This window comes from Chanodichthys erythropterus, chromosome 6 (genome assembly GCF_024489055.1).
Source record: "Chanodichthys erythropterus isolate Z2021 chromosome 6, ASM2448905v1, whole genome shotgun sequence".
Classification (NCBI taxonomy): domain Eukaryota; kingdom Metazoa; phylum Chordata; class Actinopteri; order Cypriniformes; family Xenocyprididae; genus Chanodichthys; species Chanodichthys erythropterus.
In genome coordinates this window covers 13,848,349-13,909,296 of record NC_090226.1, presented here as the reverse complement: position 1 = coordinate 13,909,296, position 60,948 = coordinate 13,848,349, and the positions used below count along the sequence as shown (strand labels likewise).

Below are 60,948 nucleotides of genomic sequence, written 5' to 3'. Positions count from 1 at the left end.
CTTGGCAAAACTGAGCACAGTTTGAGACACTGTTGAGATCTCCTATATGCTATAGAGGATTATTAACCTTTTTTAAAAGTAACATCTGAGAAGTTGCTGCCCATTAGTTCTCCATTTACAGTGGTGGTCAGAATTATTGGCACCCTTGGTAAATATGATCAAAGATGACTATAAAAATAAATCTGCATTGTTTATCCATTTGATCTTTAATTCATAAAATTAGCAAAAGTCTAACCTTTCATTGAAGAAAAAGAATTGAAAGTGGGGGGAAAGTCACATTATGAAATAAATGTTTATCTACAAAACACGTTGGCCACAATTATTGGCACCCTTTTATTCAATAATTTTTGCAACCTCCTTTTGCCAAGATAACAGCTCTCACTCTTCTTCTATAATGCCTGATGAGTTTGGAAAACACCTGACAAGAGATCAGAAACCATTCCTTCATGCACAATCTCTCCAGATCCTTCAGATTCCCAGCTCTATGTTGGTGCTTCTTCTCTTCAGTACACTCCACTCATTTTCTTTAGGGTTCAGGTCAGGGGACTGGGATGCCATGGCAGAAGCTTCATATATAATAAGCTTCACATATTTTTGTGTAGGTTTTGATGTTTGTTTTGGATCATTGTCCTAATGGAAGATCCAACCATGGCCCATGGTTGGATTTCTAGCAGAAGCGGTCAGGTTTTGAATTTTTATCTGTTGGTATTTGATAGAATCCATGATACCATGTATCTGAACAAGATGTCCAGCAGAAAAATAGGCCCACAACATTAAAGATCCAGCAGTATATTTAACCGTGGGCATAGGGTACTTTTTTATCCATGTGTGCACCAAACCCATCTGGTGGGTTTGCTGCCAAAAGCTCATTTTTTAGTTTCATCTGACTATAGAAGCCAGTCCCGTTTGAAGTTCCAGTCTTGACTGACAACTGAATATGCTGGAGATTCTTTCTGGATAAGAGCAGAGGATTTTTCTTGAAACCCTCCCGAACAACTTTTGGGGATGTAGGTGCTGTAGCCTAATTTTTTTAGGCTTTCTGAGACTCATACTCAACTAATCTCCAACTGTGGAGATTAGTCTCCAACTGTGATCCTTGGAGAGTCTTTGGTAAAGGTAAGGTCACATTATCCACAAGCTCGTGAGTTTCGCATAAAGGTGAAAAATTTCCACACAGAGATTTCGCAATGGGCACTTCAAGCTTAATTTGAAAGTGACTGTGCTTCACACAACGTAAATTTTGCTAATGTGACCGTACCTAATTCGTATTCATTCTTATGATCTAATTTTTATGTTTTAGGCCTACTCGCTCTTTCTAACATTTTTACCATTCCATAACATCGTACAAAATCACGAAATCGCCACCTCATAAAACAGTTACATTTTCTCATGAGATCGGGTTGATTGAGATATTGAAAAGACCTCATTTGTGATTTTTCTGTCGAAAGAAACAAACCTAATTTCAGTCCATTAGAATAAAATGAGTTGGCCTTTTCTGTGGCTTACTGTTTTGCATAAATGTTCAATTCTGCTCTCAGAGAGAAAAGTATTTGTATGCAGCAGCGTTGTGTAAGAATATTCAGACATTATTCAGCATCTTTATGAATCAGTGGCAGTGAGAATAAATAACAATCTGAACACAGACGGTATGATTTCCTTGAGATCTGAGAGTGTGCATATTGTGCCACTGGGGTTTCATTAAAGAGGTGTGAAGGGGTGTGTTAGTGTAGTATTTGTGTGTGTGGACTGGTGGGGGAAGGGAACACACTTTACCTCTTTTGAGGAAACCTACCTTCTTTGTGTACCTTGTATTAAAAGAAAAAAAGAGGTTAATTTACTTGGTTTGCATTAATCGTATTCCCTCATTTGAATCAAATATAGCGTGAGAGGGAGGGGAGAGGGAGAGCTGAGAGGGAGTGGGAGGGGAATGATTTAGGCTATCATGAAAGGAAGATAGAGACAGAGTGAGGAAGAGGGATCGTGTCGTGCAGACGACAGCATCCTTATTTCAACGGGGGCTCCAGTCGCTTGGTAAAGAGAGAGAAAAAATCGTCACATTAGAAAAGGCCAGTGGCCGTTATTGACGCAGCGCGCGGCATCAGCAGCGTCGCTGGAGGAGGAAAAGAGACGCGAGCACGTCCTAATTTAAAGCTGTTTTACAAAGGTAAGAAAGCGCTTTTAAAAGCCAAACCGTAACAATTCACTTAACAGTTTAATTAATATTGCCTTCAGATTGCTGTTTGGCTTTTTGAGGGACTATTTTAGGACGACACGCGTTGTATAGTCTGCCTTGAGAATAGAAGCGTCCCATTATAATCTATTTGAAAGGGATTGCGCAATACTGTATAGCGGAAATATTATTATTTGGTAATATTTAGGTTATCTGTGTCACACTGCAGTTATTAGGAGACCAATATGGAATAAACAGGTTTATTGTAGAATAATGTGGCGGACTGGTGTAAACGGATAGTGGCGGCGTTTTGTTTACACGGGAGTGACGACCCTCATTGAAATCATAGCGGCTGATAGACAGGCATGTCTATCACCTGTGCAAACTACTGGCCAAAGTCAACCTAAATTAGGCTACTGTTTGAAGAAGTCTGTTATATACCATTACCAGAAGTGTTATTATTAGGGAGTCCTGTGGCAATTGTAACACTAAAACGTTTTTGAATTAAAAACTACTTAGTAATGTGGAGAGGAGACCGGGGCTAGTTGTCACAGAAGGAAGTTTTGAGGCAAATGTCCAATTGCACAAATGTGTGGTTTGCCTAGCAGTGGTTTTGTATCTTGGTTTCAGACACCTTGTGCAAAACTTGACAGGTTGTCACATTGTTATTACTGGGGCAAGTTGCCCTATGTGGGTTAAATTAAATAAAATTTTCATTAATTGTTTTGTTTATATATAAAAAAATCCTATAACATTAATTTTCCGTGAACAATAATTGTTACAATGTTCAATTGCTTTTTTATGTATGTAGGTAGCCTATCTATTCAGAAATGTTCTTTCAGAAATAAACTATACATGTTTAAGAATTTGGTAGCCTTGAAAAAATATTCAGGAAGTTAGTTGAAATAATAAATTAAAGGATAACAATAAAGGCATTTTCTGTAAGTCGTCTTCAGCAACATGTTGTAAAGAATGCAGACCCGGGTCTGAACAAACTGCTCCAGTTCATAAATTCTGATCATACACAAAAGCTGACCAAGGTCAGTATCCCCCAATACTAACCGCCTTGTTCTGTGACTCAGCCTAATGGCACGAAATTCTCACTCATGTGTCGGGGTTTTATTCTGTTTTATCAGTTGAATCTGCAGTACTTCAGAAAAGATGTCCTGTTACTGAGAACCAACTGAATCATTTTAGGCATATTTTTCATCATACATTTTGCACCATGCTTTTCAGTGGATTTCCCTCTGAGTTTTGTTCTTCACTCTGTTTTCCTTGTGCTATATCAGTAAGCGCTTTGAGCTCTTTAATCTCTGCCTGCCTCTTTCATGCTATCTGAAGCACCATGCTATCTGAAGTATTGTATCAAAGTTAGATCGAATAAGTATGACCATAAACTGAACTTGACCGGTCTTTCACATCGTAAATAGGTCTTGATTTTAGTCAAGCTTTATTTTGAAAACTGGCAAGGTAATTTGGGCAAAGCAATAGAGGTAGTATATAAATGGTCAATGACTCAGGTTTATTGGTGACAGGGAGCATTTCAGAGGCGTTTTGTAGGCTTGGGACAGTCATGGCCAGGGGTTAAACCTGATAGTGACAGACCAAGCAGCGCCAGCAAATTAAAGCTCAGTGAAGCACTGTGGAAAAGTACACCATGGACTGCTAATGCTGGCCCGCAGCAGCCCCATCAGTGTGCTCAGGTGTGCGGCTAGAACCAAAAATGCGAAACAGTGAGAGACTGAGAAGGAAAAAAATCTGGCAGACTCTGATTTTGGCAGACTTATGACCTAGAATTTTTTATAAAATAATTCATGTAAATATAGCTTCACAATCTACTGGAATGAGGGCGTGTGCTATATCCAACCAGGCTCATAAAACATTTACAAGATCCCCATGCTTTCAGAAGCAGATGAGGTTGAGCGATTGAGTAGACTCATACCGCCGGGCAGAGGTGTGTGATCTTTTTGACTGGTGTGGCTCATGTGGGTCATTTCATTCTTTAGTGACATGAAAAATAGCCCAATATGCCTTATAAAAAATAATACCTCCAGTTTATAATGTACTTTTTCCAAAAATATTCCAAAATGTGTAGCAACAGATTGGGTAACCTTGATAAGCAATATATGCATAAAGTCTCTTTTGCTACCCAAGGCAACATTTTTGTGGTCAAAAATACAGTACAGTAATATTGTGAAATATTACTACAATTTAAAGTAATTAGTATTTTAATATAAAATTCTAATACAAAGATGAATTTTCAGCATCATTACTCCAGTCTTCAGTGTCACATGATCTTTCAGAAATCCTTCTAATATGTTGATTTGGTGCTAAAGAAACATTTCTTATTATTATCAATGCGGAAAACAGTTGTGCTGCTTAATATTTTGTGGAAACCACAATGTGTTTTTTTTCAGGATTCTTTGATGAGAACAGCATTTATTTAAAATATAAACCTTTTGTAACATTATTAATGTTTTTCATGTCATTTTCGATCAATTTAATGCACCCTTGCCAAATAAAATTTCTTTAAAAAAAAAAAAAAATCTTACTTACTCCAAACTTTGGAATATTAGTGTTAGTGTTACATGATTAAGATCTTCACATTGACTTTTAATTGGAAGTTGAAAATAAGCATTCAAAATATTAAATTATATGCCAATTGACATTTTTGTGTATTTTGTCTACTTGAATATGCACTAGCAGTGGAAAATGCTCTATCATTATTATTATTAATATTAATATATATTATTTTCTATACAAATTTGTCAATCATCTTTGGCCTTATGTGCCATTTTAAAGACGGAAAGTAGTCAAAAATATGTTTTTATTGTTTGTATTTGTATATAATATAATATGTGACCCTGGACCACAAAACCAGTCATAAGCATCAAAAGAAAAAAAAAAAAAAAATTTAGAAAATCGAAGTTGTTCAAATGAAGTCCTTAGCAATGCATATCCACTCACAAAATTATTTTTTTTTAATATATTTACAGTAGGAAATTTACTAAATATCTTCATGAAACATGATCTTTACTTAATATCCTAATAGTTTTTGGCATAAAATAAAAATCGATAATTTTGTCCCATACCATGTATTGTTGGCTATTGTTACAAATACCTGTGCAACTTGTTTTGTAGTCCAGGGTCACATATATTATTATTTTTTTATTTTAAGGGCACACCTCAAAATAAATTTTAAATGCACACTTCAAAATCCTTCCTGGTCAATCATAGCTTTGCATTTTGGACTGGCAACTGGGCTAACCAATCAAATTTCTTGGGTGGCTTAAGCATTTGGACACACCCCTTTAGCTAAGTAATTAAGTTGAGGTGGTCCCTAAATCACCCACTCACTATTAACGCTTTACTAGTCAGTCCCTACTTGTAGAACAGTCTGTCTCAATTTATCTGTTGCTATACGCTGCCTGCTGTTTACTCCCAAAAACTTAAAGGAAATGAGGGAGATTCTGTGCTTCAAAAAATAATGGTTTCCATACTGATTTGCTACTGGAATGTCGAGGTTAGAAACTGTGATTCAGCTCCGATCAATAAACCTATTTCTGCAACTGGGCAGTGGGCAAACTTTTAGCTAGTCCACATGATTAATTTGTTCTTGTTGTGAAGTGTTTGAATGACTCTTGTCAAATACTTTGTCAAATACCCTTAAAATGTGTTTTGTGGTAACATATTTAAACTTGTTTTAATCAAGTCAAAAAATGTATTTTATGTAACTGAATGAATATTTTTAAACTGCCAAAATTAGTAGAAATTAGCTCACTGAGGCAATAAATGTCTGTTTTCAAACAGGTTTCATGATTACCCCTGCATTTTAAAATTGAATTACACATTTTTACTTTAAATATAATTTTACAATATCATTATTAAACGCTTCTTTCCATATTCCCATTTCATAAGTGGTAGCTAAAAGACACTTCTAGAAAGCTAAAGTAACCCAGTAATCCTTTTACGGATCATGGATGAAGTGAGAATGAGATGCATCCGCAGCACTGTGAGAATCTGTGTTAATATGAGATGAAATTAGATTAGTATAGGAGCTGGTACATTCCTGTCCAGCTGCTGAAAAATGATCCTATAGAGAGAGCGAGAGCATTGAACGCACAAACTCAGGCAGTCAGGATGATGTGCTTACTGATGATAAGTTTTAACTGAAGCCAAGTGAATCTGAACTGAAGCATCACATATATTTGAAAGACTCATTCATCCATAAAAGCGTGTACTTACTTAACCCTGAACTGCACACATCCTGGTCATGGGTGCCTTTAGCAGTTCAACCATTCACTGGGAGTGCAAATAAATAAAAATGTCTGATCAAATAGAGAGGGGGAGTTAACTGGGAAGGTCAGAGACCACAAGGTCAGATGTCTTTGTCAGAGGGTGATAAAGGTCAAGGACCTCCACATCTGTTGGGTTATGGGGGTCTCTTTGAGATATGGCCATAGAGAGAATGGATGAGCCTGTGTCTGAGGGCGGAGGTGGCAAATGAGGAGGACTGGGGAGTTTCTCAGTTCTCTGATCTCTACTGTGAAGTGCTCAAGTACAGATGAGCTTCTGTTTTGTGTCCTGCAATGAGCACTTCTGGGATATAGAGTTGTCATTGTTCTCATACAGGCATTGCTGCTGCAGATGCCGTATCTGTCAGTGAGAACATGCCATGCTCTTATTGAAGTCACTGAGCATCGTAATTGCCGCCTCTCCCTCGGTACGGCCATCCACCACCCCAGCGTCATCAGTTTTAATGGGTCTTATCACAGTAAATGTGTTAAAGAGAGAGTTCTCCCTGCAGTCTGTCCTGCTCTCTTCACTATGAGATCAGTAACATTTGTTTCAGTCAAAAGAATAGTGGAACATTTAGCTGTATTATTAATGATATTAAGCTAATAATTATTTTCATATTAAATAATCTGATACTTATTTTCCTGTGATAACGGATAAAAGGCTGATATTAAATTTATATTCTTTCATTAAAATAAAAACAATTTAGGCATCACAAAATGAATGTATAGTTCACAATTAAAATATTAATTGTAAAGGATTAGTTCACTTTAAAATGAAAATTAGCCCAAGCTTTACTCACCCTCAAGCCATGCTAGGTGTATATGACTTTCTTCTTTCTGATGAACACAATTGGAGTTATATTAATAAATATCCTGATGTGTCCAAGATTTATTATGGCAGTGAACAGGGGCAATGATATTGAAGCTCCAGAAAATGCACCCATCCATCATAAGGTACTCCACATGGCTCCGGGGGGTTAATAAAGGCCTTCTGAAGTGAAGCAATGCATTTGTGTAAGAAAAATATCCATATTTAAGAAGTTATAAAGAATAGACACCCACGCAATCTCTTCCACGAGACCGCCTTCCGGATTCAACTTATGAAGAAAGTGTAACGCCTCTTGCAGTTCAAAACGCTTATGCTACATCCTACGCCTTCCGTATTCAACTTACAAAAAAAGTTGAATATGGAAGGCTGTCTAGCGGAAGCTAGATATTTTACTTTATAACTTGTTAAGTATGGATATTTTTCTCAGACAAATGCATCGCTTTGCTTCAGAAGGTCTTAATTTAATATTTACTAAAGGTTACATTTAACAACCCACACTGCAAAAGAACTTCGCTGTGGATCGGCCGCGGAGGTATCGCAGCTTCCGGACCGTATCCGCGAACGGACCCGTATCTGCGTCTACTTGCGCGCAGTGACAGATCCGCAATGAAGGCGTGGTTAAAAAGGATCCGTGGTTAAAACCTTACCTCCGCGGCGGGTTCGTTTGGGATCCACAAATTGATACAACCATTACAGTAAAGGCGCGTGCACGTCCACGGATCCGACATGGGTCCGCTCAGGATCCGCTGATTGACAGTAGAATTTACGGCGCCGCCCGGAGGCAGAGGCTGTCCCAAAATGAATGTGACAGTCACGCGTGTTTGGCGACTTGAATGTCGCTCCGCCTAGGAGTCTCCTGCTGTGTGGGAATGCTATTATATTTTTAAAGATTAACTGTGAGTGTTTAGTGTTACATTCTCTTAAAGGAAGTACCCAAAAGCAGGAAAATGCTCTACTTCACTTTGTTACAACCAAGGGCGTAGATTTGGTTTCAACATTGGGGGGGTTGAACGTATGCTGCCTGTTTGTTTTTTTTTATATTAAAAAATAATAATCAGTTTTATGTGTAGTGTTATTGGATAATCTATCTATCTATCTATCTATCTATCTATCTATCTATCTATCTATCTATCTATCTATCTATCTATCTATCTATCTATCTATCTATCTATCTATCTATCTATCTATCTATCTATCTATCAGAACTTTATGAAATGTATGTATAATCATTCATCAAATTCTAACATAACGGTGATTCTAAAAAGAAAGAAATTATGTTAAATATTGAAACCGCCAGTAGGCGGCAGCGATTCGCTTTTTTATTGAGTGAGTGAGTCACTTAAATCGTTCATTCAGCCAATTCGTTCAAAAGTCAGATTAATTTAGGAAGAAAACAAACACCGATGTGAATATTTTTGTCATTGATCATTACAGACACTATTGAAAAATGAACAAACAAAACAGACGGCTGTTTTGGTAACTGGTTACAGTTACACTGATAGTTATGGCTACATTGTAATGGATTAGCTAGCTAAAATATGAGTGTATTACACAACATTCTCATACCTCCTTCTCAGTACATGCTTTATTCTTTTTAACGGACCAGCGGTTTAATATAGTTTTCTGGGCAGCGGTTCTCTTCATTTTTGGTGCTACCCGCGCTGTCTCATTCAAACAGTACAGCTCCACTCGCGTTGTTTTGGTGAAAGAGCGACGCGCGTTGGTTGGGCGTTACCAATCGGTTCAATGGAGGGGGAGAATATTTTTGTCTAATTTATTATGACAAACTCATATTTGAATACAAACAAAATTATTGTTACAAAATAAATGAATTCTACATATTTTTCATTTGATCTGCTGTGATTTTCATGTTGAAATATTGGGGGGGTTGTAACTGAAGCATTTGAATATTGGGGGGGTGACCTCCCCCCCATCCCCCCCACAAACTACGCCCCTGGTTACAACAGAAAAAAAACAGTGCGAGTGACTGGGCTCCGAACCAACTGTGGGCAATGAGCAAAGGGAAACAGGCTGGGATCAAAATCCAGATCAGTCCATCAGCATATAATATCCAGTCGTGAGGTGAGAGTCGAGGTCAGACAAACATAGAGAGCAAACAAGGGGCAGAGAAATCCAAGCTCACAGTTTAGATTAGGCTGATAGTCAGAACCGCAAGACAGTCCAAGCAGGCATGCAGTGTACTGAGAGAGAATCCAGGCTCCAGAACCAGGTCAGATGGTCAAAACCAGGAGAGCTGTCCAAGACCGGAGAGTTCTAGCAGGCACTAGGCCACAGCAACACAACTGGGCAGAAAAGAAAAACGTAAGCAAAAAAAAAAAAAAAACAGGGATCCCAAACTTAACCAAATGACTAGAAAAGAGGCTGGAAACACAAAACACACTGGCAGAGAAGAGAGGAAAACAAAGGATATAGCAGAGAAATCGAGAAACAGGTGAGCGATAACGAGCAGCTGCACTGATTGCAAAGCACAGTCACACGTTGAAGAGACAGAAATAAAATAAGAGAAAAGAAAACAATAGGAGCGATCAAACCTGAGTCCTGACAGTTAGATGATGACCAGTAAAATTACATGATTCTCTGAACCAATTTGGGTACCAGACCAACTGCTGAATTAAGCACTTCCTTTTTGTCTTGTCCATTGGTTATCACTGTCAATCAGTTCCACAATTTCAGTCGTGCATTTAAAAATGGTTGTCATTCCAGAAACTTTGCACAGTTTGCAGTGTACTCAGCAACATGAATAACTAAACTTTTGAGATTGTGAATGGGTAATAAATAGAAAACAAGAGAAGAGGCCTCCCTTAATAGTCACTAAGGCTTTCAAAAAAGCTGTCTTAATTGTACAATAAATCTCTTACATTTACATTGTGTTTACACTTTGTTTATAATGAAAGGATTGGCGAGTGTGTGCCTCGTGTTGAACAAAACAAAACCTCATGCTTTTCAGCTGTGTTAAGTGTATTCTGACTAGCACCTCTGATAGACTATTGCATTCACGCGTTCAACAGATATGATTGTGATTGGCTGCAGTGGTCAACATGCTGTAAATAGAAACCTTTGATGCTCAGAGGTTTGATGCTCTAACACGAACGAGACTGTTTGAAAGCAGCGTCTATCGGCAGGTACAAAATATTACCGGTACTCTGTACTACCGGTACTGCAGAAATACTGACCGGTAGTACCTGTACGTTTGACGATACTACATGATGGCAAAGGTAATCAAAATATAACCTAGGAGACATGAGCATGAACAACTAAAGATCCACTATCAACAATAGCCGATAACTGATATGGTGCCAATATATTGTGCATATAGTTACAGGAGGGCTAGTGGGTACACATGAATAAGAACAACGAATCAGGAATTGTATCTGTCAATGTTTAACTTTTATTCCTTAAACTAAACTGTTCAAAGAATGTTCCTTTTGAGATATGGGACAGGAAAATACTATAATCTGCCTTTTGAAGGTCACCATATTTCAGCCTTTTCCCTCTTCAAAAGGACAAGCATATCATCGTACTCTATGAAGTGAGCCAAGCTATTACAGGACATTTCGTCTTGGCGGGCTGTCAACACTCACAGACTATCATGATGATATTTTAGTTACAGGCGGGCTAGTGGGTCCACATGAGGCTGTTTGTCTTCTCAGGTCTCTCGCCCTCACACACCTTCTCTTGTGAGTTTGATACATTGCCGTGGCCTTCAGGGCCCAGACTGGCACCACCTTACGTACCATCTGCAGGGCATGTGGAGGAAATGAGGTGCCTTATATGGATGCATACAAGGACAATTGAAACAGGTGGTGCACAAGCTGCCACTGTAGTTTTATGTACTGAATGTGTGCATCATACATATTTAATGTTTATGGGTGATTCTTCATTTAGGGCCACATTTGACTGCTTGAAATCTTGAAGAATGAAACTTAATTAAAATGATATGATCAAATTCTGACCGCTTTGGTTATGACACCAAATAAAGCTACTCTAAGATCATCATGCAGAAGTCTTAAAATTAATGACATTTTGATCTTCAAACCATTGCAGGGACTTGCCTTTTCGTCTTTTCATGATAATACATTTTTTGGAGAGAAAAAAAAAATGTACAACTTTTTTTTTACTTTTTTAATGCATTTATTAGCTTATAGATAGGCCCAAAATAATGAAATTCTGGTCAATGTAGTATTTATATAATCATTGTAGGGGACCAAACTGAAGAATCACTCATATTAAGTCTTGAATATGTGTCCTAAAGTCTATTAGATTTGCAAATCTGCAGTACAAACTAGAAATACTTGTTGAAATACAAATTTAGAGGTGCCACAGTGCAGTTTAATACCATTGAGGAGGATCAAGCTTTGCTTAGTGAAAATATCATATTTGCAAATGAAACATACCATTGTTTAGACTAAGCAATTTTAGCACAGGTCTTAAGATCTGTGAAATCTGAGCCATTCCAACTTGAACAGAGATCTAGTTTCAGATGTTCACACAAGCCAAGGCAAAAACAGCATTTTAAGCTGACGATTCTTTTCACCACCGTCTGCCATACTGTACCTAGTCTCAGCATTTTTCCTAGCTTCTGTGCTTTCCTGTCTATTGTGGTGCCTCCAATTAGAATGACTGTCATGACTGTGACAGTGACAGTAAGGTGTTCCTGAGGTACATTATATCAGCAGGTGATGGCTCAATATATGGGCCATGGACAGACACACAATGTTCAATAAGGTGAGCTTAAATTGGTGGTATAGTTTTCTCAATGAAAGGTACCACACTCATATTAGTCAAATATTTCACTTGTTAAGTAGCATTGTTCAGTCTTGGGCTTTAGTTTATAATAAAGACCCATGCCCCTTTCTTTTTGGATAGCAGCTCTTTAAACCTCATTTAACATTTCTTTTGGTTATTGCCGCTTCAGTGAGTGACAGCTAGGTGAAATATTGAGAAAGGCAAGACTTAAATAATGCATGCACAAGCCTAAGAGGCAGTATGTCAGCAGAGTCAATGAGCCCTTGCAGGATTTGTAGACCCCTGAGTCGCAAAGTTGTCACCGTTGGGAACCGCTACATCATATAAAAAACTAAAGACTTTGTTAAAAGTGCTTGGTTTAAATTAAAACTTATTATGCACTTGTTGTGCAATATAAATCTGAATGTGCAATGACAATGATTAGATAGTGACTTGCTTTCATGCAAGTCTATAGGAAATGCAATGGAAAATGTCATGGTTGACACAAGATATTAGTATTCATGTGCTAGTGCGCCATATCCCATGCATGACCCAATAAGCAACCTTCTGCCCCATTTCAGTACATGTCTGGATAGAAACATAATAAGGCTACGGTTAGCTTGGGTAAGCTCTTGGTAGTATCTGTTAATTACACATTGCCGTTTACACTTTAATTATGCTCTCTGTTTTATTGTAACGGTTCATAGATTCTAGGCTTAATGACACAGTCATTATAATGATTGGGTTTAATGTATCCAAGACTTTCAGTCTGAAAACAGTAAGTTCGAGCTTTGTGTCACTGTTCAGACACTCACTCAGATGACTCACTGCTCTGAGCAAACAATCACAGCAAACAGCTAATCATGGCATGAATACTCATGAAAGGATGCTCATGGTGTTGAATCCACAGACCTGTGGTTTTAGATTTGCTGTGGAGTGACTCATAAGTCACATAAGTACTTATTTTCTTGTTAGATAATTGTTATGGGAGGCACCTGTGTATGCAACACGGTAAATGTAGTTTTCAAATAAGTGTCTTTGACATCTGCTTTTTGCAGAAACATATAGATGTGCTTTTTCTGCATGGATCATCATTATAATTCCTTCCACCATTGCTGTTTTAGCCCTAACTATCAAGTGCTAACTTTATCAGCAAACTCGGATTGCAAACACTGAATATTTATTTGGTGACAAGGCCATGACTTGGGGACACTGAGCCATACATTTTAGATCAGTCTTGGATTGGTTCAGTGAATACCAATTTGATTTACTTAAGGGATATTCAGACTCTCTAGATATTTCTTGCTGTATCAGCTGAAATATATAGGATTTTAGCTGTTTGTAGACTTTTTAAGCAGATGCCCAACATAACCTGAAGATAAAGGTATGTGGACTGATAAAAAAATCTTTAGATATGTGTTTTTTTTTTTTTTTTCTTTTCTTGTGAAGTCTCTACATGGATGTCTGACTTAAATAGGCCACCTGCTGGGAAATATCCATTTTTTGGGGGCGGAGGTGGGGGGTTTGTCCCATTAGCAGATGTCAGGGCGGCAGTAAAAGAGTCATTGCCCTAGGCAGTCCTTGAGTCCTACAAGAAACTTGACTTTTTATAGAGAAAAGGAAGTACTCAAAGATGAATATATGATAGTAGGCAGGGATGAAATGGCCATAGGGAAAACCAGGACATTTTCAGATGGGCCCTCGTGTGCAGAATGTCCAAACCAATTTACATTTACAAAGCAAATATATAATAGGATTTAAAGGGAGGAAAAAGCTCACAGACTGGTCCAGCTGTAACGATGGTAGTCTCAGCCTCAGATGTCATGCCCGTGGACCGTTGGCTGAACGTCTGATGCATATGCCACAGAAAATCTGCAACATTTTGGGAATTTCTGAGTCCATAATCTGATTCTTCAGAATTGCCAGAAGATGTGTGTCACGTTCTTTACCGGTCCATTCAGATACAAAGCCATCATGACGGCTTCTTCTTATAGCAGAAGAAAGCCATTTTGTTTACAACTGTGACAATGAGCACTTATACGAATCAGCTGTATGCTGGATTTTCAAAAGTATGTGAAGTTCACAGCACCAATGTTGCATCATTGTTGCTGTAAACTTTCATGACGTTCTTGCAAGCAATGTTTAGTAGAGTCAAGTTAATTGCAATCCTGTTACTTACTGTAGTTACTTAGAAAAACATGTTTCTCAATTCACTCTATCAATATGAAAGTACTAAATACATTGTCAGGCTCACTCCGTTTCTATGTGTAGAATTTGTTACCATCAGAAAGCACTCAGCCGTGCTCCCTCATTCTGGCTGTTATGATTCTCCTCAGCTCTGAGGTTTGAAACAGACACAGCAAAATAAGAGATTTTAACAGAACAGTGTTTGAAAGAGAGGCATGATTCACTGTAGGGAGGTGTGAACCTGAGAAATACACAAAGATCTGGATAACTGGTTTCAAAATGCAATCAAATGCGCCCCCACTACTTAGATTTTTTTTAAATAAGCATGTTTTTCCAGGATCTAAATGTTGAATTTTTTTAAATAGTATAATTTTGTTGTTTAAAGTGTTGCTTTTGCAATATTAAAACAATTTAAGAAAAAAAATTAAACATTTATTAAAAAAATAGTAAACTCTAAAACATGTATGTATTTTATTTTATTTAAAGGAACATACTGTAGTGAAAACAAGTTTGAAATATAAGCATGTGATAGTGGGGAATTATTGCACTGTTTTCGGGTCCCAAGCTATCACTGATAATAGAGAAGGGAAGACGGACTTCAAAGAAATGTTGTTAGCTATATGTGTGTTTGAGGCCATATACTGTAAATCACAGTGTAACAGAGAACTCACTGTAAATTTGTAGCATTGGTGATTTGTGCATTTTTTGACAAACATTCCCCATATAGTCATGCAAAAATCTACTGGCAGCCAGCACACTATACAATGCTAAGTAGAGTGCAGTTGAAAAGACTGTGACAACACACCAAATAGTGCTTATAAAACAAGCATTTGAGTGCAGTCAGGTGGCAATCAGAGTCTTGTTTGATGTAATTAAGAAATTTCTCTGATGAAAGCCCCTTTCTCTCTCTTGTAAACCTCTACAAACGACTGCTGGGATGCTTCTAGAGGACTGTTCACATCACAAACAGCACATCTGTGCTGGTGCTTCATGGTTCTCAACTTCGCCTGCAGACTTTCCGGGAACCACAGAGCAACGGCCCTTGCTGCGATTGCCATTACTTGAGCCAGGAAAAAGATGTGCAATTGCCAATTACAGGGCTGATGGTGGGGGGTTATGTTGCACAGTGGAGGATACAATCCTGCAGATGTGAGGACCGGATGGCGAATGGTGCAAAACAGCTGCTGCCCGCCGCTTTCTTGTCAATTTAGCCGTAAAACAATTTGTGGAACATGCCCCTGTTTTATTAGCCCCTACTCTGGGCCGTGCATCAGCAGGCGACACATCGGGGTGAATATGACAGTGTAGAATAGGTTTTCATGGTGTCAGAAGAGTACAGTGTCAGAATAACTCAGAATCTGTCGACAATTGAAAACACATGGCCATGCATCCTCTCATTGGTTAGTTATGTTAGTTACCAGGCTGTTTTGATTCTCCTCTGCTGTGAGGTTTGAAAAGGACAAAGAAAAACAGAATATATCCACAGCAAGCTTTATTAACTAGTAGCCTATACCTGCTGAACAAAACTCATCGCAGATCAGCCTTAGTCTCAACTATGGATGAAACTGTTGTGGTTTTGACAGTATTACAGTTTCATATTTTAATGTTCATGCAAACAAAAAGTGCATAGTGCTGCTATTTGTTGGTTTTCAAAACAACTTCACCTGATGAATTGATTTCAGTGTATGTACCATTTCATCTCTAATCTCAACCAAGGGTTGTTTTTTATTTTCGTTTTTTTTTTTGGGAGTGTCATCTGGCTTTCTGTTTTTCTCTAGGAGCTGAAAGCATCTCTCGTCTGGGTGTGGTTGCGGTAAGAGGATGAGGATTCTGTTGTGTCTGCTGTCTCTCAGCTCTCTGGCTCTGAGCTACGCATTGGGTAAGTATGATGTGATCTGATGTCTTCCATCATCTCATCTCATTCAAAACATACTTAGCCCTTCCCCCATTAGCCAAACTTCGTTACCACTCACACATTGTTTTTTTTTTTTTTCTGTATTCCCTCCGCTCCAGCATTTCCTTGTTAAAACATCATTGAAATGTAAGTTGTCACATTGATGGTGTCTGGGATGTGTGGTTTTAGGGTTGTGCATCAGTGGGGGTCCACAAATTCAAATTAATTATTCATTGTGTTATCTTAGATCAGTGGGCAGAAGGGATTTGATTTACTTGAGATGTGTTTTTGTCGGCTGAAGTAATCCAGGCCCCATTAAACATTGATAAAAATGGGGTTTTGTCCATAATGCTATTAACTTGGCTAACGGCACTCTAGTTAAAGTTGTCCTAGTCTCACAGGCATAAAATGTGGTCCACTTTGCAGCAGATTGTGGCCAGGAACTGCCGTCTGACCAAAATAAGTGACCAAGCAAAGTTTGTTTTATTTTTACACACCTCTCAATTTGTACATATATAATATGCACCTAGGAATATAATAGGAATTATACTTACCACCTATTTCAGAGACTTTTGTTCTCCAGAAAAACTGCTGATTCAACTACTTTTACTTTGACTACAGACTTTGTTTCCAGGCGGACAGGTGCAGCCAGCCAATCAGAGTGCAGTTTCTGCTTATGTTTGCTAGATCTATATTGCTCATTGTTCAGATATAGTACATACACAACCATTCAAAAGTTTGGGGTCAGTATGATTTAGTACTCAGTGCAGTTTTTGAAAGAAGAGTCTTATGAAAAGACCAACATTGCATTTATTTGATCAAAAATACAGTAAAAAAGTAACATGGTAAAATATTACATCAAAGGGATAGTTCACTCAAAAATGAAAATGATGTCCGCCTCATCTCGTTTCGAACTGTTAGTCTGTCTTTGAAACACAAGAGATTTCTGTCCCTCCTTTGACAGTCCATCTATGCACACCACTTTGATGCTTCATAAAAGTTCATAAAGAGGTAAATGGAAGCTCAAGCATACTTCCTTGACATACAAGAACCAATGAGGTTCATTCTTGTGTGTTACGCAGCACATTTGAGCTTCCACAAGAACCAATGAGGTTTGTTCTTGTGCATCAAGCAGTTGAGCTTCTGTTTAGGATCGCTGATCAATGTTTATATGTGAATAAAAGCCTAAATTTAATCTGTTCATCATGTAAAGCGATCACATCTCTTCAGAAAAATTGGACTAAAACCACTCAATTCACATTTTTTTCATGATTCTTAAAAAATGGGTATTTATTTGAAATAGAACGTCAGTGTAAACAGCAAAACTGTGTAATGGGCATGGAAAGGAACAAATAATGTGAAAATATACACAATTACTGTGTTTCAGTCTAGCCCACAGAAGTAACTACACATAGAAATTGTGATGATCTGTTGAGAGACTTCAGTGGAAAAGAACTTAAGTGGCAGTTTGGATCTATTTATCCCCATTACTGGAAGCAGCCAACACACCACTGAATTTCACTGCAATCTCAGAGCAGAAAACCTCCCAGGGAGCCAGTTCCCCTTCTCAACTCATTTCTCCTCCTCTGTCTCTCTCTTATTGCCCCAGATTCCTGTGGGTCTTACCAGAGCTGCATACACACACTCATTTGAACACGTATGGAGATGTAGATCTCCAATGAATTTTAAATTATAAATTCATGAATCTAAGCATACACACTTCTTAAAAATCTTAATCTATTACATTTTTAAAAGGTTTTTTTGTCTTGTTTTAAGTATGTTTAAGAATAATGTTTTACTGGAAAAGAAAATAATCCCATAAGATAAAACAGATAATTTCTTATATATATATATATATATATATATATATATATATATATATATATATATATATATATATATATATATATATATATATATATATATGCTTTTCAGATGATTTTTTTTCTTCTTAAAAATTCTGTTCTCTAATTTATTCATAAACCTTGTTCAAATTTGTTAGATTTATTTGCCAGTCGGGTAAAACATCTCTGAAAATCTCTGAAGTCTTAATATATTATGCAATTTACTAAATATAAATCTATCTTGTTTTAAGGTTGTTTAGATATTTTTACTGGAAAACAAGACAAAAATACTGATTATTTTTTGTAGTACTCAAATCCATCACAAACTGCAAATCCATAAGAAACAAAAAAGCAAAATTACAAATGCAGATGTGCACACTGACAAGTTCCCAAATAATCCAAACTCATTCTTGACCCAGTTCATAATGCATCAGATGCGTTCACAGCTACCTGGAGACTTTACTGTATGTCTTCAAACTCCCCTGTTCCCCCTCGTTCTGTCAAAATATCTGAGTGCATGCAATTATATCTGACAGCTTGTATCCCCTGCTGACTTTCCCCGGGTGGAGAACACTCCCATACTGAGTGCAAATACACTGTAGTTGTTAGGCACGCATGGCCCCCCGTATCTGTCTGTTTGGCACAGTACTCTAGCTGTCAAAAGAGGCAGTACAAAAGACCTGAGCATGACAAGACTACTTGAGATACATTACTCTCAAAGATATTTTACTATACCCTTGACTTTTATTTAGTGTGCTTTTAGTAGTTAATCATCTGGAGATATAACCAGAAGGTTGTTGGTTCAAACCCTTTGAAGAATGATCTTCATGTAAAAAGGCCATTAAAGGGTTAGTTCACCCAAAAATGAAAATTATGTCATTAATGACTCACCCTCATGTCGTTCCAAACCCGTAAGATAGTTTAAGATATTTTAGATTTATTCCGAGAGCTTTCTGTCCCTTCATGGAAAATGTATGTATGGTAGACTGTCCATGTCCAGAAAGGTAATAAAAACATCATCAAAGTAGTCCATGTGACATCAGTGAGTTAGTTAGACGTTTTTGAAGCATCGAAAATACATTTTGGTCCAAAAATAACAAAAACTACGACTTTATTCAGCGTTGTATTCTCTTCCGGGTCTGTTGTCAATCCGGGTTCACGACTCCGCAGTGAGGCAGCTGACGTAAGACACTGCTGATGTGTTATCCGGTGCGTCCAAGCTTCGTTTACAATCTGAGCGAGACGCACGCTGTATTCAAGCTATTCTACATTGTTTGTATTTTGGTATTGCTATATTTTTTAAAATGGTGCGTATGTGTGCATGTCCTAATCGCCAAAAACAACCACCGCGGCGTAAAAGTGCATTACCAATGCCGAAAGATGAATCAATTCAGTGGAATCAGTTCAATGGAAAGGATTCCAGAAGAGAATAGAATGCTGAATAAAGTCGTAGTTTTTGTTATTTTTGGACCAAAATGTATTTTCTATGCTTCAAAAACTTCTAACTAACCCACTGATGTCACATGGACTACTTTCATGATGTTTTTATTACCTTTCTGGACATGGACAGTATACCGTACATGCATTTTCAATGGAGGGACAGAAAGCTCTTGGACTAAAGCTAAAATATCTTAAACTATCTTACGGGTTTGGAACGACATGAGGGTGAGTCATTAATGACATTTTCATTTTTGGGTGAACTAACCCTTTAACACTACAAGCTAGACTGCTGTTTGTTTAAAAAAAAAAAAACTCTTTTTTTGGTTAAAATGTGACAATGTTTGTTGAAATGTTTCTCTCAGACAGTGTTTGTGTGCACTTTTTTTGTAGGTGGGGATGTGTGTGTGTCAGGTCATGACAGTGGGCCGGTGTTTGAGGAGCAGCCATATAGTCTGATTTACCCTGAGGGGATGCCAGAAGGCAAGGTGACCCTGAGCTGCCAGGCTCGTGCCAGCCCTGCTGCTATTTACCGGTACTCAGATCAGATTTTTGTCACTTACACTTTATTGAACAAAACAGGATCTTTACTTACTGTACTTAGTATGACCTATCCTTTAACACAGACATTGTAGAAAGTATTTGTACAAAAATAAAGTATTTAAAAAATCAAAACATCCTTAAAACAAGATACGATTACTTCTGGATGATAAATACATTACAGTTAAAACATTTTTGGTGTTTATAAAACAAGTCTTATGTTCGGCAAGGGTGCATTTATTTGATCAGAAATGCAGCAAAAACAGTAATACTGTGAAATAATATTACAATTTAAAATTTTCTGTTTTAATATATTTTAAAATGTAATTTATTCCTGTGATGTCAAATCTGAGTTTTCAACATGATTACTTCACATGATACTTCAGAAACCTGAACCTGTGCTGATTTGGTGCTCAAGAAACAATTCTTATTATTATCATCAATGTTGAAAACAGTTGTGCTGCTTAATATTTTTGTTGAAACCATGATACATATTTTTCAGGATTCTCTGATGAACAGAACATTTTAAAGAACAACATTTATTATTTAATATTGTAAATGTCTTTATTGTTACTTTTGATCAATTTAATGCATCTTTGCTGAACAAACGTAATTCTTTAAGATAATGAGACTTAAGTTTTGTTTTCTCACAAATTTGTTTCTCATTGATTATGTATGCTTAAAAAAAAACAACTATTGGTCACTGGGGTCAAGTCAAGTCAAGTAAAATTTATTTATATAGCGCTTTTACAATTGGTAATTGTTTCAAAGCAGCTTTACATATTAGAAGCACAGAAAAAAGGGAAGTGGTTAAACATAAACTGTACAAACAAGCGTGGTAGTATGTAACATATACAAGATGCTGCTACATTAAGCCAATGTCGGCTGACTCCCAGGGGTGGAAAAAATAAACCTGATTCAAGATATGTTCTCTGAAAAATGTTTCAATATACAAGTTTGCTTCTCAAGTATTTAAAAACCTCCTTTAAATCAATATTTTTAAATAGATTGTCTGCAAAGTGTACTACTTGTTTGCAACTAATAAATAAATGATCGATTATCCACTTTTTGACAATCTCCTGGCTATTGAAGTTAGATCTCGTATGTGATTTCTCACAGGTGGCGTGTGAATGGCACTGAAATAGCATTTGTTGAGGATTCACAGTACACACAGGTCGCAGGAAACCTTGTGATCAATAATCCTCAGCATGGGCGAGATGGTGGGTCATACCAGTGTCTCGCCATCAACCGCTGTGGCACCATTGTTAGCCGTGTGGCTAACCTCAAATTCGGCTGTGAGTACAACTCAAACAATTACCGTTGTCCAAGTGTGAAAATTAGGCCTTTCTGGATAAAAGCAGCTAGATGAAATTGCACACTACCACTGCGAATTATTGTGTGGTTTTTTTTGTGTTTTTTTTAGATCTCCATGATTTCCCTCCTGAGAGCAGAAGCCCTCAGACGGTCCATGAGGGTATGGGAACCTTCCTTGCCTGCCAGCCACCAGCTCATTACCCAGGTATGCACACACACACTATCAGTTAGCAAAACATTTCCCTCTGTATTTAACCTGATCAGTATATTTATTTCCTCAAATGTTAATATTACATCTTGCATCCATTTGCTACCACCAAGCTTTGTCCTACCGCTGGTTCATCAACGAGTTCCCCAACTTCATCCAGCCAGAGTCGGGCAGATGGTTTGTTTCTCAGGTGACGGGTAACTTATACCTTGCTAATGCTAGAGCCAATGACACGGGCAACTATTTCTGCTTCACCACCATCAATATGGACATCAGCACCAAGAGCATCTTCAGCAAAGCCGTCCAGCTCACTGTTTACCCTGAAGGTTAGCTCAAAGCTCTGTTTCCCTCTGAAACATGAAACAAGCTCAGCTACTTGCTGTTATCAAAATGGCATTTTATAAAAATACATCTTATATCTTGTTTTTTCCCCTTGGTACAGCAAACCCAAGGAAAGCCTCCCCGAATATCCGAGTGCGTTTTCCTGCTGAGACATACGCATTATCAGGACAAACTGCACAGCTGGAATGTTTTGCCTATGGCAAGTAAGTCCCCTTGAGCTCCCCAACTTCCCTTCAGAGATCACTGCTACATCGGTTCAACATAATCCATAACTCAGTCAGCTATAAAAATGGAATGTTTTTGTGATCATCTAGCTCGCTCTTTACGTTCCTCCCTTAGTCCCATTCCTAAAATCCGCTGGAGGAAGGTGGATGGGATTTTGCCCCCTAAGGTCGGAGCAAGTGCAGAAGGACCCATCCTAATTATTCCTGAACTGAATTTTGATGACGAGGGCATGTATGAGTGTGAGGTTTACAACTCAGAGGGCCGTGAGACACACCAGGGACGCGTCTCTGTGCAAGGTAGGCGTGATGTCAGAACTAGATTGATTTTTTCTAAAAGATTTTCCTCTCATTACCTTTAGTAGAAGTTTGATGTGACATAAAACGTTGTGTATGACAGTGTTGTTATTGTTAACTAAACCTATTAAAAATTGTTTTCATTCATTGAAATAAAATAAAATATACACTGCCCTCCAAAAGTTTGGAAACACCCCTGGTAAAGTGTGGTTTTGGATGATATGAGCATAAATCCTTATCATTTTTTGGTGCAAATACATTAAAGTAACTTGCCATTATCATTGAAGACCAGCAATAATAATTTTCATTTTGATTACATAATAATGTAATCAAATGCCCCTTTGCCAGCTGTGATGCCTGGTTACTGGTTTAAACGTGGCCCAGGTTTGTAAAAGATTTTTGGGTCAGCACACCTTAGTATCTTCAACAATTGATTGCCAATTAAGTTTAGAATACAATGAACCAATTAGAACCCAGTTTAGGTCAGATAGCTGCTAACGGTGGATATTTTGATTAATCGAAAATTAAATTTTTTTCTATGAATAAACTGTTTATGTAATAAAATATGTTTTTGGGGTTTGTGTTGTCCCTTATCAGTGCAAAATTATCACAAATTAAAAAGGATTCATGCCAATATTGTCCAAAACCCCACTTTTCTAAGGCATTTCAAAACTATTGGAGGGCAGTGTAAATATTAGATGAAAAACTTAAAGTGTCCCAGAGAACTCTGTGGCATCTCTGCATAGAATTGATGTATAGCTAAGCTTTCTCCTTGCGTAACAGAGATTCGAGTTGCATTTTTTGATGCAGCGGCAGACTGGGTTAAGTGACAATGGTTTTCCAAAGTACTCCAGAGCCTATGTGGTTATTTTTAACACACCAGCATGACAGTTTCTCACACAATGCCATTTGAGGCCTCGAAGGTCACGCACATTCAACAGAGGTCCTGTCTTGCCCTACACGGACTAAGATTTTTTTGAATTCTCTGAATCTCTTAACAATATTATGTATGGAAGATGGTGAAAGACCTAAATTCTTTGCAGTCTTGCATTGAGAAATGTGATTTTTGAATTGCTTGACAATTTTCTTAGTGGTGAGCCATCTTTGCTCGCTAAAACAGAGCCTGCATCTCAATGTGCATACTATCCATCCTAAATAGTATGTTACACTAGTAATATTCAATACTATTTAGGGCGGATAGGGTGGATAGTATGCACATTGGGATGCAGGGAGAGCCTGATACACTCACCTATCATTACCAATTCACCTGCTAATTGCAGAATGTTTCAAAACATAACTTGGATATTCTATAATCTTTTCACTTTTATTGTGCCTTTGTCCTTACTTTTTTGGAGTGTTGCAACCATCAAAATCAAAATTTGTTTATATTTACAAAATACAATTAAGTTGCTTTGTGAAAACATTAGAAATCTTTTCTTTATGCTTTTATCAGTTAAATAAAAGTTCAAAAGAATCAACAAATCACAGATTCTTGTATGTAGTATGTACATATATAATAGTATGTATAAATAATACTAAAATAATACACTGGTGTATATGAAATTAAATGAATACTTCTTTATCTAATAAGCGTACTGATGTGTGTTCTCGCTTTCCAGCCCAGCCTGAGTGGCTTCAGGTCATGAGTGACTCTGAGGTGGAAATCAGTTCAGAGTTACAGTGGAGCTGTGCCGCTGCGGGCAAACCAAGACCCAGCATTCGCTGGCTCCGTAACGGACAGCCCCTCATCACACAGGTCAGCCATGTACACACACACACATACACATATACTGTAGCTGGATCATCATCTGACAGTGTGTGTTATCAGAAATGAACAGGACCTCTAGCTGTCAAGACTCAGACTGATATATGTTAACTCGTTTTTAGAAAACTCTTCATGTCTTGGAGGCAGTGAGATGTGACATTGAATAACCTGCTCATTATCTTTCTTCAACTGTAGGTAGATTGATAAGAGAAATGTTGTGTGGCCCTCTGCTGGCATTAATATGCATGTGCATCATGTCACTAACACAAACATACCTGTGTGCAGGACCGTGTGGAAGTGAATAACGGGCGTCTGAGGATCGGTAACCTCGCCCTGGAGGATTCTGGGATGTATCAATGTGTGGCCGAAAACAAACATGGCACCATTTACTCAAACGCTGAGCTCAGAGTTCAAGGTGAGCACAACTGAATCGCAACATAAAAACAAATCAGAATATTATTTCATAAACATTAACATGTTTGTCTTGTTATCTACCTTAATGCACTTCAGATCCCCTTCTGCCTATCCAGTCATGCCTGAACCCCAGTTATAGTATGATCTGTGTTTAAATCCTCTCTGTGTGGTTACCCATCTCCCTTCCTGCCCTGTCCTGTCGCCCTATTTCAGTCCAGGCTCCGGACTTCAGGTTAAATCCAGTGCGTAAGCTGGTCCCTGCTGCCCGTGGTGGACAGGTTAAAATGGAGTGTAAACCTCGGGCGGCTCCCAAACCCACTCTCTTCTGGAGTCGTGGCACAGAGCTACTGACCAATAGTACTAGGTAATCCAGTATTTCAGTATTTCATTCCAGTGTTTCAAAGACCTCCTATATGTCTCAAACACAAAGTTTGTGAGTTTGTTTGAAGATGCTTTGAGTACAATGATCTCAAAAAGACCATATGATGAACTCTGTCCAGGATAACAGTCACTCCAGATGGCATTCTGTGGATCTTCAACATCAGTCGTGCAGATGAGGGGAAGTACACCTGCTTTGCAGAAAACTACCTTGGCAAGGCCAACAGCACAGGACACCTGTCTGTCAGAGGTAACATAACCTACTTTTTTGGTTTATCTATTTTAAAGGTCCTGCTGAAAAATCCAACTAAAACCAGCCTAAGCTGGTTGGCTGGTCTTAGCTGGTTTAAGCTGGAAGTAGCTGGTTTTAGCTGGTCTCCCAGCCTGGGTTAGCTGGTGTTCAGCTGGTTTAAGCTGGTCTCCCAGCCTCCCAGTCTCCTAGCTAACCAAAACCCCTCTAAAACCAGCTATGACCAGGCTGGGAGACCAGCTAAATATTAGTGCCAAACAGATAACCTGGCTGTGTGCTGAAGGATTGTGCAGAAGAGTTCAAAGACGTCCTCTCAGACATCTTTTACATCTCTTTGAGCCAGGCTGTTGTCCCTACATGCTGTAAAGCTACCACAATTATACCAGTCCCCAAAAACCATCTCCATCTGGCTTCAGTGACTACCGTCCTGTTGCACTGACTCCTATTGTCATGAAGTGCTTTGAATGGATAGTCATGAAACACATCAAAACCAGCCTACCTCCCTCCTTGGACCCCTTCCAGTTTGCATATTGGGTGAACCAGTCCAGTGATGATGAAGTTTCTGCTGCTCTTCACTTAGCTCTTTCTCACTTGGAAACAAAGGATTCTTATATGAGAATGGTTTTCATAGACTTTAGTCCGGCATTTAACACCATTATCCCACAGCATCTAATACAAAAACTGGACCGACTTGGCCTGAACACCACCCTGTGCAACTGGCTGTTGGATTTTCTTACTGGGAGACCACAGGCAGTTCGGGTTGGCAAAAACACATCCAGCACCATCACAATGAATACAGGGGCCCCCCAAGGATGTGTTCTTAGCCACCTGCTTTTCACCTTGCTAACCCATGTCCACACACCAATGTACAGCACTAAATTTGCGGACAACACAACTGTGACACAACAGCGCCTCTATTTTCTCCGCAAACTTAAGGAAAGCCAGTGTTCCGGTACCCATTATGTGTTAATTTTATTGTGGCACCATTGAAAGCATCTTGACCAGCTGCATCATTGTGTGGTTTGGTAACTGCACTATCCACAACCAGAAAGCCCTGCAGCGCATAGTAAATACAGCAGAAAAGATTGTCGGTGCCACACTACCTTCCCTCAAGGATATTTTTAATATCCGATTAACCCGGAAAGCAATGAGCATAGTGGGTGATTTCACCCACCCTTCACATGGCTTCTTTAGCCTTAAATGTGTAATATCACGTAAAACCAATAAACAGTGTTTGTTATGGGGAAAGGTCATTAATGGTTAAGAAAAATCTTTACTGTTCTCGACACAACTAGACTTTTTAGCCTTGTTGCAAGTAAACACCTTTTGTCATCTGTTTGTCTGCACATTCATTCTGTACATATCTTCTGTTATGCCTCGATTTCATGCCTGAGTGCATTTTCAGCTGCATCTAAACCTTTAAAATGCTAATTTTAGTAGTCATCAGCATTTTATTGTGAATTCAGATGCATTCAGTATAAAAAGTTATATTTTTCACCTTGTTCTGTCAAACAGATGCCACAAAAATCACACTAGCACCCTCTAATGCCGACATCAATCAGGGTGAAAATGTCACTTTGCAATGCCATGCATCACATGACCCTACTATGGACCTCACCTTCACCTGGGCCCTCAATGGAGTTCTTTTGGACCTAGAGGAACCAAATGGACACTATCGGCGCATGGAGGGGGTGAGCACTTGGCATGAAAAAATGTTTAAAAACTCTAAAATGTAAACTTTTTTTTAATCTAAAAACAACTTAGAGCTCTTTAATAACTGCATAGCTGCTCTCTGACAACCACCCACAACACTTAGCAGGCAAATACCACTTAGACTCTCTTCATAAAATGTGAAAATCTAGTTATGTTCTTAATATTTAAAATTAGCAAGATTAGTAAAACCATCTGAATTTGTATTCCAATAGCAGCAGGCTCCTCTCACACTCTGAGATTAGCTCTAATAGGATTCACTTCAAAGTAAATCCCTTTTAGACATGATACAGTCCATTTTAAAATCCAAATCTGAAGCTTCAACAGATTAGGCACATAATAATAAAAAATAAAAAAACCCCATAATAAATGCTTTTATTAAGTTAAAGTAGGCTAATATTCTTTCTAATAAAGTTTACTTTTCTTTTCACTGTCACTCTATACAGAAAGAGACGATTGGTGACCTGGTGATTATGAACGGACAGCTCAGTCATGCCGGCACATACACCTGCACGGCCCAGACGGTGGTGGACAGCGCGGTGGCCTCGGCCAAGCTAGTCGTGAGGGGTGAGGGCTTCCAGCTGGCTGACCAGTGACAGAGACCTTATTAAAACTCAGTTTACCAGCCTGTGGCCTTTGGCTGTTTTACTGCCCAATTCTTGTGTTTTACCTCAGCTTGATCATTTTTGGCCAGGCAGCTCTTGGCACTCAGCCCTGTGAGAATTGATGAAACGTAGAGTCATGAAATATAAATTTAGCAGATCTATATCCTTGAGGTTTGGTTTCCATTAGCCTGTTTGATACAGATATATTTATATATTTATATATACATATATATATATATATATATATATATATATATATATATATATATATATATATATATATATATATATACAGCTATGGAAAAAATTAAGAGACCACTTAACATTGATTTCTGAACTTGGAGTGGTCTCTTAATTTTTTCCATAGCTGTATATATATATATATATATATATATATATATATATATATATATATATATATATATATATATTGTATATAAAAAAGAAGCCCCAAATACAACACTTTAATATGAATGTATGAAAAAACTGTTGTAGATTCTCTGGTAAAGCTGAATGTTTCTCTCTTTATAGGCCCACCAGGACCTCCTGGAGGTTTAGTGGTGACTAGTGTCAACGACACATCGGTTGAGTTGAGATGGAGCCGTGGATATGACAACCACAGTCCCATTGGCAAGTATATCATCCTGGGCCGCTCATCACAGACTCATGACTGGAAGAGGATGAGGACAGGTGAGGATATGAGTCTTTAGGTGTGTTGCAAACACAACAGCTGCATAATGTTAGAATTAACATTTTTGCATAATTATTTTTACAAAGATGCTTAAAATCAATGATATGAATTATGAATTCATATATTCATCAGGGTTTCTCAAACTTTTTTGAACTTTTATTTGTTTATAACACAAAACACTTCATTTGCATAAAGCATTGCAAATTATATAATCAAATCATTCTTCCCACACTGTCAATCAACTTTGCAATCTTGCATTCTTTTTAGATTTTGGTTAGATTTCGATTCACAAGCTTTAATTCGATTCTGTTCCGATTTCGATTCTGCTTGATTCGATATTGATTAATTGGGATATGTATCAGGTACAGTACATGACAATATTTTTCAAGGGAAAAAAAATATCTTAACTGATGCTTTACATGAAACCCAAGTTGGTACATTACTATGATATTAAAGGTTAATATTAACTGATTGGCTACTTACATTAAAATTACACATAAGGAAGTTTTTATAATAATGTTATAATTATAACTTTTAAATGATATAATTATATTTCTTCTCATTTTTTATCATATAAATATTTAAAAAGTGGTTGTCATAGAAACATGACGGATTTATTCAAACATAAGTGAAATATTGAAGAACAGGTTACAGTGAATATGCAATATAATGCATATGTTTAACAAAATGCTACTTTCTAGAGTTCATTTTTCTAGCTAACTATTGAGTTTATGGACATTGAATGGCTAAATTTAAAACGTAAATGTAACATTCATTCATCTGAAAACAGCATAGACTAAAAGATCAGTTCGATCTTTTAGTCAAGATCGGATTCATCAAAATGAGAATCGATTAAAATCGTGAAATCAATATTTTTAACCCAGCCCTAGTTTTTGGTACCCTGATATTTTTTCTAATTTTTAATCCCTTTTTATTTCAGTCATTATTGCACCCACATCACTTACTTATTTATTTAAACTTTTCATTTATTTAAACTTTTCACTACCCCCTCGGCTATTTCATAAAATCCATCCAGTTTGAGAAATTTATTTGTATTATAGCATCATTCATGATGTCATCCTCAATGTTTGCCTGTCATTGTGTGCTAATGGTTCCTCCAGACCCTGCAAACATAGAAGGAAATGCTGAATCTGCACGTGTCATAGATCTTCGACCCTGGATGGATTATGAGTTCCAGGTTATTGCTAGCAACATCTTGGGAAGTGGAGAACCAAGCATGCCCTCCCAGCCTGTCCGAACCAAACAAGCAGGTCAGAACTAGTACAAATTTGTTTGTGTTAAGAATTAAACTGAATTAGAACCAAATTGACATAAAATATTAGTGTGGTTCCACATAGAAATATGTTTGGTAGATATTAGGGTATTATTTCCCGCTATGTAAGTTGGTTATTATTTTGTCTTGCAGCACCGACTGTGGCGCCCAGTGGACTTGGTGGAGGTGGTGGAAACCGTAATGAACTTATCATTACATGGACTGTAAGTGTCACGGTTGCTTTAACTGCATATAAGATTTGCTTTATACTTTAATCTGTATATAGAGTTACTAACAGATGGTCAATCAATGTGTCTTTATTACTCAACCCTCACCTTCTGTTACATAAAAAAACAATTTCCTCTGGTATGAATTGCAGCCCATGGTTAGGGAGTATCAGAATGGAGATGGCTTTGGTTATATCCTGGCGTTCAGAAAGCAAGGCATGCCAACATGGACGGTGGTGAGGGTGCCACATGTGGAGTCATCACGATATGTTTACAGCAATGAGAGTCTGTCAGCCTACTGCCCTTTTGAGGTCAGAATCAAGGCCTACAACAAGAAAGGAGAAGGTCCCTTCAGCCAGATTGCAGTTGTACACTCTGCAGAAGAGGGTGAGAAATGTTACGAAGGATTATATTTTGTGCAATTTTCATTATATTCTGATTAGACATTGCTTAACCACTAGAGGGCAGACAATGGAGAAACGTGTCAAAGAAACGTCTAAAAAGGTCATATAATGAGGAAACAAATGTTCCTCTGCCATTTTAGATAAGAGCATTTATTACACAGTGTGAGTTTATTGTGCTATTATTAAGTTATTAGTTTATTAAGCATATTAACTTTCAGCACAGAAAATTTCCTCCCAAAAACATTGAAACAAAGCTGCAATAATTTCTTGCCCAGAAGTTCTACAATACATATACAATCATACAGATAACGCACAACCACTCACATTTACGCATGAATGTTTAGTGTTCCACTACTGAGGTAGTGAAAGTTAGAAACACAAGAATTGATAATAACAGAGAATAACATGAGAAAATACTCTAAACTGATCTGTATTATACATTCAAAGTTTATTTTAACAAGGTCCCTCATCATTCGTAGAACCATTTGTGCGGCACAATTGAGCCTAGATTATTTTATGTGTCATAGTGCAAACTCAAACATGCAACTCGTGTGTAAGTGCAACAATATGCACGTGAAGAGGGAGTTTATAGAATTCAAACCATCAGAGAGGGGGTGGAAAACGATCTACAACTAAATTGTGACTTTTATTTTTGTTTTTTACCAGCCTCATAAAATGAATTCAGAAAATTAAATGATGAACAAATGTATGATATCTTCACTTTAATGCCTCAATAACTGATCATCTTTATTTTTTTATGTTTTCCTCAGAACCTACCATGTCCCCACGAAGGATTAATGCCACTGCTCTGACAGCTTTTGAAATTCTGGTGTCCTGGGACCCCATTCAACATCTGAACATTAATGGAGTACTTCGGGGTTATGAGGTCAGTACAGATCATTCTGTCACATCTCTTTTTGTATTTGTATTGGTGAACATTGTGTATCATTGTTGGCCACCTGAGGTGGCACGTCATGTGAGCTTTGCCCGTTGAGTGTGCAACTAATAGAGATGCTGTTATCTCATTAGTTCCTTTTTATGAACAGCACATCTAGATCAGATCAAGGAACATTAAACACATTATTTAGATAAGACATCTCCTTTTAGATAAAACCATGCTTGAAATTCACTGGTATCAAAGGGTATTTTTTGCAGTTTATATTTAATTGAATAGGCTAATACATGACAATAATTTTTATAATTTTGCATCGTCAGGTGAAAAATATGATTCCATTATTTATGTTATTTTTGAGTACAGAGTTCACTTTTTTTTTAGTTTCTATTAAGGATTAAGGTTGGGATTAAGGATTAATATTGGGACAGGATTAAGATTGTATTCTTGCTCTGGTTACAGATTCGTTATTGGCGGCAACATGAACGTGAGGCAGCTGCGGACCGGGTGAGAACTGCAGGGCTGGAGAACACGGCACGTGTCACAGGTCTGAGGCCTAACACTCTTTATCACGTCACCGTATTGGCCTACAACAGCGCAGGCACTGGCCCGCCCTCCCCGAGAACTACTGTCATCACCAAGAAACCTCGTAAGACCTCATTTTCGGGCTCAGGGAGCACTGGTAGCCTAGTTGAAATGTGATTTACATGGAGTAGAACATGTTACTTGAAACTTCTGGAACAACTTTCCTATCAATTAAAAATGGCGTTTTAACTTTGAAAGAATGTTGAAACAACGTTAAAAGAATGTTTAATGCTAAATGTTGTAAATACGTTAACGAAATACTTAGAAAATCAATGCTGAAGTTAAGGATCTGTACAAAAAATAAGACATTTTGAAAAAATAAAGACTTGATTCGATTTCCTAAATTTTAAATTCAACAGTGATTTAACCTTGATCCATGACATTAAATCGCTCATGAATGAAATTCCAACTTGGTACCCTTTATATCAGAGGGCAGTGGTTGATAAGAATGTTGTTCCAGGAAAAACAAAGGGTAATTCATGCCTAACTTGCAAAAGCTAGTACCTTAATGGTGGAAAAGTTGAGAGAAGTAAAAGATCTTGTTGCATCACATCTCGTTGTCATGATATTTTGAGTTTTCTTAACTTTTCATTCTGTAAGTTGCCATCTTTACAGTTGACTCAAAAACTGCCTCTATTAATTTTCATCCTCCTCCATTGAAAAAATAAAGTGTTACGTGATCTGTTCAAGTTGGCTGACCTACTTCTGAAGATTGCTGTTACTATCCTAGAAATGTAATAAGTTTGCAACTAAAAACCGATAACTAGAACAATCTGACACTTCCATAACAGTTCAAATGCCACCAACAGTTTTATATGTACTTCACAACTTGACATTGTCACTGAGAACTGTGTGAAAGCAGTATACTTACTTTTGCTCATATCTTCATTTCTAGCCCCCAACCGTCCTCCAGGTAATGTCTCATGGAAAGTTGATGGTTCCTGGGTTACTGTGAGGTGGGATCATGTTAAATCCATGGACAATGAGTCTGCTGTTCTGGGTTACAAAGTGAGTGACACACAGTGCCACCGGACACTACAGCTATCTGTTTGTTGTGTACGTTTGTGTTGGATCACCTGTCAGCGTCTGTATGTAATCAGAATATTTGCTCAGATTCAGTCATTTCAATCAAAAGCAAGATATCATAAGGTATCATTTCATACCTCTGAGGTAAGAATATAATAAATGGCATCCTCATATCACGTGAGAAGAGAACACGTGTTGTGTCTTATGGAAAACAAGACCACCAACCCTATGTGCTTTTTAACGGTGAATAAACATTTAAACCAGTTGTGTATATCTCATATCTGATTTTCCTGTTGAAAAAAACAGCTTATCGTATCTTTTGAAGCATAGCAGCTGGTTTAAGCAGGTTTATGCTGGTCCTTAGATGGATATGAGCTGGTTTAAGCTGGTCAAGTACTGGTCCTTAAACAGCTCATGACCAAATAAGGACAACTCAAAACATACCTAACCAGCATATGCTGGTATTGGATTGAGGTCGTCTTTTGTCAAGATTTCTATCAAGAGAACATATACAGATTCCCAGAATCTGATCAGATCTATACCTTAAAAGTCACTACAAGAGTCTGCCAAGTACATAAATGTTTTGGTTTATTATTTTAAGTTAAAATTTCCAAAATGTAAACATTTGCATGTTCACTGTTCTCCACAGTTTGGGAAACTCTCCATTAGGATATAGTTCATCAAAGTAACTTCTATCAGAAAATAACCTGTACATCTAACTTTGCTCTTTATTTGGAGATTAATGTCTTGTTATGACTCTTGATGTCGAAGGTAGATTTGAGAAGAAACTCAAATTGTCTGATGTTAAACTATGAAAGACAGAAATGAGAGTCAGTTCAATATGTAAAATGAAAAACTGTAAGTGTTTACATTTCATAGCTGTTTATTTATGTTTTATGTTTTTTATTTAATTCAGTTCCTTACAGAACTTTTGTAAGCACAGTTGTGGAATATATAAAGATCTTTATATAAAGTTGGATATGTATCCAAATCTATCCAGCTTTATCCACTTACATACAGTGTACTCGCCTAGGGCGATATATAATATATAGCAAATCTCAATTGCTTGATTAATTGTATGGTCACAAAATCAATCAATTAATCAATTTTTATTTATAGAGCACCTTAAAAACAGCCAAAAGGAATACAAGGTGCTTTCCAGTAAAACACAAAACACGAAAAATGTTAACTACATTTTTGCCCAGCTGAAGGCATGAAGATATTAAGATGATATAAAGATTAACATCATGATTTTCTCTAAAGCTACTTTTGAAACCATGTGTATTGTGAAAAGTGTTATACAAATAAATTTGACTTGATTTGAAATACTACGCTGGTGTGTTGAGAATTTAATTCTCAAAAAAATAGTTGTCTTTGAGTACAAATTGATACTATATTATTTGTGCAGGTTCTTTACAAGCATGAAGGGCAGTCTGCCTTGAAGATACTAGAGAAAAGCAAGACCTCCATCAGGCTGCCGCTACCCAAGGACAATGGTTATGTGGTTTTGGAGATCCGCTCTTGGGGAGATGGAGGAGATGGAGCAGCCCATGAGACCATAGTGTCTCGAGACTCAGGTATGTGGTACGAAGAGTAGTCACGAGTACTGGTTTTAGTAATGGAACTCAAGAACTAGTGTTTAAGTAATAAATATGTGTGTGTTTGATCCACAGGCACTGGAATGATGGTCCAGAAAAGCGCTGGCACTTCGGGACCACTCTGCACGTCGGTTCTGGTGGTCACCGCGCTCGTTTTCATTGGCTCGTCAGGACTGTGATGTTAGCCAATGATGAGGCATTTCTTATTAATATCACAGAGAATGGAGCAGGTTTTCCTCAGAAGGGGCTGGGCTGTGGGTGGTGGGGGTTTTGATGAGGGACGTCAGAATGGTTGCGTGGGGTGCAAAGTTTTAGAAATTTTGAGAGGTAGAAGATTCTTTTGTATAAAAAGGCTTTTTTACAAGGATGACTGGTCATTGTGGAATACCAAGAGAGTTGTTGTGGAAGACTTTTTGATTGTGTTTTAATTTTAGACGCTTGCCTTATGGAAACTCAAACTTGACTGGTGGTCTTGTCAGCATTTGGTTGTAGTTTCTAAAATCCAACAACAGCTCTGACTTGTTGATTTCCTCATAGGTGTAAATACACATAGATGTATTGGTGACATTCCATACTGGATAAAACAAAACCTTTTTTAATACTTTGTTGCTACTTCATGGCAGCATGTGGACTGCAAAATGATCCAAATGAGTGTTTACCTTTTTTATTTATTCTTTTAATTTTTTGTGACAATGTAATTGGAAGCAAGAGCGGATCATGATTTTTATTAACAGTGTTTTGTATCTGTGTTGAATGATTGTAGCATTCTGCCTTTCCCTCAGTGTTCTAGTTTTTAAAAATGAAAGGTCTCATGAACACAGCGGTACAACAGAAGCTGATTTCTGTGTTGTTGTTAAAGTGGGCTTGGCTTGCCAAAGTTATCGCTCTGTTATCTCATTCATTATTATTATTATTAGGCTTACATAAAAATGACGTCCATGGGCTGTTACTTTCTTTCTTGGCACATTACAAAACACTGGACATTGATCAATACTGAAGATAACATTCATGGACAAACAAGTTAATTATTATCCTATAATCTCATCATTTATTATAAGGTATTGTTTTCTTCCAAGGACTAAATCATTGTCTTGGAAGCTGCCACTAATGGTGGAATCCTTATCATACTTTAAGTGATAAGGTTCCATTGGGCTTAAGGAATTAGGAAACATATGGCTAACATTAAATTATGTGGGTCCTGGTGAGGGTTCTGGGGGTCTGGGGTCTGTTTAGTCTGACAGTCTGAGGTCCCAGGACACTTGCCTGGTCCATAATCCAGCTCTGCCTTTTAAAAAAAACAACATAGACGTAGATTTTTTTCTTTTATTTATGTTAATATTATTATTTTTTTAATTAATTAAGACTAATCTAAAAATTCTTTCAATACTGTGGCATCGACTAATAAAGTACAAACTGAAATGCACTTTCAGTGTAGCAGGTCAAATCTGACAGTATTTAAAATCATTCCATGTGCATAATTCTACAGTTCTTTAAAGTTTTTGCATCTAATTTCAGTCTGATACCATCTCATTTTAGTCTTACCAGAAATCAAGAAGGTAAAATGTCTGATTTATGCTTGAATTTTGTATATATTTCTTTCTTTTCTCTCCTCTGCATTGCTTTCTATTAGTGCCTGTTCAACAGGGTGATTTTCCTTGTAATTATATATTTTTTTCTATTTAATGTATTTAATTTTCTATTTAACACACTGTTTTCATTGAGTTGTTAATGTAAATATTGTCATTTTCTGTGTCTGAAGATAGTTCGAGCTCCTTAAAGGGTTAGTTCACCCAAAAATGAAAATTCTGTCATTAATTACTCACCCTCATGACGTTCCACACCCGTAAGACTTTCGTTCATCTTTGGAACACAAATTAAGATATTTTTGATAAAATCCGATGGCTCAGTGAGGCCTGCATTGCCAACAAGACAACACTTTCAGATGCCCAGAAAGCTACTAAAGACATATTTAAAACAGTTCATGTGAGTACAGTGGTTCAACCTTAATGTTATGAAGCGTTGAAAATACTTTTTGTGCGCCAAAAAAAAAAAAAATAGCGACTTTATTCAACAATTTCAAAACACTGCTTCATGAAGCTTTCGAAGCTTTACAAATCTTTTGTTTCAAATCAGTGGTTCGGAATCAAACTGCCAAAGCTACGCCCCCCAGTGGTGAACCATTGAAATTTCGAAACACTAAATGACATAACATAGCCTTGTTTATTGTTGAATAAAGTCGTTATTTTGTTTTTGTTTTTGGCACACAAAAAGTATTCTCTTCACTTCATAACATTAATGTTGAACAACTGTAGTCACATGAACTGTTTTAAATGCGTCTTTAGTAGCTTTCTGGACATCTGAAGGTGTTAATTATCTTGCTGTCAATGGAGGCCTCACTGAGCCATCGGATTTTATCAAAAATATCTTAATTTGTGTTCCGAAGATGAACGAAGGTCTTACAGGTGTGGAACGACATGAGAGTGAGTAATTAATGAAGGCATTTTCATTTTGGGTGAAGTAACCATTTACTTTGTTTTTTACAGCTTCTCTAACACCTTCTTTATAATTATATCCAATCATTTCATATTTTGTCCGTGGGATTTTAACTGTAAATTATGATTCATGATCACTCAGTGGAATTTAAAACACTTTTAGCCAAAAGCTGTGACACATAGCAGCATCATCAGTAGCTCTTTAGTGGTTCTAGTCCCAAACTCTAGTAGCAGTCAGGTAAATGTCACACTTTCTGAATGTAGACGCACTCAAAATTCATATTAGGACTATGAAACCAAAACTAGTGTCCTTGCATCTGTTTTGTACTTCTCTTTCAAGTGATTTTTAATTGCATTATGAGTGCACTATATGTACAATTCCACGACTTTCTTTTCTCTCATCGTTTCCTTAATTTCTGAAATCATTGCTGTGTTTCACGTTGTGTAGTTTGCCCTCTTGTGTTGAATCAGGGCTTTGTCGCTCACAACTCAACAAACTATGTTACAAAACGGCTGTATGTGAGCTTACATGAGTCGATTGACACACTAGCAGTTTCACTCTGAAGGTAACTCAGGTTGTGATGTCAAGTTGTCTCTTCGAACAACCATGTACCCCAGTTGTTGTAAAGGTTGAACCTGTCCACTGTGGACTGAATGTGAATAATGCAGCACTTGTAAATATTCTTCAATAAAAAATTTTGACTGTATTTGAAGAAACATTCGGTTTTTATTGGATTTGGGCATAGTGCATGCATGCATACAGATGTACATGGCTGACTAAGATATACCATACTTTATATTAATCAAAACCTCCATGTATACTTATATCAACATGCACAGATTCCTAGATGCCTGTGTAAGCTTACATGAGCATGCTTTTTTTTTCACTAATATTAGTGTTCTGCCTATTCAGTCTTAATATAAGAAACAAATATGTCATCTGAATATTTTTATGAATTGTTACTGTAATTGAGGGAATACACTTTATATAATACTAATTCTGTCTATTAGCCCATAATAACCTCAAAGATAATACCTCCTTACTGTAATGTGCAAGTTATATGACTCGTTATTAATTTTATTGCCCAATTCTTGTGAAGTTAGCAGTTATCAGCTGTACTTTGGAACTATTAATAATGTATAAGTATACATAATCATGGACAGGTTTTCACCAAACTGCCTATTCTCAGTGCAGCTGACACAGGTAAAGAGACCATCTTTACTGTTTCATTCATCTCTTTATAAATAATATTTATATGCACACGCTATGGCAAAACGTGACATGCTAATACAATTTGATTAATTTGTTGCATTTTACAGCTCTGTTTCTGAAGAATACTGGTTCGGATTAAGACCAAAATGGCTAAATTAACTCTTTTAGCAGGTATGTTGCATATATATTAAAGTTCATTTAACTTGTAAAGATATTTATTTACTATAAATAATATGTTAGTTTATTTCTTATGCATAATCATGTTGTCTTTTGCATAGGACTGGGCATCTTGCTTACATTACAGATTGGTAAGGACCTTCAATAACTTTTTCACTACCCCAAATATCTATGTCAAACATATAGCCTATAAATTAAAGCATAATCATTCATAATAAATATTCCTGAATGATGAATAGGATGTATTTAGGTTGATTGGGACACTTTTTCCAAGTCATCTCAATAGCAAAAAGTGTCCCAATCACCCTTATAACAAAAAATATGACTGTGAGATATAATAATAATATCATAATTTCTGATAGTGGCCTCTACAAAGCTGGTGTGCTACATGACCAACTGGTCCCAGTACAGACCTGGCAATGGGAAGTTCATGCCAGACAACATTGATCCGTTCCTCTGCACTCATGTGGTCTATGCTCTGGCAAGCATCACCTACACTAATGAAATCACGACGGTCGAATGGAATGATGAAGTGCTGTACAAGTCACTCAATGACCTGAAAAGAGTGTAAGCAATATACAATATACACAATAATTTACCATAACCATAATTTACCATCAAGCATAATTGCACAAATGAATTAATCTATTCTTGAGACTGCAACTGAACAGCTGAACCGATCGATTTCATATTGTTTGAATTGTTTTATATAGAAATCCTGCATTGAAGACCTTGCTGTCTGTTGGAGGATTGGTCAATGGCGTCAGTCCGTAAGTTGAAAACGATATACATCTATGCAAGTCATAAATAATATGACTTAACACTATAATATGAAGTAAAATACACAAAAATAATAATTATATGAGCAGAATATTTTTTAATTCATTCCAATAAAACAATAATTTTAATATTATTTAATAATGTTTTAGTTTTTCAAATATTTTGTATTGTATGTCTCTCTGCAATTCAGATACATTAATGTGGTGGCAACTCCAGAGAACCGCAAGACTTTCATCAGATCAGCACTGTTGTTCCTGCGTCAACATGAATTTGACGGTATGGACATTGACTGGCAGTATCCTGGTCACAATGGCAGCCCACCAGATGACAAGCAGAGGTTTACTACATTCATCAAGGTGAGAAGACTAGAATGTCAATGTGATCATTTCCATTGATGAAGCATATGACTTTGGGTCTGACCATGTGGAATTTCTCAGGAACTGAGAGAAGCTGTTGAACAGGAGGCCATAGACACGAAGAAAACTCCTCTGGTGCTCTCAAGCAAAGTGTCCGGCATCAAGTCCACTATTGAAAAAGCTTATGAGATCGCTGAAATTTCAGGGTAAGTTTGGTAGTTTCATCAAGCTACAATAACATCCGTCTATGAAAAGTTTTTTACTTTCTCCTTCTTTCTGTCATTACAGTTTGTTGGACTTCTTGAGCATCATGTCGTATGACTACCATGGCCACTGGGACCCCAAGACAGGGCACAACAGCCCGCTTTTCCACAGCTCCATTGACAGTGGAAGCATCATTCACCACAATATCGTAAGCTCAAAACCCATAAATTAAAAATCCATCATATGAAATCTGAGATCTCTTAACACATTTGTTTTTCTATTAATTAGAACTCCTCTGTGGCTTTCTGGCTCAGCGGTGGAGCCCATGCTGACAGGCTGCTTCTTGGCTTCCCCACATATGGACGCACATTCTTGCTCTCCACTTCACAAACAGGTCTCGGGGCCCCAGCCAGTGGCCCTGCTGATGCCGGCCCCTACACACGCGAAGGCGGCTTTTGGTCCTATTATGAGGTTGCAACACGCTACTTTTAACTTTGATCTAAAACAAGTATTCTCAACTGGGTTTACTTCAGAAAAATACTTGAAGTTACTTACTTTAGGTGGCACTAAAATCGCCACCAGTTTGTAAACTTAATATGTTTTCTATTATTTTATATACAAATTTTTTTTCAATTGAGGCAACTGGCCAAAGTAAAGCCATTTCTTTCGAGGCAACACTTTGAGACAGTAATCCACGCCAACGCACTGTACGTGGGGGTTAGTGGGTCTTCTATTGCTCGTCTGCAGATGGTTCAAAACGCTGCAGCATGTCTGTTAACGGGAACGCGCAAATACGAGCACATTTCCCCTATTTTAGCCTCACTTCACTGGCTGCCCATACATTTAAGGATCCATTTTAACATTCTCTTATTTGTTTTTAAAGGGATACTCCACCGTTTTTTCATATTAAACTATGTTATTCCCTTAACTAAGACGAGTTGATACATACCTCTCTCGTCTCAGTGCGTGCACTAAATCGCTCTGTCTTGCGGCGAAACTTTGTTAGCACTTAGCTTAGCCCAGTTCATTCAATAGGGGCCAAGCAGAGAAGCTACCAAACACCTCCACGTTTTCCCTATTTAAATACAGTTACTCGAGTAGTGTAACTCGACCTAGGACGGCGACACAAAACAAAACGTTGCGCTTTTCTAAGCGTGTAAAATGGATAACTATATTGTATGGCGGAATACCATAGCAAGTGCTCGGGAGCACTTTGACTTGGCGCAGTATCTTCACTCGTGAAAAGTCCTCTCACCGGCCTCCGCTCCCTCCCTCCGCTTCTCTGCTTGGCCCCTATTGAATGAACTGGGCTAAGCTAAGTGCTAACAAAGTTTCGCCGCAAGACAGAGCGATTTAGTGCACGCACTGAGACGAGAGAGGTATGTATCAACTTGTCTTAGTTAAGGGAATAACATAGTTTAATATGAAAAAACGGTGGAGTATCCCTTTAAATCTCTAAATGGTCTTGCTCCACCTTATGTTTCTGAGCTGCTAAACCCTTATAGACCCACCCGTTCTCTCAGGTCAGCTGATCAGCTGCTCCTGAATGTGCCTAAAACAAAACGGAAGCTCCTAAACTGTGGAATGATCTGCCACTGCCCATTAGACAGGCCTATTCATTGTCTTCTTTTAAGTCGTTTCTTAAAAACCACCTTTTCTCTTTGGCCTTTGACACTTGATTTTGACATTTGTTTCTTAATTAGTTTTTCTTGTTTTTATGTCTTGTATGAGTTGAGTATTTTATGTTTATATATATTTTACTGTACAGCACTTTGGTCAACTTCGGTTGTTTTAAAGTGCTTTATAAATAAAGTTTGATTGATTGATTGATTGATTGACAAATATTATATATTTTTAAGTTAACTACTATCAAGGTCAATGGTTATTACACAACCATTAGTTCTGGCCATTAGTGACTCTTTCTGCAGGTTGCATTGATACACCAGCAGGTGGCGACAAGTGACTATTCAAAATTGTTTGAACTAATGATTCAGTGACTCACTCATCAAGATGAGTGAGTCATTGAATCATTCATTCAAACAATTTAAGTACACTGAATCTTTTAGAAACAAAACAAGTGATTTTGTTAAGTCGTTGAATCAGTCGCTCAACCAATTTGTGCAAAAACACTGATTCATTCAAGAACACCATTACTTTGTTACTCAGCAACTGTGCTGTGTGTTTTTTTAACTATTTCCTTTGATGTAGCAGAAATAGAAAAAGTTACTAGCAATATGAATGTGTGGTTTTTAAATGTGTCTTGAATTGAAAATATTTTATGCTCTCAGCAGCCAGTAATTTACCACTGAAAACACTGTAAATGGCTAATCTATGTAAACTTTGAGAGACAAAAGGTAATGAGTGTTGGTTTGCAGATTTGTCCCATGGAATCAAGTGTCACTATTAACTGGATCGATGAGCAGATGGTGCCCTATGCAGTTCAAGGAAAGGCTTGGGTTGGATTTGACAACCGCGAAAGCTTTACAGCTAAGGTAAATCAACTGCTGTTTTCCGGAATTTAAAGCAATGTGATGTTTGGTGAACTTCCAACAAATTTATCTTAATATTTGCTTTAACAGGTACAATACCTTAACTCCTTAAACTTGGGCGGAGCCTCAGTGTGGACTTTGGATTTAGATGATTTTTCTGGCCGCTTTTGTTACAATGGAGCTTACCCTCTTGTCAACCATTTGCGCAACTCACTTGGTAAAAACTTTAAACCATAAAGAGCATAACATTTATTCTGTCTTCTGTTGTATGTTTTAATGTGATGCTATATCTCTTTTCAAAGGTTTTCCACCCAAGCCCACCACTACACCACGTCCCACCACGACCGCTGACCCCATCGCCTCTTTCTGTGTTGGTAAACCAGATGGGCTGTACCCCAACCCTGCTGACGACACCACTTACTTCCATTGTTTCCGTGGAAACACATACCTGCAGAAATGCCAGCCCGGTCTGGTCTTTGTTGACGCTTGTAAATGTTGCGATTGGCCTTGAGCGCAAGTTCAGACCTGCTCTTCCTGTTCAATAAAGCTGTCCAGGAGACTCCTATTGTTGTGATGTACCTCTTATTTCAACTATCAAATGCTCATCATTTGAAAAAAAATTAAAAAAATAAATGTATGCATAGCTGTGTGGAGTTGTCACGGTCATATTTTTCAGTCATAATGTCCTGTTCAATACAGACTAGTTTTATCTTGTTGTGTGGTGTCCTCTTTTTGCTTTAATTTTCAATAAAAATATTTAAAGCAATCTGACTTATTAACTCTTCTTTAAAGTGATCATCTAAAATAGTGACAGACCTTATGTATGAATAGCTTTATGAAACTGTGAAGTTTCACAAACAAGGTTTTTATAGACCGGACAGAAGTAGCATCATTCGTATTATGTGCACCACCCATCAGGCACATCTTCAACCAGTTTTCTCCCAAAATAATCTTAATTTATTGATGAGAATAGGTCATTACCAGTATTTTAATGCATTATCAATTTGTGTATTGCAAACAGTAAAGTAGAGTTTCTGTCTGACTCCTAATGAACATAATGTACTGTAAACTGTACATGTTCTCAGATTTGTAAGATCCCACTGTGCCCTCTGGCATAATTCTGCTTACCATAGTAATTTGAAGAGTACAGTTATACAGTTACAAATTAGCCTACCATGTCATAAAGACCCACTGTTCTGATAATATTACACAACCATAAGGACCTATATATTCTTATACTGCAGCTGAGCTGATAAACTACCGGCAGATATCTGGGACACTTGATTAGATACATTTTTCATGCTAAAAATTGATTGGTCCTTTTTTATCTGACATTCCAGTAAATTCTCATGCAGTTGTCTTTGATCATTATTTCAGTGGCAAAATAAATTTTTTAATAAAGAATATGCTTTTAGGCTAAACTCTAATGTTAGTGGAATAAATGTGTAATTAATCAATTAACCATTGTGGTATACTAATAATGAGCAACAGATACAAAAAAAAAAAAAAAAAAAAAATGAGATTGGAGGAAAAATAATAAGTCAATTTTGTTCCCAAAAATATTTGCTAGAGAATGTAAAAGCATTGACAAATAATTTTTCCTCCATCTCATATTTTTTTCTTCACTTATATTTTTTCCCACCACCATGTTAACTCATGTGATTGTAACTAGTGTTAACAAATGAAACCTTATTGTATAGTACAATCATATTTAAACTTACACCATTCAAAAGTTTGTGCTCAGTATATGTTTTTAATGTTTAAGTACACTGTAAAAGAAAAAGAAAAAATCCTAATTTTACAGAAAATAACTGTAATTTTTTTATTTTATTTTAAATTATACTCAAAACTCTGTAAAATTACAAACAATATATGTAAATTAACAACTTTGCTGTTATTTTAAGTATTATGACATTAATGAAAAATGACAGTAATTCACATATTTTATACAGAAAAATTGCTGTATATTTAAAACACATTTTTCTGTTTTCTTAAATTACATACAAATGTATGTAAAATTACAAAAATAATCTGCAATGAAACAGTAACAAAACAGTTAAATGATAATACGGTCAAATGAATGGCAGCCAAAAAACCCTGTAAAATTAATTGAAAATATCCTAATAGACGCTTTCACATTTCTGGGTTCCTCAGAAGCGGAAGTTTTAGTTGGGTAAAATTCTATGGCGTGAATGAGAGAATACATTAAATATATGTTTTGTGTTCACATGTTCTCAAATAGCAAAAGAAAAAACTCAACAACAGTGTTTTCACAACTTTCAAAAAGAAAAATATGTCAACTATAATTTGATGTAATTTGATGAAAAGGTAATATGAGTATAATACTAAGTAAAATATCCTAATTTAAATGAAGTGCAAAAAAATGATTTAAATGTTAAAAAACACTGTTCAAGTCAAATTTATTTATATAGCGCTTTTACAATTGGTAATTGTTTCAAAGCAGCTTTACATATTAGAAGCACAGAAAAAAAAAGGGAAGTGGTTAAAAATAAGCTGTACAAACAAGCGTGGTAATATGTAACATATACAAGATGGTGCTACATTAAGCCAATGTCGGCTGACTCCCAGGGGTGGAAAAAAAACCCTAGGAGAAAAACCCAGCGTGCTAACACTGGGGAAAAAAGTCCTAGGAGGGAAAAAACCCCTTGGAAGATATATATAATATATGTAAATGGATATGGAGATCAAAATCCGAATTATACATTTTTATTATAGAGATTAAAAATAGATTATATATAAATATATGTAAGTGGATACGGGGATTAAAAATCTGAATTATAGATGCAGCCAGAACTGGATCTGTAGGCCCATTGTCTCCTGGGCTAGGTTGTAGTCAGGTCCAGACACAGGTTCTCCATCTGATCTGGATATGGCCTGGATCCAGCACCCGGCAAACCTCAGGATAAGTAGAGAGACAGATATTAGCGTAGATGCCATTCTTGTTCTGATGTACAGGTATATCTAGTGTTATAGGAAATGTTCTCGGTTCCGGCCGACCTAATTATTGCAGCGTAACAATCCTTTAACGGATTGAAAAATGTTAATGTATTGATAATGTGTTATGTGTATGCAAGAGCAAAGAGATGTGTTTTTAGTCTAGATTTAAACTGACAGAGTGTGTCTGCTTCCCAAACAATGCTAGGAAGATTGTTCCAGAGTTTAGGTGCTAAATAGGAAAAGGATCTGCCGCCTTCAGTTGATTTTGATATTCTGGGTATTATCAACTGGCCTGAATTCTGAGATCGCAATAAACGTGAAGGACTATAATGCATTAAGAGCTCACTTAGGTACTGGGGAGCTAAACCATTTAGAGCTTTATAAGTAAGTAGCAAGATTTTAAAATCTATACGATGTTTAATAGGGAGCCAATGTAATGTTGACAGAACTGGGCTAATATGGTCATACTTTCTGGTTCTAGTAAGAACTCTAGCTGCCGCATTTTGGACCAACTGTAGTCTGTTTAAAAGCCGAGCAGAACAACCACCCAGTAGAGCGTTACAATAATCTAGTCTTGAGGTCATGAATGCATGAACCAACTGTTCCGCATTTGTCATTGAGAGCATATGTCGTAATTTAGATATATTTTTTAGATGGAAGAAGGCGGTTTTACAGATACTAGAAACATGACTTTCAAATGAAAGATTGGTATCAAAGAGCACACCCAAGTTCCTAACTGAGGACGAAGGTTTAATGGAGCACCCGTCAAGTGTTAGAGAGTATTCAAGGTTTTTTCGTAAGGAAGTTTTTGGTCCAAAGATTAGGATATCAGTTTTTTCTGAATTTAATAATAAGAAATTTTTTTGGCATCCAGTTTTTAATGTCAGCTATGCATTCTGTTATTTTTGTGAATTTGTAGGTTTCGTCAGGGCGCGAGGAAATATAGAGCTGAGTATCGTCAGCGTAGCAGTGAAAACTAACACCATGCTTCCTAATTATCTCTCCTAAGGGCAGCATGTACAGAGTGAAAAGCAACGGTCCTAGTACTGAGCCTTGTGGTACTCCATATTGAACCTGTGATCGATACGACATCTCTTCATTTACTACTACAGACTGATAACGGTCAGATAAGTATGATTTGAACCATGCCAAAGCAATTCCACTAATGCCAATATAGTTTTCAAGTCTTTTTAAAAGAATGTTGTGATCGATAGTGTCAAAAGCAGCACTGAGATCTAATAACACTAATAGAGAAATACAGCCACGATCGGATGATAGGAGTAGATCGTTTGTAACTCTAACGAGAGCAGTCTCAGTACTATGGTATGGTCTAAATCCTGACTGGAAATCCTCACAGATTCCATTTCTTTCTAAAAAGGAGCACAGTTGTGTTGAAACTGCCTTTTCTAGTATCTTTGACAGAAAAGGTAGATTTGAGATTGGCCTGTAATTTACTAAATCTCTCGGGTCTAGTTGAGGTTTTTTAATAAGAGGTTTAATAATAGCCTGCTTAAAGGTTTTTGGCACGTATCCTAGTGTTAAAGATGAATTAATTATATCAAGAAGTGGACCTACGACCTCTGGAAGCATTTCTTTCAGTAGTTTAGTCGGCACTGGGTCTAACATACATGTCGTTGATTTTGATGATTTGATAAGTTTAGATAATTCTTCCTCTCCTATAGCGGCGAATGATTCTAGTTTTACCTCAGGGACACTACAGTGCACTGTCTGAAGCGAAACTGTAGACGATTGCATGTTTTTAATTTTCTCTCTAATATTGTCACGGGTTGCACAGAGACAAGAGAGTAAGATCCATGTGCAGCTTAGTTTATTAAAGGGTAATTCAAAACGTAATCCAAACAGGCAATGGTCAAACTCCAGAGAAACAGTCCATACAAAATAAATAAAACAAACAGAGAATCCAGTGACAAACAATGAACCACAACCAAAGACAGAAACAACTCAGTATAAATAGACAGACACTAATAACATAATACAAAACAGGTGTGTGCAATGAAGTGATCATGAGATAATGAGTCCGGCAGTGCGTTATGGGTAATGTAGTTCATGGGGTGAAAACAAGAGTCCAGGATGGAGTGCCCTCTAGTGACTGATACGGGCACTCTCACTGACGGTCGTGACATTACCCCCCCTCAAAGGAGCGGCTACCAGATGCTCCACCAGACAACCAAAACAAAAACACAAAAAACTCCCAAAACTCAGGAGGGAGGTGGACCGGAGGAGGATCAGGGGGAGGGATGGTGGGCCAGGACTAGAGCCCCCAACCGAAGGCCAGGGGGGAGCCGGTGGAACAGACCACGGGGGCTCTAAGAGGGTCGGGGTCCTGGCTGAATGCCAGGGCGGCACTGGAGGAACTGACCAGGCGGGTTCCCTGGGGTCTGGAGTCCTGGCTGGTTGCCAGGGCGGCGCTGGAGGAACTGACCAGGCGGGTTTCAGCGGTTCCAACGGCCGGGGCAGTGGCAGCAGGGCAGGAAGCCTGGACGACGGCGGCAGGGCAGACGGCTTGGATGATGGCGGCAGGACAGAAGATCTGGGCGGTGGCGGCAGGGCAGTAGGCTTGGATGGCGGCGGCAGGGCAGTAGGCTTGGACGGCGGTGGCAGGGCTGGCCAAGGGTGCTTCGTGGCAGTATCAGGGAGAGCGGACAGCTCGGTGACGGCCTCCGTGGCCGCATCAGGGAGAGCGGACAGCTCGGTGACGGCCTCCGTGGCCGCATCAGGGAGAGCGGACAGCTCGGTGACGGCCTCCGTGGCCGCATCAGGGAGAGCGGACAGCTCGGTGACGGCCTCCGTGGCCGCATCAGGGAGAGCGGACAGCTCGGTGACGGCCTCCGTGGCCGCATCAGGGAGAGCGGACAGCTCAGGGCTGGGACTGCTCTGGGACGGCAGCGGGCTCAGGCTGGGACTGCTCTGGGACGGCAGCGGGCTCTGGCTGGAACTGCTCTGGGACGGCAGCGGGCTCAGGCTGGAACTGCTCTGGGACGGCAGCGGGCTCAGGCTGGGGCTGCTCTGGGACGGCAGCGTGCTCAGGCTGGGGCTGCTCTGGGACGGCAGCGTGCTCAGGCTGGGGCTGCTCTGGGACGGCAGCGTGCTCAGGCTGGGGCTGCTCTGGGACGGCAGCGTGCTCAGGCTGGGGCTGCTCTGGGACGGCAGCGTGCTCAGGCTGGGGCTGCTCTGGGACGGCAGCGTGCTCAGGCTGGGGCTGCTCTGGGACGGCAGCGTGCTCAGGCTGGGGCTGCTCTGGGACGGCAGCGTGCTCAGGCTGGGGCTGCTCTGGGACGGCAGCGTGCTCAGGCTGGGGCTGCTCTGGGACGGCAGCGTGCTCAGGCTGGGGCTGCTCTGGGACGGCAGCGTGCTCAGGCTGGGGCTGCTCTGGGACGGCAGCGTGCTCAGGCTGGGGCTGCTCTGGGACGGCAGCGTGCTCAGGCTGGGGCTGCTCTGGGACGGCAGCGTGCTCAGGCTGGGGCTGCTCTGGGACGGCAGCGTGCTCAGGCTGGGGCTGCTCTGGGACGGCAGCGTGCTCAGGCTGGGGCTGCTCTGGGACGGCAGCGTGCTCAGGCTGGGGCTGCTCTGGGACGGCAGCGTGCTCAGGCTGGGGCTGCTCTGGGACGGCAGCGTGCTCAGGCTGGGGCTGCTCTGGGACGGCAGCGTGCTCAGGCTGGGGCTGCTCTGGGACGGCAGCGTGCTCAGGCTGGGGCTGCTCTGGGACGGCAGCGTGCTCAGGCTGGGGCTGCTCTGGGACGGCAGCGTGCTCAGGCTGGGGCTGCTCTGGGACGGCAGCGTGCTCAGGCTGGGGCTGCTCTGGGACGGCAGCGTGCTCAGGCTGGGGCTGCTCTGGGACGGCAGCGTGCTCAGGCTGGGGCTGCTCTGGGACGGCAGCGTGCTCAGGCTGGGGCTGCTTCGGTGGCGCCGGCAGCGTGCTCAGGCTGGGGCTGCTTCGGTGGCGCCGGCAGCGTGCTCAGGCTGGGGCTGCTTCGGTGGCGCCGGCAGCGTGCTCAGGCTGGGGCTGCTTCGGTGGCGCCGGCAGGGCAAGGCGCTTCGGTGGCGCCGGCAGGGCAAGGCGCTTCGGTGGCGCCGGCAGGGCAAGGCGCTTCGGTAACCCACGAACAACCACCAAAGTGGTCTCCAGGCCTTGTAGGACGGAGGAAGCCCTTTTCCTCCTCCTCCGCTTATGAGGGTGAGGCGGTGGCTCACCCAAAGTGGACTCACTGGCTGGAGCGGGCTCTGGAGTGGACTCACTGGCTGGAGCGGGCTCACTAGCTGGAGCGGACTCTGGAGTGGACTCACTGACTGGAGCGGGCTCACTGACTGGAGCGGGCTCACTGACTGGAGCGGGCTCACTGACTGGAGCGGACTCACTGACTGGAGCGGACTCACTGACTGGAGCGGACTCACTGACTGGAGCGGACTCACTGACTGGAGCGGACTCACTGACTGGAGCGGACTCACTGACTGGAGCGGACTCACTGACTGGAGCGGACTCACTGACTGGAGCGGACTCACTGACTGGAGCGGACTCACTGACTGGAACGGACTCACTGACTGGAACGGACTCACTGACTGGAACGGACTCACTGACTGGAACGGACTCACTGACTGGAACGGACTCACTGACTGGAACGGACTCTGGAGTGGACTCACTGACTGGAACGGGCTCTGGATTGGACTCACTGACTGGAACGGACTCACTGACTGGAATGGACTCACTGACTAGAACGGGCTCTGGAGTGGACTAACTGACTGGAACGGGCTCTGGAGTGGACTCACTGACTGGAACGGGCTCTGGAGTGGACTCACTGACTGGAACGGGCTCTGGAGTGGACTCACTGACTGGAGCGGGCTCTGGAGTGGACTCACTGACTGGAGCGGGCTCTGGAGTGGACTCACTGACTGGAGCGGGCTCTGGAGTGGACTCACTGACTGGAGTGGGCTCTGGAGTGGACTCAATGACTGGAGTGGACTCACGCACTGGAACGGGCTCTGGAGTGGACTCACTGACTAGAGTGGATTCACTGACTGGAGCGGACTCACTGACTGAAGCGGGCTCTGGAGTGGATTCACTGACTGGAGCGGGCTCTGGAGTGGACTCACTGACTGGAGCGGGCTCTGGAGTGGACTCACTGACTGGAGCGGGCTCTGGAGTGGATTCACTGGCTGGAGCGGGCTCTGGAGTGTACTCACTGGCTGGAGCGGGCTCTGGAGTGTACTCACTGGCTGGAGCGGGCTCTGGAGTGTACTCACTGGCTGGAGCGGGCTCTGGAGTGTACTCACTGGCTGGAGCGGGCTCTGGAGTGTACTCACTGGCTGGAGCGGGCTCTGGAGTGTACTCACTGGCTGGAGCGGGCTCTGGAGTGTACTCACTGGCTGGAGCGGGCTCTGGAGTGTACTCACTGGCTGGAGCGGGCTCTGGAGTGTACTCACTGCCTGGAGAGAGCACTGGCGTGGACTCACTGACTGGAACGGGCTCTGGAGTGTACTCACTGACTGGAGCGGGCTCTGGAGTGTACTCACTGGCTGGAACGGGCTCTGGAGTGTACTCACTGGCTGGAGCGGGCTCTGGAGTGTACTCACTGGCTGGAGCGGGCTCTGGAGTGTACTCACTGGCTGGAGCGGGCTCTGGAGTGTACTCACTGGCTGGAGCGGGCTCTGGAGTGTACTCACTGGCTGGAGCGGGCTCTGGAGTGTACTCACTGACTGGAGCGGGCTCTGGAGTGGACTCACTGACTGGAGCGGGCTCTGGAGTGGACTCACTGACTGGAGCGGGCTCTGGAGTGTACTCACTGGCTGGAGCGGGCTCTGGAGTGGACTCACTGGCTGGAGCGGGCTCTGGAGTGTACTCACTGGCTGGAGCGGGCTCTGGAGTGGACTCACTGACTGGAGCGGGCTCACTGACTGGAGCGGACTCACTGGCTGGAGCGAGCACTGGAGTGGACTCACTGGCTGGAGCGGGCTCTGGAGTGGACTCACTGGCTGGAGCGGGCTCTGGAGTGGACTCACTGGCTGGAGCGGGCTCTGGAGTGGACTCACTGGCTGGAGCGGGATCTGGAGTGTACTCACTGGCTGGAGCGGGCTCTGGAGTGTACTCACTGGCTGGAGCGGGCTCTGGAGTGTACTCACTGGCTGGAGCGGGCTCTGGAGTGTACTCACTGGCTGGAGCGGGCTCTGGAGTGGACTCACTGACTGGAGCGAGCACTGGAGTGGACTCACTGACTGGAGCGGGCTCTGGAGTGGACTCACTGACTGCAGTGGACTTACTGGCAGGAACGGGCTCTGGAGTGGACTCACTGACTGGAGTGGACTTACTGGCAGGAACGGGCTCTGGAGTGGATTCACTGGCTGGAGCGGGCTCTGGAGTGGATTCACTGGCTGGAGCGGGCTCTGGAGTGGACTCACTGGCTGGAGCGAGCACTGGAGTGGACTCACTGGCTGGAGCGGGCTCTGGAGTGGACTCACTGGCTGGAGCGGGCTCTGGAGTGGACTCACTGGCTGGAGCGGGCTCTGGAGTGTACTCACTGGCTGGAGCGGGATCTGGAGTGTACTCACTGGCTGGAGCGGGATCTGGAGTGTACTCACTGGCTGGAGCGGGCTCTGGAGTGTACTCACTGGCTGGAGCGGGCTCTGGAGTGGACTCACTGGCTGGAGCGGGCTCTGGAGTGGACTCACTGACTGGAGCGAGCACTGGAGTGGACTCACTGACTGGAGCGGGCTCTGGAGTGGACTCACTGACTGCAGTGGACTTACTGGCAGGAACGGGCTCTGGAGTGGACTCACTGACTGGAGTGGACTTACTGGCAGGAACGGGCTCTGGAGTGGATTCACTGGCTGGAGCGGGCTCTGGAGTGGATTCACTGGCTGGAGCGGGCTCTGGAGTGGACTCACTGGCTGGAGCGGGCTCTGGAGTGGACTCACTGGCTGGAGCGGGCTCTGGAGTGGACTCACTGGCTGGAGCGGGCTCTGGAGTGGACTCACTGGCTGGAGCGGACTCACTGACTGGAACGGACTCACTGACTGGAACGGACTCACTGACTGGAATGGACTCACTGACTGGAATGGACTCACTGACTGGAATGGACTCACTGACTGGAATGGACTCACTGACTGGAACGGACTCACTGACTGGAACGGACTCACTGACTGGAGCGGGCTCTGGAGTGTACTCACTGGCTGGAGCGGGCTCTGGAGTGTACTCACTGGCTGGAGCGGGCTCTGGAGTGTACTCACTGGCTGGAGCGGGCTCTGGAGTGTACTCACTGGCTGGAGCGGGCTCTGGAGTGTACTCACTGGCTGGAGCGGGCTCTGGAGTGGACTCACTGGCTGGAGCGGGCTCTGGAGTGGACTCACTGGCTGGAGCGAGCACTGGAGTGGACTCACTGGCTGGAGCGGGCTCTGGAGTGGACTCACTGACTAGAGCGGACTCACTGACTGGAGGGGACTCACTGTCTGGAGCGGGCTCTGGAGTGTACTCACTGGCTGGAGCGGGCTCTGGAGTGTACTCACTGGCTGGAGCGGGCTCTGGAGTGTACTCACTGGCTGGAGCGGGCTCTGGAGTGTACTCACTGGCTGGAGCGGGCTCTGGAGTGTACTCACTGGCTGGAGCGGGCTCTGGAGTGTACTCACTGGCTGGAGCGGGCTCTGGAGTGTACTCACTGGCTGGAGCGGGCTCTGGAGTGTACTCACTGGCTGGAGCGGGCTCTGGAGTGTACTCACTGGCTGGAGCGGGCTCTGGAGTGTACTCACTGGCTGGAGCGGGCTCTGGAGTGTACTCACTGGCTGGAGCGGGCTCTGGAGTGTACTCACTGGCTGGAGCGGGCTCTGGAGTGGACTCACTGGCTGGAGCGGGCTCTGGAGTGGACTCACTGGCTGGAGCGGGCTCTGGAGTGGACTCACTGGCTGGAGCGGGCTCTGGAGTGGACTCACTGGCTGGAGCGGGCTCTGGAGTGGACTCACTGGCTGGAGCGGGCTCTGGAGTGTACTCACTGGCTGGAGCGGGATCTGGAGTGTACTCACTGGCTGGAGCGGGATCTGGAGTGTACTCACTGGCTGGAGCGGGCTCTGGAGTGTACTCACTGGCTGGAGCGGGATCTGGAGTGTACTCACTGACTGGAGCGGGCTCTGGAGTAGACTCACTGACTGGAGCGAGCACTGGAGTGGACTCACTGACTGGAGCGGGCTCTGGAGTGGAATCACTGACTGCAGTGGACTTACTGGCAGGAACGGGCTCTGGAGTGGACTCACTGACTGGAGTGGACTTACTGGCAGGAACGGGCTCTGGAGTGGATTCACTGGCTGGAGCGGGCTCTGGAGTGGATTCACTGGCTGGAGCGGGCTCTGGAGTGGACTCACTGGCTGGAGCGGGCTCTGGAGTGGACTCACTGGCTGGAGCGGGCTCTGGAGTGGACTCACTGGCTGGAGCGGGCTCTGGAGTGGACTCACTGGCTGGAGCGGGCTCTGGAGTGGACTCACTGGCTGGAGCGGGCTCTGGAGTGGACTCACTGGCTGGAGCGGGCTCTGGAGTGGACTCACTGGCTGGAGCGGGCTCTGGAGTGGACTCACTGGCTGGAGCGGGCTCTGGAGTGGACTCACTGGCTGGAGCGGGCTCTGGAGTGTACTCACTGGCTGGAGCGGGCTCTGGAGTGTACTCACTGGCTGGAGCGGGCTCTGGAGTGTACTCACTGGCTGGAGCGGGCTCTGGAGTGTACTCACTGGCTGGAGCGGGCTCTGGAGTGTACTCACTGGCTGGAGCGGGCTCTGGAGTGGACTCACTGACTGGAGCGAGCACTGGAGTGGACTCACTGGCTGGAGCGAGCACTGGAGTGGACTCACTGACTGCAGTGGACTTACTGGCAGGAACGGGCTCTGGAGTGGACTCACTGACTGGAGTGGACTTACTGGCAGGAACGGGCTCTGGAGTGGATTCACTGGCTGGAGCGGGCTCTGGAGTGGATTCACTGGCTGGAGCGGGCTCTGGAGTGGATTCACTGGCTGGAGCGGGCTCTGGAGTGGACTCACTGGCTGGAGCGGGCTCTGGAGTGGACTCACTGGCTGGAGCGGGCTCTGGAGTGGACTCACTGGCTGGAGCGGGCTCTGGAGTGGACTCACTGGCTGGAGCGGGCTCTGGAGTGGACTCACTGGCTGGAGCGGGCTCTGGAGTGTACTCACTGGCTGGAGCGGGCTCTGGAGTGTACTCACTGGCTGGAGCGGGCTCTGGAGTGTACTCACTGGCTGGAGCGGGCTCTGGAGTGTACTCACTGGCTGGAGCGGGCTCTGGAGTGTACTCACTGACTGGAGCGGGCTCTGGAGTGTACTCACTGACTGGAGCGGGCTCTGGAGTGTACTCACTGACTGGAGCGGGCTCTGGAGTGGACTCACTGGCTGGAGCGGACTCACTGGCTGGAGCGGACTCACTGGCTGGAGCGGACTCACTGGCTGGAGCGGACTCACTGGCTGGAGCGGACTCACTGGCTGGAGCGGACTCACTGGCTGGAGCGGACTCACTGGCTGGAGCGGACTCACTGGCTGGAGCGGACTCACTGGCTGGAGCGGACTCTGGAGTGGAATCACTGACTGGAGCGAGCACTGGAGAGGCCTCCGGGTCTTGGGGGATGGAAGCCTTCCTCCTCCTCTTCCTCCTTTTAGATGTGGGAAGCGGAGACTCAGTGCCCACCTCCTTTGTGGCCTCTGGAGCGGAGTCACGGGCTGGAGCGGACTCCCGGGCTGGAGCGGGCTCACGGGCTGGAGCGGGTTCACGGGCTGGAGCGGGTGTTGGAGGTCTCTGAATCTGCCCATCCCTATGCAGATACAGGTAACTGGCGAAATTCCAAAAATTTAACTTCCCCACCAGCTCCATCTCCCACTGCGGCAGAGGATCATTAAGACAGTTATTAACTGTGTCCTTGAGGACCACATCAGAGAGACCATACCCCTCCGCCCGTGACCAGAACTTCTGGACGAATGTCCACACTCCCATTCTCCCCTGGCGAAGAGTTGCCAAAAGGGCCTGAGCCTCCTCAGCCCCCACTGATGACCGGAGTCTCCTGCTGCTGGATCTCTGCAGGGTGGTTCATTCTGTCACGGGTTGCACAGAGACAAGAGAGTAAGATCCATGTGCAGCTTAGTTTATTAAAGGGTAATCCAAAACGTAATCCAAACAGGCAATGGTCAAACTCCAGAGAAACAGTCCATACAAAATAAATAAAACAAAAAGAGAATCCAGTGACAAACAACGAACCACAACCAAAGACAGAAACAACTCAGTATAAATAGACAGACACTAATAACATAATACAAAACAGGTGTGTGCAATGAAGTGATCATGAGATAATGAGTCCGGCAGTGCGTTATGGGTAATGTAGTTCATGGGGTGAAAACAAGAGTCCAGGATGGAGTGCCCTCTAGTGACTGATACGGGCACTCTCACTGACGGTCGTGACAAATATTATCAATCTTGCAAGTAAAGAAGTTCATAAAGTCATTACTGCTGTGCTCTATGGAAACGTCAGCAGTTGAATCTCTGTTTCTAGTTAATTTAGCCACTGTGTCAAATAAATACCTAGGATTATGTTTGTTTTCTATTAAGAGATTTGAAAAATAAGTAGATCTAGAATTTCTTATAGCCATTCTGTAATCAATCATTTTTTCTTTCCACGAAAGGCGAAAAACTGGGTTAAAAAATTTTACAGGTATTTCCTGATTTAATTCACCTGACAGGCAACAACAGAACATTAAACATTAACAGATCTCTCAAGATCTCAGCATCCTCACTTATTACAATTCAGACTTTATTTCTTTCATATAAAACTTCTCAATGAGAATTAAGGTTTAGATGTTAACGTCTTATTGAAAAAAAAAAGTTTAATGTCACCATTATGGTGGTCAGTGTTTGTTTCTTTTGGACTCTTGACCTTGACTTTTTCATGTTAGTTTTTCTCTGACTGCTGTAACTAGGCATATGTGTTTTTGATACATGTTTGTTATGGCAACAAATGCAATAGAAAGTCTAATCAGATGATTTTGGCTGCTTATTGTTAATAATCACTGATAAGCACTTGATGTCAAATCTCTGAGTATATTAACTGTTAATTTCACATGCTTTACTGTATTCTTGTGATGTTGTGGCATCAGTATTATGACAACCTGTTATTCTGATTTTTAAGTGATTATACAGAAAATGTTTTGAGCTGTGTTTTTTTGTTTTTTTTGTATAATGACTTAATAATGCATAATGACTTAAAGCTGCTGTCCACGTTTTGGCCCTCTAGTGGTTAATAAACAGAACTGCACGCATCTTGCAGAGGAACATTCTAGCCGGAGCTACTTTTCTCCATGTATGTCTATGGCGAGTCACGCAGTTACTGTTATACTCTGCGGCGAGTCCTACCAGTCCGGTCTGAAACAGTCAAAATATAAACACTTTTTATAAGTGTACCATAATGATTCAGGATAAGACAAAAACACGGTTTTGAAAATGGATTCATGTTGTATATTCTCATTATATAATGTTTTTAAATTTTTAACACAAAACAGTTGCGGACTGCAGCTTTAATAAAATTGTTTATAGTATCATAGCACACTATTGGCATGTGAAATTAACAACTAATATTAAACATTTTGCTGTGAAAAAGACCACTTCACGACAACTATCATCACTAAAAAATGACCAACATCATCGGATCTGATGTTTTTTTTTTTTTTTTTCTATAACAAATGAAAGCAAGCAGCAAGTGAAATACTAATGTTAAAGAGTCAAGGGTCAAGAGCCCAACTAAAGCAAACACTTATTTTCAATAAAATATCAACATCTAAACCTCTGTTAATTCTCAGTAAAGACTTCAGTATGAAATAAATAAAGTCTGGATTGTAATAAGAGATCTGTTATTGTTTAATGTAAAGGGTTTCTGTAAATTCCTGTGTTTTGTGGGTCACCATTGTGCTGAAGAGTAGAGCTTGTGCTTCAGTCCAGGATGGGACAGAAAACATTGGTGTTATGCTGCATGTTACTTTATTTCAGAGACAGTAATTGTAGTTGCTGATACAATGACAAAGTTACATTAATTCATGCATGTTTGCTATTTCGGGTTAAATACAAGAGATTCACATTTTACAAATTTGTTTTGTTAGTAATAATTCAGGAAATACCTGTAAAATGTTTTTTGGTAAAAGTTTATTGCACTTTATTTAAATTAGGATGTCTTACATTAGCTTTACAGTTTTTGTTTGGCAGCTGTTGCTGAAAGTCATTGACCGTATTTTTTTTTTTTGAAAGATTTGTTTTTACAGTAAAGGGGTTTTATTGTAATAATTCAATGAACACCTTTAAAATAACTGTGTTATTTTAAAAAAAAAAGTTTAATGAAAATGTACAATATTTTACTTTAATTTTACAGATTTTGTTTGGCAGCCGTAGCTTTTTTTTTTTTGCATTTATTTAATCAAAAATACATTAAAAAACTGTAACAATTTACAATAAGGTCTCATTTATAGTTAATGCATTAACTAACATGAACTAACAATGAGCAATACATTTGTTAGTTTTTATCTTCCTTGGAATAGTTCACCAAAAAATGAAAATTCTGTCATCATTTTCTCAATCTCAAATTGTTCCAAACCTGTATGAGTTTCTTTCTTCTGCTGAACACAAAAGAATATATTTTGAAGGGTGTCAGTAACCAAACAAGCCTAGAATGTTAACAAATAAATACATTAGATTTGTTCATTCTTAGATCATGTTAACTAATGAAACATTACTGTAAAGTGTTACCAAAATAGTAGTGTTGTGAAATATTATTACTATATATACTATATTACTACAGCCATTACTCATATGATCCTTCAGAAATCATTACTGATATTGAAATATTGAAAATATTGGTTTTTCTGGATTATTTGATTAAAAAACAATTAATCTTTTTAACTTTTGATCGATTTAGTTGGAGACTTATTATAAGTTATTATATAGAAATAACGACTTACTATCCTAAAATAACAAGTTATTATGTTGAAATAACGACTTAATATCTCGAAATAACTAGTTATTATGTTGAAATAACAAGTTATAATGTTGAAATAACGACTTAATATCTCAAAAATAATGAGTTACGTTGAAATAATGAGATTTTCAGTCACAATTTGTTATTTGCAGCATATTTCTGATCTTCCAGAATGTTCTTAATGTTCTTTCTTTCATCTTTTCACACTGATAACATCACATGTGATAAGATATGAGCAATACAACACTGATTTTCTTTTTCAACATCTCCGCAGCTTAGCTCTTATTGTAAACCTTTTATGTATTTATACGCTATATTTATATTTTTAATTGAATGATATGTAAAATATTATCATCAAATTAAAAATATAAATATAGCATATAAATACAGTTAATGCACTCCTGAATATAACAAAATTGATCTGAATCTGACACTGCCAAAGTTTAATAATAAGCACAATTCCTGTCTGTTTTTTGGTTTTGGTTTCCAAAACAGTGAGTGAATATTATACCAATTCTGGTGAGATAAGCTTGAAAGCACCACATCAGTTTATTATGTCGTTCTGATAGCACAACAATCTTATATAAGAAAATTATCTTTCTAAAGATAAATTTCTTATATAAGCCTATGCTATTAATATTGCCCCCATAAAAGTTTGATCTGCTGCAAACTGCACGGAAACCTTTCAATTATATCCCAAATAGTTATAGCTATTCAAAATCACAGCTAGCATTTTTGATTGGTTAGGATAATTACTATTAATAGAAATAATCAATGTCTTACAAATGTATTGTTTCAGAGTTATAAAGTAGTTATTTCCCTATATATTTATTGCACATTGTCATTTCCTCTCTTTTGCATAATGACTCTGCTATATTTCATTCTTATAGTTAATAAGTAAATATTGTATCTGGCCTCAGCTGAATTTTCTTTAATATGTACAAATTAACATATCCCATGCTAAAACTGTATCTGACATATTTGCACATTGCATACATTTTATTGCAGCAGTCCCATTTTTTCATCTTATCTATGATTTTAGGCCAAAGGTATTTCAGTTACATACTTTATTGTCATTTCAGTCCATAGTTTACAGGTGATACGATATCTTACACTATCCTAATAAAACATACCATAAGGGCCTAGGCAACACCGGATTCCTATAAAAAGCCAGGGGTCTTGAAATTCCTCTTTACATTGTCAAGCTTGAGTTACCCCAGGTATGTCAGAATGTCATTCAGCTTAATATCTTTACTTAAATGTCATTTTTAAAACTCTTCTTTGTTACTTACAGAAAAATTTCTGAATAAAAATGGGGAAGCTTACACTTGTAGCAGGTAATATGTCAAAATAATATACACTGCACTATGTGTTTTATACACTAAACTATTGTTTAAAATTTGTCATTTATATAATATCATTGCATATTCTAGGTTTGGGCTTGGTGCTCTGCCATGTTGGTGAGTCATTGAGTATTTATTGCATCATGTAATCATTTCACATTCAGTTTAATGAACTATTAATAGCTTACATGTTGAAATCAGAAAGACAATTATCACTGTGGGGAGAACTTCAATGCGTAAATGTCTTGTCTCTTTGTGTATCCATAACCAGCTTTCTCCATGGAAATGGGCTGCTACTTCACCAACTGGTCCCAGTACAGACCTGGAATTGGAAAGTATACACCTGCAAATGTCGACCCTTTCCTTTGTACACACCTTTTCTATGCATTCGCAATGATCAACCATGCCAACGAGCTTATCACATATGAGTGGAATGATGAGACTCTTTACAAGGCTTTCAATGAACTCAAAAACAGGTATATATTAGTTGAAATATCACATTTAACACTTTTCAGATGCTGAAATTCTACAATCATTTGCTGTGAGATTTTGAGATACCAAAAAAGACCAATTCATATCATGAAATTCTATAATATCTCCATTATCCTCACAGAAATCCCTCTCTTAAGACTCTTTTGGCTGTTGGTGGATGGAACTTTGGTTCATCACAGTAAGTGTTCTGTAAAAATGATGAAGTTTTGTTTTATCGTGTGAAATTATTCAAATGAAATACAAAAATATTGTTCCTTAAATTCATTTCAGGTTCTCCATCATGGTGTCCAATGCAGCAAACCGTCAAAAGTTCATTCAGTCTTCCATCAAATTCCTGAGAACTTATGGATTTGATGGTATGGACTTGGACTGGGAATATCCTGGATCAAGAGGAAGTCCGCCTGAAGACAAACAAAGATTCACGCTTCTGTGTAAGGTGGGTCTGATTACAATTCAGTGCCTTTTTAAACAAATATGATGGTGCACTTTACTTATTTAATCTCTTTTTATGTATATTTATCTATGTTGGTCCTTGTTGGTTGCAGGAACTTATTGAGGCCTATGAGGCAGAGGGCTTAGCTACTGGCAAACCCAGACTGATGCTGTCTGCTGCTGTATCAGCTGGTAAAGGCACAATTGATGCTGGATATGAGATTGCTGAGGTTGCCAAGTAAGTATGACGACACTGAATCATGACATTTGCAAACTGGCAGAGCACTGAGGTGAAAATATGCAGAGTCATGAGATGTTTTAAACCTCTCCTAATTTTTGTCTCAGGTACCTGGACTTCATCAATATTATGACTTATGACTTCCATGGAACTTGGGAAAGATTCACAGGACACAACAGCCCCCTGTACCAAGGCTCAAAGGATGAGGGAGACCTGATTTACTTCAATACCGTAAGAAATGATTTACTGTAATACAGAGGAGGTGAAAACAAACAAGTAAACTAATTTTTGAATTCCTCCATTTTAAAATGCACTCTCTTCTCTTCTTTCAGGATTTCGCTATGCGCTACTGGAGGGACAACGGTACCCCTGTGGAGAAACTCAGAATGGGTTTCGCAACATACGGTCGCACATTCCGTCTGACATCTACAGATACTGGAGTTGGAGCCCCAGCTAGTGGACCGGCTTCAGCTGGAACCTACACTCGTGAGGCTGGATTCTGGTCTTACTATGAGGTGGGAGATTTGGAAAAGCCATTTTGTGTGAATGGAATATATTCATTCATATTCAAAAGTGTCTATCGAACAATCTCCACATCTAATACTCTCAATGTCTTTATAGATCT

The 60,948-nt window shown here is 40.3% G+C and overlaps 3 protein-coding genes across 4 annotated transcripts in view; all 3 read left to right on the top strand.

The window, feature by feature from the left end:
• Positions 1–2,008: 2,008 nt before the first annotated feature.
• Positions 2,009–35,981, top strand: cntn2 (contactin 2). 2 transcript variants are annotated; one of them, XM_067387311.1, is made up of 23 exons: positions 2,009–2,164; positions 16,009–16,109; positions 19,799–19,940; positions 21,065–21,240; positions 21,369–21,464; positions 21,581–21,793; positions 21,910–22,012; positions 22,149–22,330; positions 23,947–24,083; positions 24,378–24,507; positions 24,720–24,870; positions 25,007–25,134; positions 26,650–26,825; positions 27,291–27,411; positions 27,981–28,139; positions 29,262–29,411; positions 29,567–29,637; positions 29,793–30,027; positions 30,815–30,930; positions 31,399–31,483; positions 32,417–32,529; positions 33,956–34,124; positions 34,221–35,981. In XM_067387311.1, exons 2-23 carry the CDS (start codon positions 16,052–16,054, stop codon positions 34,322–34,324), a joined length of 3,015 nt encoding a protein of 1,004 aa, XP_067243412.1. In that variant the 5' UTR covers positions 2,009–2,164; positions 16,009–16,051; the 3' UTR covers positions 34,325–35,981. The 2 variants fall into 2 exon arrangements, with proteins under 2 accessions (XP_067243412.1, XP_067243411.1); XM_067387310.1 differs by having other exon boundaries at positions 31,399–31,585.
• A 2,015-nt stretch (positions 35,982–37,996) lies between these two features.
• Positions 37,997–42,388, top strand: chia.1 (chitinase, acidic.1). Its single transcript, XM_067387309.1, has 11 exons — positions 37,997–38,021; positions 38,129–38,158; positions 38,390–38,594; positions 38,741–38,797; positions 38,998–39,163; positions 39,245–39,369; positions 39,452–39,575; positions 39,656–39,838; positions 41,743–41,859; positions 41,947–42,073; positions 42,159–42,388. The coding sequence occupies exons 1-11, from the start codon at positions 37,997–37,999 to the stop codon at positions 42,365–42,367; spliced, it is 1,368 nt and encodes a 455-aa protein (XP_067243410.1). The 3' UTR covers positions 42,368–42,388.
• A 16,723-nt stretch (positions 42,389–59,111) lies between these two features.
• LOC137021093 (acidic mammalian chitinase-like) overlaps positions 59,112–60,948 on the top strand; it is a 3,838-nt gene continuing 2,001 nt past the window's right edge. The window contains exons 1-9 of the mRNA XM_067387307.1: positions 59,112–59,155; positions 59,252–59,278; positions 59,433–59,637; positions 59,775–59,831; positions 59,924–60,089; positions 60,199–60,323; positions 60,431–60,554; positions 60,656–60,838; positions 60,945–60,948. The exon at positions 60,945–60,948 is cut by the window's right edge and continues 113 nt beyond it. Coding sequence (XP_067243408.1) covers positions 59,131–59,155; positions 59,252–59,278; positions 59,433–59,637; positions 59,775–59,831; positions 59,924–60,089; positions 60,199–60,323; positions 60,431–60,554; positions 60,656–60,838; positions 60,945–60,948 — 916 coding nt within the window. The 5' untranslated portion in view covers positions 59,112–59,130. The remainder of the gene's footprint in view (positions 59,156–59,251; positions 59,279–59,432; positions 59,638–59,774; positions 59,832–59,923; positions 60,090–60,198; positions 60,324–60,430; positions 60,555–60,655; positions 60,839–60,944) is intronic.

Excerpts from the sequence above, each read along its gene's own strand:
- cntn2 (XM_067387310.1), top strand. The coding sequence starts at position 16,052 with ATGAGGATTCTGTTGTGTCTGCTGTCTCTCAGCTCTCTGGCTCTGAGC. Across the intron at positions 29,412-29,566 it reads TGTCCGAACCAAACAAGCAG|CACCGACTGTGGCGCCCAGT; the intron begins GTCAGAACTAGT and ends TTTGTCTTGCAG. Across the intron at positions 34,125-34,220 it reads CATAGTGTCTCGAGACTCAG|GCACTGGAATGATGGTCCAG; the intron begins GTATGTGGTACG and ends TTTGATCCACAG.
- chia.1 (XM_067387309.1), top strand. The coding sequence starts at position 37,997 with ATGGCTAAATTAACTCTTTTAGCAG. Across the intron at positions 39,164-39,244 it reads GGTTTACTACATTCATCAAG|GAACTGAGAGAAGCTGTTGA; the intron begins GTGAGAAGACTA and ends GGAATTTCTCAG. Across the intron at positions 39,370-39,451 it reads GAGATCGCTGAAATTTCAGG|TTTGTTGGACTTCTTGAGCA; the intron begins GTAAGTTTGGTA and ends CTGTCATTACAG.